Source organism: Acomys russatus, chromosome 10, assembly GCF_903995435.1.
Source record: "Acomys russatus chromosome 10, mAcoRus1.1, whole genome shotgun sequence".
NCBI lineage: Eukaryota > Metazoa > Chordata > Mammalia > Rodentia > Muridae > Acomys > Acomys russatus.
Genome location: NC_067146.1, coordinates 71956 through 132903, shown reverse-complemented (window position 1 = coordinate 132903; position 60948 = coordinate 71956). Strand labels below are relative to the sequence as shown.

The 60948-nt window shown below is 38.4% G+C and overlaps 3 protein-coding genes and 2 pseudogenes across 3 annotated transcripts; all 5 read left to right on the top strand.

Annotated features, from left to right (window-relative positions):
* The first annotated feature begins 4317 nt into the window (after positions 1 to 4317).
* LOC127194809 (olfactory receptor 2A5-like) lies at positions 4318 to 5124 on the top strand (annotated as a pseudogene).
* Positions 5125 to 20120: 14996 nt separating this feature from the next.
* Positions 20121 to 21054, top strand: LOC127194198 (olfactory receptor 2A14-like). Its single transcript, XM_051151519.1, is given in 2 exon segments — positions 20121 to 20222; positions 20224 to 21054. Coding segments are annotated over 2 exon segments (933 nt in total).
* A 17954-nt stretch (positions 21055 to 39008) lies between these two features.
* LOC127194197 (olfactory receptor 2A2-like) lies at positions 39009 to 39941 on the top strand. The gene has a single exon (XM_051151518.1). It carries the CDS (start codon positions 39009 to 39011, stop codon positions 39939 to 39941), a length of 933 nt encoding a protein of 310 aa, XP_051007475.1.
* Positions 39942 to 49833: 9892 nt separating this feature from the next.
* Positions 49834 to 50766, top strand: LOC127194196 (olfactory receptor 13). The gene has a single exon (XM_051151517.1). The coding sequence runs from the start codon at positions 49834 to 49836 to the stop codon at positions 50764 to 50766; it is 933 nt and encodes a 310-aa protein (XP_051007474.1).
* An 8572-nt stretch (positions 50767 to 59338) lies between these two features.
* On the top strand, positions 59339 to 60626 carry LOC127194808 (m7GpppN-mRNA hydrolase-like; annotated as a pseudogene).
* The last annotated feature ends 322 nt before the right edge of the window (positions 60627 to 60948 follow it).

Genomic DNA, 60948 nt, shown 5'->3' with positions numbered 1-60948 from the left:
AAAAATACTAAATAAAATACTTGCAAAACGAATACAGGAACACATCAAAGATATCAAATGACTCTTAGAACTATATGTGGATCAGATATGGTTCTACATATCTGATGGAATTTTTATTGTTGTTTTTTCCAGACAAGGTTTTCTCTGTGTAACCTTGGCTGTCCTGGACTCAACTGTAGACCAGGATGGCCTTGAACTCACAGAAATCCACCTGCCTCTGCTTCCCTGAGTACTGAAATTGGAGCCTTGCACTACTGCTCCCTGGTTTCTTGGTGGAAACGTTTTAAGAATTCTATTTATTTCCTTATATATTGACTTTGTTTATAGACATTGCTTCTTCTGGCCTACTTCTTTCTTTCAGAATTTCTTCTTCAAAATCACGTGAAAATTATATGACTCTAGATGGATTTGTTAAGAACTTTGATTGGTCAAACAGTACATGCCATTTGGCTAAAGGAACATCTTTGCATCCCTTTGACATACTGAAGATTCTGAAGTGGTAGGAGCCTGGGTCCCCACATGATACAATTCAGGAGAATAGAGAACATCCCACAAATGAGAGCCACATCTCGCAAGCTCAGGTCTCACCTTGGGGAGAAATGTCCTGGCTGCTGACTTGTCTCCAGCCTTCTGTCTTTGGTCTTTAAGCTCAAAGCTTAGCTCCCCTCCTACATATCTCCTTTGCATCATCAAAATATCATTTCCATCCTCCAAAATGTCTACCCAGACTTCTTTATCTTTGTTTCTCAATAAGGTAAACTGAAGGTATGTTACAGATGAAAATATTTTAAATCATAAGCACACATTCTCTGTGTGACAAAGTTTCATCTCACTGAGCTATGAAACAGGAACACAACAACTGTGCACTTTCAGAGTTTGGTGGATTTCACTACAATTTTAAACCTTGATTTAAGATATGCTTGGCCTTTGCCCAATACAGATCTTGGTCTACACTAGGGTATCTGAAGGAGAAAAGTGTATCTTTATATAGAGATAAATGGTATTCAGTTTTCAGTTTTTGCTCAATTCTTAATGGTTAGCTTCATTTACTATTTCATAACGCAGTGACATTGCTCCTTTGAAAGATCCAAGGACATCTGCCCAGATCACACATTTCTATGAAAACTTAGTGAGTAGATGAATGAAAAAAATGTGCATATATATATATATATATATATTCCTTTTTTATGAACATGACTTCAAATGTGGCAAACAAACCCCTGGACAAAATGCCCCTATTTCTACCACATACAGAATTCTGCCTTAAAAAGGGCAAGCTTGGATGCAGGCAGAGTCTACTGCCAAACTCTGCCAAGACAGGGTAAGCAAGTCCTCAATAGTTCTTGCCTCACAAATATGTCTGTCAGATATATTGGGCCAGAAGGCTGAAGAAGATACTCCAATGTTATAGAGAGTTTTGGGTGACTATTCAGGTAGCAAACTGTCTCTGTCTTCTCATTTGGAAAGCTACTAAACTGCACTACTGGACTACTTAGATAATCAAGTTTATTCCTTCTCAAGTCTCTGACGGAGTTTAAGACCAGGTAGCTCAGTTTTACAATGAAGCTTAGTTGTTTAGGAGTTAAGGTGGTTTTAGGTCTAGATAGATGTTTTAGGTTGATAATGATGATATGTGATAGAGATTGATTTACATTCAGAATTTTAGACACACCAAGATAGGAAATATGTTTTCTTCAAGACTGTCAAATACAAATAGCTTAGAATGTATCATTTATATAATTCCTGATTGTGTCATGGTTCTTTTTACTATAGATAGTTTGTTGTATTTATGTGTAATAATATAAATGTATATGTAAAAAGTAAAAATGTTAAAAATGTGCAATTTAATTTTACCTTACATTGTGCATATCTCCCAAATGGCTATCATTCCTAATAATACATATCAGTGGTTCTCAACCTTCCGAATACTATGACCATTTAATACAGTTCCTCATGTTGTGGTGAATCCCAACCATAAAATTATTTTGTTGTTACCTCATTATTGTAAAATGTCTGCTAGTTGTGAATAATATTGTAATTATCTGATATGCAGATGACTGATATGCAACCTCTATGAAAGGGTCATTAATCCCCACAAAGAGTTAGCAACCCACAAGTTCAGACAGTTTGTTAAGACAAATGAAAGAAGCAAAAGTTTATGTGAAACTTTATTCAAGATACAAGCCCCCTTTGTAGATGTCAGCAGTGGAAATAGTCCTGTGTTCAGCTTCATGAACTTCTCCAAATATTATCTTACAGTGAAAGTTTGGTTTCTTTTGTATTTCTGTTTTGTTCCCAGATGTGGGATGTGGGAATGATTTTAATTCATTCTCAGTTGAAAACATGTTTTGCTGGAAGCATTCTTGTGAAAGGGTACATGGTGTTTTTCTGGAAGCTCTATTGTGAAAGGGCTTGTGACGGTTTGCTGAAAATAAATATGTGAGAAGGTGCATGATTTTTAGAAAGAATACAAATAGAAGCCCGCAGACAGTGAGACAACACTTTTTGCAATGCTATGCCTTTCAACAGTTTACATTGCTTCACTGGTCTTCACCGGTCTTTGATTTTTCAGAGAGAAATGCTCCAGAGAACTTGTGGTACTCGACTGAGTCTGGCTTCTTTTGCTGATTGTGACTATTTGGCGAAGCCTTATTGTTTCTGGTGGGTCATGTCACCACTACTGATTTGTGCTGCTGTTTGGTGTTTGCTATTAGATTGGACTGTCAAAGCAGAATGCAATTGGCCCAAGGAACTACATCTAAAGAGATCCACATCCTCCACCTCTACTGACCTTCATTCTCTCATACCTCTTGTTGGTGGGTTGGAAGGAGGTAGAAGTGTTTCTGAACTCTAAATAAAGTAGATTTTTTCAAAATCAAAGCCTACAATATCTAGCTAGGCAAAAAGTACTCATGCATACAAAATGGTCATGTTTTAAAATACACAAATCACCCACTACCAGTTTCATTTTCCCCCTCTGTTCTGCTCAGGATGCTTTTAACCTACACGGACTATTGGCATATCAAAAGCTGATGAAGAAAGTCACTAGAGATTTCATGGTACCCTATGCCTCCAAAGCCGTTACAGTACCATATTTTCCTTAATGTATATTAATTCCTTAATGTCTGTACCTGTGTGCATATACATTCATGTGTGCATGTTCAATGGTGAAATGTGGACATCATTATGAAAACATGAGGGAGTTTGTCCTCTCCACCACGTAAGACCATCAGGCTATTAGGTACAAGTGCTTGTATCCCTTGAAGCAACCCACTAGCTGCAACAGTATCTTATACACAAAAATGTCTATCATGGTGGAAACTATGATCAGCTCTGAGACCACTATATAACATGATAAAATGAGTCAATAAAAATGCATTCACAAGGGAGCAATAATCTTTACCTCAAACTCTACCAATGTATTTCCCTTTTAAGTTTTAAACACTGTAGCAAGATCAGGTTAAATCAATGATGTTTGATATATTTGCCTGTGTACACACATGTAGTCAAGGAGTTCTTTAGATCACGCATGAACTACAGTATCAAATGAAAATGAAGAGGTAAATAAAATCCTTAAATCTAGAACCAGTAACTACCAACAGGTAGCACAGGGTCCTCTCTGAGAGTACTAGCAAATTACTGAAAAACTGGGTCTTAAATGATTTTGATAAAACTACAAAAATGAAAATTAATTAGGATAAATTTCATATCTGAAATGAGTGAGTAGAAAGTATGAGACTGGGAAAATGTTTGTGTGGGCATGCCCATGAAGAACCAAGGGTGTCAATCCCCTTGAGCACTGCTCGAAGAGGCAGCCTAGAAATGGAAACTGAGTCACCTTATTCTTTAAGCTATATCAATAAACAAGACTCTCAGCTGAAAGGGAAGCAAGAGCACAAGAATTCTCCAAAATAACATATGTATGTATGTGTTTATGTACGTGTTTATGTATGTATGTATGTATGTATGTCCTCTAATATAAGATACAATAAAATAGAATCTATTGGGTTAATATTTTATTACACATAAGATATGTGTGTGTTTGTTCCTATTACTCCAACCAGTACACCAGTATTTGTACTTACTTAATGAGCATACTAAGTTAGTTATTTCAAAGTATCAAAGGATACATCTTAGGAAATCTATCTTCATGCATTTCTGAATAATCTCCCTGTAACAGTCATTAACTTTGTTTGAATCAAGTCTTGTCTTTTTCTTTTTTCTTTCTTTTCTTTTTCCAAAAAGGATGGGAAGCAACAGTCATGGATCACAGAGGTTATTCCAAGTTGGTATTCCAAGTTGATCCAGCCTTGAAATATGTCCTTTTTGGCATGTTTTTCTATCCTCCATTTCTTCACCCTGTTGGAGAATGGGGTCAGCTTTGGAATGATAGCCATAGCCACATGCTACATACTCCCATGTATTTCTTCCTCTCACATCTGTCCATCCTTGGCATATATTATGCTTCCACCAATGTCCCCAAGAAGGTAGCAAACCTTGTGACCCAGAAAAGAACCATCGTCTTTGTGCTGTTTAACATGCAGTCATTCTTCTATTTGGACTTTGCAGCTACAGAGTGCTTGATCTTTGCAATGTTCTATGATTGGTACATAGTCATTTGTCACTATCTACACTACACTGTCACCATGAGCTGGAGAGCATGGACTGTCCTGGCTTCTGTTTCTTGGATACTTAGCTTCCTCCTGGCTCTGGTCCACTTAGTCTTCCTCCTGAAGCTGCCATTCTGTGGGCCTCATGAAGTCAAGCACCTCTTCTGTGAAATCCTATCTGTCCTCAAGCTGAGCAGATACAATGCTGAACCAAGTTGTCATTTTACAACTTGAGTGTTCATCTTAGTGAGACCACTCTGTTCATGTTGGCCTCCTACACATACAACCTGGTGGCTATCCTGAGGGAGGATTCAGTCAGGGGCCTCTTCACCTGTTCCTCCCACTTCTGTGTAGTTGACCTCATCTTTGGAAGCATCATCGCCATGGACACGGCCCTCAACTTTTAGCACCCGAAGGAGCAGCAGAAAATCCTTTCCATGATTTACAACATTTTCAATCCCATGCTGAACTCCTAATCTATAGCTGGAGGAATGTTGAGTCAAGGGTGCTCTGAGAAGGATGCTATGGAAGGGCAGGCACTGTGAGAATATCCTGAAGAAGAAGGAGCTCCACCCTTTGTAAGATATGGTACCTGGCATTTACTTTGCCCCTTTTCTAAAATAGATGTTATCTTAAAATAGAATATTATGTACTCTCATTTAAAAACTGAAAAACATGGAAAACTAAAGACAGAAAAAGAAAAAAGAATCCCTTAATTACTTACTACAAATACATTCACTGAAAAGGCACAAAATTAATACATATAAAAATTAGTTAACTTCTTAATATTAAATTTCTTTAAAATTAAAAATTCATTGTTAAGAAATGAAACATGATTCTATAAAGCAAATGTAAGATTCATACCATCTTGTTTGTTTTTGAAACAGAATGTAACCACATAGAACAAGCTGACCTCACACTTGAAGTCACCATCACCTCCTCTATAGTAAGAGGCTAACAAGCTTTCACCTCCATGCCTACCTCATACTGCCTCATATATGAAAATTTCAAATGAATAACATATACAAATTAACTCATAAAAACTAAGCAAAAAGTTGAATTGGTTTCTCAATATAAACACAATAATTGATAAGCACAAGGAATAGTGCTCATCACCACTTGTCAACAAAAAAAAAATATGAACTACATCACCATGATAGCTTTTTATACCCAACAGAATGTTTAAAGACTTTAATGATTTATTCATTATAAGAACGATCAGAAACATAACTCCAACGGTTGGTAAACAATCCATAGTACTAGATAATAACACTGGAAATATTTTTACCTATTAAATACACAAAAGCACCTTTGTGCTTTAAACTGTGGGTCACAACCCCACCTGTGGACCCCCAACTGAATGTGGTGCTGAAAAGAAATTAGTAGCAATAAAAGGTTTCTAAACATTTAGCAACCAAAGACCAATTCAAAATAAAAAACGTAACAAATTTGAGTTGCTTTTTATAATTGCTGACGCCTTTGGGTCACGTGTCATCTTTGCAGCTTGGGTTATGAACACACAGTTTGTGCACATGCCACCGCACCAAATAATGTCAGTGAATGCTCCCTGAATCCTAAGAGCTGACACTACTATACATCATGAGTTCTATGTTTCTACTGTACAAAGTTTTCAGCTCTTAGAAAAATATAATTATATAAGTACAGAAAACAAATATGTCTAATATTTTGCTACTCTCAAGAATCTAAGTATTTTCCTAATCTTCATATCTAAGTATACAATTAGTATATATTTGAATTTTATTATGTTAGAATAAAGAAAAAGTTATTTATTTAAGATAAGTCTAAAAGTTGCTGTTTGAGTTGCTGGCTTGAGGTTAATGAAAAATACATAGATTTTGAAATTAGAACAGAATTTTTAACAGGATCTAAACATAAATCTGCCAGTTTTCTACACTCTCACCGATACAATTGTAAATTCAAAATGCTGTTGAACTAAAAAATGTGAAAGGGCTCTGTGTCCTGAGGTAGCTAGTTAGTTTCAGATATACCTCGGTCCATACCTGATGCAGGACATGACTGGCATACCCAGCCCTCAACCCTAAACTTTCCAGCCCAGGGGCAGGAGCAAGGGCAGGGGCTTGCAGTCTCCCCTTCACTATATAATCCAGACAATTTGGTTCCCCTCTCTCTTCTCTCTCCTTTTCTGAATCTCTCCTCTTCCTCTTCTCTCTCTCCACTGTACATGCCTCTTCTCTCTCTCTCTCTCTCTCTCTCTCTCTCTCTCTCTCTCTCTCTCTCTCTCTCTCCTTTCCTCCCTCCCACCTTGCATGGTGGCCTAGAAATTCTCCCAATAAACCCGCATTTATAAACTATAACTTTGTCTTGCAGTTAGCTTATTCCTGCAGTTCAATCTTTCCTGATGCTTGTGACTCAGGGGAAGTTGAGCCCTACCCAGCCTGCCAGGCAGGCCATCTTTCCTGACCTGATCCAATGGATCATCTTTCTCCACCTGGAAACCTGGAAGGAGTTAAGTACCCAGCCCAGTGTCCAGGAGGCACACGAGGACCGCTATTCTTTTATCTCCCTCTGTCTGATACAACTTTGGAGTGGGTGAGTGACCCATCTCTCACCTGATGCCAAGAAGAACCAGCTGCCTCTTTAGGGACCTGTGATCCCTGGGACTTGCTCTGCCAAGCCATGGTCAGGCCAGAGCCAGTGTGTCCAGACAAAGACTGGGGGACCTTTGGATGTGGAGTCACCTGATCAAAGATTATCCCCGCCCAAACTGCCCTATCCCAGAGTATTGAGTGGGAGGCCCCTTCTATATCGTTGGGATTCCAGCAAAGGCTGGAGAGATCAGTGCCACCGGGTCTAAACCTCAATTCCCAGAAACCTGATGGATGTCTTCAGGAGTTTTTCCAAAGTGAATTTACCTAAGAGCTTTTGTTTGTTTGTTTGTTTTTTGCTTTCAGTTTTTGGGGTTTTAGCGGCACTCTTTCCCCTCCCCCTCCTTCACTATAGGACAGATTCAGCTCTTTATATGCAGCCTCACATCTGGCTAGCCTCTATCACATCTCCCTTCAGGTGACAATGTTTTAAATCGAACACCACAGCTGCTTTCAACACATGACTGGTCACCATGTCGACAATGAGATATAGATGGTAGAGCCCTGGCTTCACCCGTATCTTGACTAAGGACGGTCACATGATTGGCAGCCATCTTTGTTGTGGGAGAGTATTAGCTTCGCCACCATTTTTATTGAAGGCTGCCTGGTGCACTCAGTATCTTGCTGACTGCCAAATCTAATTTCTCTGCTTAGTTTAGCGGTTTGGATAAATAAGTCCGTGCAAAAGGGGTACTTTATTTTAGTATTATTAAAGCTACAAAATCACCTTATAAATTATCTGAGAACTGATGCAGTTAATTACAAGATCAAGCTTTGACTAGTCTCCTGTTTGTTTTCAAAGTTAAGCCTAGGATGGATAACTAAAAAGAAACAAAGTTTGTTTAGCTCAGTTATATTTAATAGATTATGGGTCTCAAGCCTGTCAGAGACCTGTTGAATATGGCATTTAAGATGTTTAAACTTATTGTGACAGACAGAGAATCCTAACAGTAACTCTCTAAGGTATCCAAGAAGATATGAGCACAAGGACTCTGCCTGGATTACAGTAACCTAACCACTGGGAAAGACAGCCCCAATGCTTCTCCTGCTGCTAAGGTCCTGTCTGAACTATGGAAAAATAGGGTACACAGAGAACTGATTATTCCATTTTTGCCTAGACAAAATAAGGTCAGCCAGTCTCCCAATTACTTCTCTACAGAAGAGCCTCTCAAATTTGCTGAGCCTGGCACCTGAAGACTGATGCTACTCTGGGACTGTGTCTCTAACAGGGCCATAAAAATGACTGGAGCCTAATATGATGGTCATGTGGGTACTGGGTAAACTTCTGTCATTTTAATAGAGACATAGGCCACTTGAACTATACTTTCTACTATAATTTATCTTTCACAGGTCTCTGATGGATTTCAAGACTAACAATTAGATAGGAAAAAATGTAAAATTTATGTAAGTTATGAGGACCTAAGAAAGCCTAAGTTATAAGGATCTCAGAGAGTGTTTGAGGGTCTAAGAAGATATTTTAAGGTTGGTAAATGAAAGCTATGAATGAAAGCTTCTAAGAGAGTGTTTGAAGGCCTAAGATGGTGTTTTAAGGTTAGTAAATTCAAATTATAAAGGTTGGGGGGGGGATGCTAACATATTGAAAATTTGTCTCTTTTAAAAAGACTCTTTCAAGCTTCAGGAAATAGACTTCTCACAGGACAAATGGACTCCAGATAAGTACTGTCAATCTTCAGCCTGTTTGGGTGGGATCTATCCCCCTTTTCTTGGTGCTGAGACCCACCCTTCCCACTACCAAGAACATGGGTCTAAAAGTCTCAGATGTATGTCTGCCATATGCTGGATCTGCACTTTCCTAGCCACAGATGGTCTCATAGACCCTGGACAGCAGATAAAACAGCCTGCTCTTCTAGGACTTGCCCAAAATTCCCATTCCAGCTTTTGCCCTCCCACCCTCAATTTCAGCATGAAGTAGCCAAAGAAAATTACTTCACCATTATCCATTTATTATCAACAAAATGCTGGGATGCTTGGTTTCAGACATCACTTGATCCCTGCCTGCTGTAGGGCATGGCTGGCATCTCCTTCCCTGATTATGTGTAAAGGTAACATTTTGTCTACAGATATAAAAATAAATGCCAATATAGCTAAACAAATGGTAGTAAGTTCTCTTTTAAGGCCTATAACCTTTACAGCTTTGGTTTCATAACCTAGTTTTCAGTATACCAGGCTTAAAACATCTTCAGAGCAGGCTAAGTCTAATCAGAGAGCAGTTGGTTATCCCATAACAGCCATGTCTCTACTGCATAAGGAGACACACTTTTCCTGGTATATTGGCGTTGTAGTTCAAGAAACTCACACCTGGATTCGACCATTGAAGTTTTTTCTCCATTGAAAAATTAGGACCATATTATGGCACCTCATATATCCACAGTAGGCTGTTCAAGGTCATTATGTAGTCCTCAACAGAAGACTTAAAATCTTATTATTCCATTTATATGCTTTGGTAAAAATACAAAACACTATCTTTAGTTCTTCGTGTGGGAAAATGAGTCACGTTTATTTTTCTTCCATTTCCTTTTAGGAAACAGAAAAAAAAAATACTAAAAGTAAAAACATGAAAATTTGCTAGGCCGGGAAACCCTACTACCCCCCTCCAAAAAAATAAAACACATGCTTGTATAGGATTAGATTTTTCAAAACCTACTTTTATTTGGGGTTCTTAAACACTTCAACCTTACTTCTAACCTACCAAGCAGAGGAAGAGGAGAAAGCATGTTAATGGGAAAATGGGGTTGCGGACCTGTTTAGACACAGTTCCTTAGGCCAATTCCACTTTGCATTGTTAGGATACCAGCATTCCAGTCCAATAGCAAACTCCAAACAGCAACATGAATCCACAGAGGTGTCAAAATCCCGCAGAAATAGCAAGGCTCCTCCGAATCATCAAGAGTCAGCAGAAGAGTCCAGAATCAGCTGGAATACCATGAGAAGGTCTCTGGAACATGTCTCTCTGCAAAACAAAGACAAAAAAGACCCATGATGCATTGCACAGTGGTATAGTGATGAAAAGCATCATCACTGTCCGTAGAGTTCTACTTGGGCTCCTCCCAAACATCACACAACCTCTTACATGTCTGCTCCTAGCAAAACCTCGCATGCTCTCTCACAAAACTTCTTCCAGAAAAACATCATGTTCCTTCTCACAAGACAGCTCCCAGCAAAATACCATGTGCCCTGTCAGAAGACAGCCTCCAGAAAAACATCACATGACACAACTGGGTCTTCAAAGAAACCAGATACTAACTATTTTTCTGTGTAGCAAGAGGCCAATGGCAACAGAGATAATTGCAATGAGATTTGTAAGTGTGCTAAATTATTGAGACTTTAATTTTGCATTCATATATGTTTTGCTTGAATGTGTGTCTGTGCCTTGTGTATATGTCTGGTATCCAAAGAGGTAAGAAGAAGGCCTCAGATTCTCTGGAACTGGTATTACAGGAAATTGTACTTCACCATGTAGAAGCTAGGAATCAAAGTAGGTCCTTTGGAAGAACAGCCTGGGCTCTTAACCACTGAACCATTACTATAGCTTCCATGGATTGGGACTGTGAAGTTATAGTATTAACAAAGTTAAGGCTGGGAGCGTTCATGGAGGAAACTTGAAAAAAGCAGAGAGTGATTTCAACAATAAGGTCAGTGTCCTGACACTCTATTAACCACACTAATTATTTGCTATCAGAAATAACCCTTGGCTTCCTCTTAAATATTTTACCCGTGCTCTCCACAAAAGATGAGAGATGTAATTTTATTTCAAGTTGCTCCTTCAATGACAGCTTGTATTATATAAAATTCCAAAATAATTAATGAAATATTAAGTTGAGGAGAAAAAACTAAATTATGGGTGGATAGGTCAGGAATAAGAACTGGAAAGATTTTATAATACCTTGACTTTACTGCTTAATGGGTGGGTGAAGTACCTTGAATAAAAATGGGCCCATAGGTTCATGTATTTGAATGTACACCATGGAATGGTACTATTTGGAAGGATTACAAAGGTAAAGATCTGAGACCTTGTTGAAGAAAATATATCACTGGAGTTGGACTTTGAGTTCAAAAGCCCATTTCAAGCTCAGAGTATCTTTCTACCTACAGATCAGTATGTAGTTATTAGCTACATATCTGCCTGCATTCTGCCATGCTTCCTACTGTGATGATAAGGGACTAAACCACTGAAACTATGAGCAAGCCTCCAGTTAAATGTTCTCTTCTGTAAGTGATAACTTGGTCATGGTGTCTCTTCACAGCAATAGAGCAATGACTAAGACAGAAGGCAAGATGATTTTTATTCACAGACTCTAATTGAAGATTGGAATGAATTCAGAGATGTTCTAGATGCCAGACACACAGACAAAATAAAGGGAAAATGAGGTACATATGAGTATCAAGTTAAATATGTTTGTGTTTTGAGAAGCCTGGGTGATTATTTTGTATCATATCCTCCACTGGGAGAAATTTATTTGTCTGGTAGCATCTTGCCATGGTCCATGAGACTCCTAATAGTGAGACATCCACCATCATAGGTGGCACCAGAGTCAGGGCCATGTTAAGATTAATAAAATATGCATTGACAGACATTAACTTCTGGCAAGATTTGATATTTTCTTGTGAACCAGACTCTAGTTTCTGGTTAATCCCAATTACTCTCTAATCCCAGGAAACCACATAAAACCTGTGCCATGGGAACACTGAAAAGCAAACAAAGAGAAGTGGAAAATTATGGCATTGGTTCACAATTGGCATATACTTATCTCTAGAGAGAATGTTATGACTCTGTCACCACAAGTCCCCATCCCTTGGATGATTTTTTTTTTTTTTGTCTGTAGGGACGAAAATGAATTTTATGGATGATAAGCAAAGTCTTTACCTGCAGAAGCAGGTCCGTCACAATAGTCAGAGCTCTGAATCTCAGCTTTTCCTGATGAGGTCCCTGTAGAGGGGAAGAATCCACATAGGTCTGTCTTCTTTCTTCCTTTCCTATTTGAGGTTTCTTCTAACCACATGACTATACTTGAAGAAAAGACTGCAGCTAATGCCATTGTAAGTAAATGTGGTTTTGTTTTGGTTTTGACTGAGAACAAGTTACAAGAAGGGAATAAGTTAAATACTTGGATTGGGGTCATAATGTGATGCACATCCTCAGATGGGGCGTGACCATGGTGTTGAGTAGTTGTATAGGATTCATTGGACACTCCTTTGTGCCCAGGATCCCTCCGTCCTTCTCAAATCCTTCACTTACATTCTATGGATGCTCTTGAATGTACCATGACTGCCATGGCAAAGTACCAAAAAAATATTAAAATATACTTTGATCTAGTTGATAAACCTCAATGACTGTGTGGCCGGGGACCCTTTCTTCCCAGATAAGACACTGGAATTCCAGGTGCATTGGGGCTTACGGGTTCTGAACCCGATCCTCTTGCCTCTGCTCACTTCTTCTCCTGTGCATCTGTGGAAGCATTATCTTCTCCATAGGACACACATCACCCTGAGGAAGATAGGTGATTTCTCTCTCAAACAACCCAATGCCAGGGGAGAGGGGTGCTTTCTCTTATAGTCCTCACTTTAGCAGAGAAAATATTATATGCATAAGACATTGTTTGTGGGTTTTAGATACGGAAACTACTCTCCGACAATGGTGTCAAATCTCTAATAATAATCATCACATTTAAGCATTTAGTTAAGTGTCATGGTAATTTAACTCATTTGGCCCTCAACGGGGTGGGGGGGGATAAAGGAGAAGGAGAGAGAAACTCATTTTATCAGGTCATATCAGACAGGGCTTGACCCCAGGGAGCAGAGGTCTAGAGTCTACAAGTGTTCTCTGCTAATAATTAGTATGAAACCAGTGTCAGAATTTCTCTATGCATGTAAAGGTTTGACAAATGGCTGCTGACTGGACTCTAATGGACCTAGGACTCATGTCCTGAGACTTTGACTGACAGAAATGCTTCATTTGAGTCAATGCTAAGTATCATAAATATATTACCCCCATTTTCCCAATCTATTAACCCTGCTGCCAAAATTGTTCTTATAGTTTAAATGTGTACTACTTAATACTGGAATTTGCTCATTCAATTTATTCTTCAGAAGTATTTATAATTTTAAAACAAATATAAAGACGTCAATTGAAATATATGTCAGTGATTTAATTAAAATTTACGATAAGTTAAAAGAAAAGCAATGCATTTATGGAAGTCGTCAAAGTAACAAGACAATGGCATTCCACTTCAATCATCTTGATGCTTCATTGTGGCCTTGTTAATGCTATTAATGAAAATATATAGTGTTTATTAACCTCACAATGAGGGCCAGTGTAATGGCATTTCTTATCCTTGTTGGTTGTTTCCTTATCCATTGCCACATTTTAATATATCACAATGAGAATTAGAACAGGATACTGTATTTTCTAATATACACCATTCAGAAATAAGGTAAAAAGGAGGTCTGGCCAAGCTCTGACTACATGGCCTTCAGTCACTCTCAGGATGAGGCTTTCTATCATGGCTAAGGGTGTCATGTCATAGAAGAACACAGAAATGAATTATTGAATCTTTTTCCTCTGTGTGTTGCTGAATATGTTCTTCAGTAGCTATCTGGGGTGGAAAGTCAAAGAAATTATGTCAGAGATATGGTCATTAATTTGGTTCAGGGGAAATTATCTGACTTTCTGATCTCTGAAACCTAAGATGCAAGTTCATAGCAACAGATAATAGGTAAGGATATATCTACTTTTCATTATCTTTCTCCACCTTTGCTTGTTCCACAGTTGAGTTATTGGTGCACACACGTGTTTGGGGTTTGTGTGTGTGTGTGTGTGTGTTTGTGTGTGTGTGTGTGTGTGTATGTGTGCATGTGTGTGGGGAGGGTGGGGAGTTGGTGAGAGCATGTGTGTGTGTGTGTATTGTGTGTGTGGTTATGTGTGAGCTTGTATGTCTGTATGTGTGTGTGTGTGTGTGTGTGTGTTCAGTGCATGTGGCCACCACTATAGACTTTTCTTTGCTACAAAATGTTTAAAAGTACAATTGATGCTGGCCTTACATACAGTTTAGTTTTAGTCATATCTGATAAAATTATTTCACTACAAATATTTTCTGTTTCTATTTATATATGACTTTTGCTTATCAAAGATGTATCATGCAAGATCCTAGACTCTATGTTGTATACAAAATCATTTGTGTATACATGCCATGAAAATTGAAGTGAAACTGGCTAGGGAAACAAAAGGCTCCAAATGATATTTCTTTCCTCTTCTTGTTCTTCTTGTTCTTGTTCTTCTTCTTCTCCTTCTCCTTCTTCTTCTTCCTCTTCCTCTTCTTCTCCTTCTCTTTCTCCTCCTCCTCCTCCTTCTTCTTCTTCTTCTTCTTAAGAAAGTTCTCACTACTTAGACTAGGCTAGCCTTGAACTCAAAGATATCTGTCTGTGTCTGCCTCCCAAGAGCTGGTATTAAAGGCATTTACCACTGTGTCCAGATACACTGCCTGGCCAAAAGGGCCCTAATTGGAAGGGAAATAGAGGAGAAAAAATAGGGTATGGAGGGACAATTTGCTCAAACTACATTTTACAGTTCCATGAAAATGTTCTTAAGAAACTTAGTACTGTGTACAATGAACATAGGCCAATAAAAAGACACAGGTAAAACTTTAATGAAGTCTGGCTAATCTAATGGTGAACTTAACATGAATCAAGCAATGGTACATGATTGAACTAGTATATTGAATAGTACTCATGAGCTAGCTGAGTGGTTATACTTGAAGTAGCAGGGGCTCTGCCACACCCCAGAAAATGAACCTCTACTGACATAAAATGGTTATGCCTCTAGAAGTTTCAAGAAAATCTTGTTGGACTCTTTCCACCTGATTCAGCAGGACAGTACAATAATATTACTTCTGTGTATCCAAAGCAGTGGTTCTCAATCTCCCTAATGCTGGGGCCCATTAATACAGTTCCTCATGTTATGGTGACCCCCAATAATAAATTTCTTTTCATTGCTACTTCATAACTGTAGTTTTGCTACAGTCATAAATCATACTGCAAATGTCTTATATGCAAGATATATGATTCACAATCCCTGAAAAAGGGTCACTTAACTCCCAATGGAATCAAGACCCACAGGTTGAGAATGATTGATCTAAAAAATCCCAATCTCTGTTCTGTCACTAACTTTATGCTGCATAGTAAGTTATAGAAATTCCTAACTTATATATCTGCCAAGTACAAGGTAAATATCAATATCTTCTCTGTGTGTTTTGCTTGTATGAGTCCAACCATAAGGAAACATGTATGAAGTCAAGACACGCATCAGTCTTGTTAGATAAAGCCAAATTCACTGTACATGACTGGCTGCAGGTTGCTTAACTGGCCAAATTCTGCTTCTGTTTACTGGAGTTCTAGTGAAACGTCTACACAAAACCTTAAGAGTTAACTCAAGATGGCCACACCTTTAAATAAAATGATCAAAGATGTATTAAGCCAGCATAGAAACACTCAAGTTCACAGATAGCTAATGTCCCTTTTACAGGCAATACCAGTGTACTAAAATTAAATATGACCATTAGCAGGCACATTGGTCAACTTCAAAAAGATAAATAGAAGAAAACCACTGAGGCAAAACATGCCCCAGCTCTAAAGCAGTGTCTAGGCAAAGAAAAGGGCTTCTCAGACAGACCTGGATATCAACACTCTAAGCATTTCCAAAAAACACAGCCTTCTAATGTCATGAGAATGACATTCTCCATTGTGCCAGATTTCACACCTCATGCACTCTTTTTATTACTGTTCCTGTTATTTTCATTTCTAACTTGAAATTCTCAGAAGCTACATCTCTTAAAAACTTAAAAGTTTCCTGCTTGAAAAAAATTAGGGATTTTGACCTATGCCAAGTCTCCTTTGTTCTGTGCTGGTGCCTTCATTAACAATTACCACGTGTCCCAATAATGTCCAACCTGACTTAAGATCCATTTTTTACTGGCAGTCAATAGAACATCTTGCTATTGTGTTTACCAATATAATCCAGAAGATATTTTCTTCTCTTTTATATAAATAAATGTGGGTCAGATGATGGTGGTGGCAGTGGTGGCAGTGCAGAGCCAGGCAGATCTCGAAAGTTCAAGGCCAGCCTGGTCTACAGAGCAAGTTCTAGGACAGCTAGGGCTACGCAGAGAAACTTTGGCTTGGAAAAAACAAAACAAAACAAAACAAAAGACTAACTAAACAAATCAATAAATAAATACAATTGAAGTTTCCTATTTGTTTTTGTTTGTTTGTTTTTGTTTTGTTTTATTGGTATGGGAAAACTTTTTCATAATTTAAATTTTTTTCTCTACTTGAAGCTTCCAGTAGGTCTCAGATGGGAGATTGCTAACAAAATACAGTGAAAATTACTTCTAAAATTACAAAGTATAATGTGAAATATATAGTATGTTGTAGATTTTTCCAAAATAGAAATGTTCATTTCTTCAGCTTAATATTGCATGTTTATTCAGAAAAGGGGGACATTTTTATTTAAAAGGTAAGTCCCTATACACTCTTATTCTGTAGAGAAAAGGAATGGAAACAGACGTATGTTTTACTTACAGTGCAGTTCACATATTTAAATGAGGTGCAACCTTTTTAAACTATATGTCACATCATATGTACACATGTATTACTACTTGTGAATACATGAAAAAAATCTACAGTTAGGTCAGAGAGATGGCTCAGTGGTTAATAATGTGTACTTCTGTTACAAAAAACACAAGTTCGATTCCCAGAACTCACATTAGGTGACACACACTACTTGTAACTCCAGTTCCAGGGAATAAAACATTTTTTTTTTTTTTGGCCTCCATGCATGCCTGCACAGGTGAGGTGCACATAAACTCATGCAGATCCACAGATATGCACAAATAAAATATGCATTTTTGGAGTTGTTTTGGTTTGGTTTTCATTGTTTTTTTTTTGTTTGTTTGTTTGTTTTTTTTCACTCATACAATCGATCCGGACAGTAGTCTCCCCTTCCTGAACTCAGTCACCCCTTCACCTCCCCCCCCATATTTACACAATGGAGCATTATTCAGATCTTAGAAAATTCACACCCTAAAATTTGGAGACAAATGAATAGAACTAAAAAAAAAAAAAAAAAAAAAATCGTCCTGAGTGAGGCAATCCATACTCAGAAAGACAAACATGATATGTACTCACTTATAAATGTTCAGAATATCTCTCCCCACCTTCAATTATTCCTTCAGAGCCAGTACAAACTGGGAGCACATCTTGTATTCAACTGGGAGCACATCTTGTATTCAACTGGGAGCACATCTTGTATTCAACTGGGAGCACATCTTGTATTCATAGACATCAATTAAGTGTTTGATGATATATGTACACAAACCACACAGAAGAGTTCACTCATTAAATTAGCAAAGATTATTTGTGTTTCTTGTTTGATTTTCACAGTGTTGAAGGATGAACTTGAGGCTTGTACCTATTAGGCAAATGCACTATTACTGAGCTATATCTCTAGTTATAAATTATAAAAGATGTGACTAGAATGTCATGTGAAAAAGACATGATGCACACTATCAGCAGGAACTAAAATTACATTAATCTTCCACAGAGAATGCATCCATAAAGAATGTTTAGAAGATCCACATGTTAGTACTTATAGATTTTTTTTTCAGTATGCCCTAAGGAAATAATCATGGGAATAGGCAAAACTTGAAATGTAAGAATGTTCAAAAAAGACATGAAAGGCATCATAACATGAAAAAAAAATATTCACCTCAAGAATATTAAAAAGAAGAAAATTGGGAACAAAAATGCCAAATTGTAAAAAAAAATTGTTTAAATAACAAGATTTCAATATAATTTTATATAAAGAAAGGATTCCTTTTAATCAGTGAAAAACTACTCTATTAATACAACTTAAACTATGTTAAAGGCTAAATGTTTTAAATTTAATAAATATCCTTTCAGTTTAAAATGTTACATGTTTTAAAAATATACAATTAAAAAATATATGTGTAGAATTTTTTCTATCGTGGGGGAGTGTTGTGAATAAAATATAATGTAATAGCACAAATCAAATGGACTGTTTAAGTAATGTCTTCTCCCATCCCTTTCTTAACCCACCTTCTCATTCTGTCTGGACTGAACCAAATCCTTCTAAGAAAAAAGCTTTCTAGAGTTAACAAAGAGTAGCTTGAATTCCTAGCATCCCTGTATGTGTTCTGGGATGCATCTGAACAGCAACGGGTGTTAACAAGGTAATGGGTGATGAAGAAAATCCTGTGAAAGGATTTGATGGGCATCTGACTGCACTGCAAAGACTGCAAAGACACAAAAGACAGAAGATAATGACATACCAGAACATAAGTAGGCTCTGTCCCTATGTTGCTATATCAAGGGAAATAACAAAACAAAGTATAATTAAAATGAAGTTTTGACTGTTACTATACACTGCTTCCCTTTCTGAATGCTCTACCTAAAGAAGATTCTGAAGGGTAAATGTTGCATTGTACAGTCATGTGGCATTTAATGACAGGTATGGTCTGAGAAATCTACATTAGATGGTTCTGTCATTGTGTGAGCACCACTGAGTGTGTACATCACAGATTAAGATGAAATGACCTCACTAAAAGAGATGACCTTATGGGACCAATCACTACACGGTACATGGCTACACTCAAGGCATATGTGGCCATTGTACAACCGCACAGTGTTAAGTCATGACCAAATTGTGTACTGGGTATTGATGAAAAAGAATACAGAACTCAAAATAAAGCAGCAAACACTAAAGATGGGGACAAATGAGCCCCAAATTCTGCTGAAGAAGAAAGTATAAAGTTTTCAAGAACCTACAACATTGAGGTTATTCAGACATGGGTACAAAGCATGTGAGCAGCTGAGTGGTCTAGGAGGAAGGTACATGAAGAGCAGAGAGATTTGACCACATCAGCACTGTACACAGTAGATGGGAAGCCATGCCCAGGAAACACAGTGAAAATTCCCATTCCATTTTGTCAAGACTGTCTCTCTTCAAACCATGAGGGTGCTCAAGACTCTCCTACTGAAAGGGAACCAGAAAATGTGAATTCTCTAAAACAATGTATGTGTGCATATTTGAAAGTAAATCCTCTTACATGGAACATACTAAAACACATTGTGCTGTGGTAAGATTTATTTTATATACAGATATGGACAGGTATATACTTAGCTTCTTAAACAGTTATTTATTTATGCATTTGTTTATTTATTTGTTTATTGTGGCATCTATGTGTGTGCATGCATGTGGATGTGTCCCCAGATTATATGTGAAAGTCAAAGGACAACTTGTACAGTAGTTTTTGTGGTCTGGGGACTGAAGTAGGTTTTCAGGCTTGACAGCAAGCACTTTCACCCACTGAACCATATCAGCAGCATTTTCCATTAATATCCTAAGCGCATAGCGGGACATTCATTCTCTCAGGACATTCAGTCTCTCTCTCTCTCTCTCTCTCTCTCTCTCTCTCTCTCTCTCTCTCTCTCTCTCTCTCTCTCTCTCTCTCTCTCTTAGTTTTTTTTTTTTTGGTGTAGCCCTGGTTATCCTAAATCTCAGCTCTGTAGACCAGGCTAGCTTGAACTCACAGAGATCTGCCTGTCTCTGCCTGCCTTCCCAAATGCTGGACTTAAAGGCATGAGCCACCATGCATGGCCCAGCCATTTTCCTCATTTTTATAACTATAGTAAAGTGAATTTTGTAACACATCTGAAAACAAAAACCAAGACTTCACCCTAAGTGATACATTACAAAATGTTTTCTCTGTCATATCATTAAATACTTTCTATCTTTGATTGCCCCACAGGTCTGAGCTTTTGGTTCTGAACAAAATCTTCGCATAGGAAAATGAGAGGCAACAAGACATGGATCACAGAGGTCATTCTACTGGGATTCCAAGCCAATCCAGCTGTGGACTGTTTCCTCTTTGTGCTTTTCTCTCTCTTTTATTCCTTTTACCCTTCTTGGGAATGGGGTCATCCTTGGAATAATATGCCTGGACCACAGACTGCACACACCTATGTACTTCTTCCTCTCACATCTGGCCATTGTTGACATGTCTTATGCTTCCAACAATGTCCCCAAGATGCTGGCAAATCTTGTGACTCAAAGAAAAACTATCTCCTTCATTCCATGCATAATGCAAATATTCTTGTATCTGGCTTTTGCACACATAGAGTGCCTGATTTTAGTGGTGATGTCCTATGATAGATTTGTGGCCATCTGTCACCCCCTACACTACACTGTCATCATGAGCTGGAGACTGTGTACCATTCTGGCTGCTGTTTGCTGGATATTTAGCTTTCTTCTGGCTCTGGTCCATTTAGTCCTCATCCTGAGGCTGCCATTCTGTGGGCCTCATGAAGTCAATCACTTCTTCTGTGAAATCCTGTCTGTCCTCAAGCTGGCTTGTGCCGACACAACACTCAATCAAGTAGTCATCTTTGCAGCCTGTGTGTTCATATTAGTGGGGCCGCTCTGCTTGGTGCTGGTCTCCTACACACGCATCCTGGTGGCCATCCTGAAGATCCAGTCAGGAGAGGGACGAAAAAAGGCCTTCTCCACCTGCTCCTCCCACCTCTGTGTGGTTGGGCTCTTCTTTGGCAGCGCCATCGTCATGTACATGGCCCCCAAGTCACAGCACCCTGAAACACAGCAGAAGATCCTGTCCCTGTTTTACAGCCTTTTCAACCCCATGCTGAACCCACTGATCTACAGCCTGAGGAACGCTGAGGTCAAGGGTGCCATGAGAAGAGCACTATGGAAGCAGAGAGCAGCATGAGAGATATCAAAGAACAATCTAGATGTATGATTTTGCTTTCTGTCAATTATAACCATTGGCCATTCCTTTGCCCTTTCTATTATAAACACCTCCTAAACCACAATATTATAGACTAATAGACATAGACCGAAAATCATGTCTACCTAGAGTCCTGAGTCCCTTGCTTCTGAAGCCCGGGGTAATAGGCCCATACCTCTTATATTTAGGTACCAGAAATAACTGGATACATACTATAGGTCTTAAACACTTGAGGGTTAAGACTGTGATATTAGGAGAGTCTCTCCATTCCTACCCACAATTCTTATCAGAGTGGAGCCAGTGCTATGAGACCAAATGGAACTGTGAACAGCACATAAAATGAACTTCTTTAGAAACAACAGTAAAGCCAGGCATGGTGGTACACACCTGAAATCCAAGCACTGGACGTGGGGTAGAGGCAGGTGCATCTCTGTGAGTTCAAGGACAGCCTGGTCTACAAAGTGGGTCCATGACAGCTGAGGCTACACAAAGAAACCTTGTCTCAAAAAAAAAGTAAAATTATAAAGCCAGCACATTTTTCTATAATTAGCAAAGTGGCTACATGGCCATTTGCACCAAAACAAAATGAAAACAAAAAAATCTAGACATAACAGCTAAACAAGAAAAGTTCTATATGATAAGTCATAGGTCAACAAGGAATGGGATATTACTGAAATGACTAAAAAATATAAAAAATAATCACTGGAATTTGGTGACATCTAATAAAAATCATTGGAAAACAACCAAAGTTGGCAAAGTTTGAATGCAGCTTAGCCAAGTCAGGTTGAGCTAATAAATGCATGGCAGACACCCACTAGATGAATTATTAGTGGCTTTTTCTTTGACAAAGATGGAATAAGGACTTATGACTTCAAAGCCATCTTTTCTGTCCTAATAACTCAATTCAGAGAGAAGTGACTATAAGTGACACATGGTTATAATCCAGTAAAGCTTTCTTTACAAAAACAAGTCACTGGTCAAATAGTTCGCAGGTACTTGAAGACCTTTGCCATAGAGATGTATAGCCGGTCCAGTTCCTTGGGATTCAGTCAGCAGCCCTCACTATGGATTGGGGAACCAGATTGTAAGAAACAATTTAAAGCAAGACTGTGTGGCATCTACCTTGGCTGAGGTCTTTGCTCCTTTAACAGTTTGTAAAAAACTAATACCACTATCCCTTAGCAGCCAGTGGGCTATAAATACCTGTGACTTCTCTGATATATTTTGAAACTCAGAAAGATCCTCATGTTGTCAAGTTACAAATTTGAACCCCAAAGCAAAGCATAATAGCTAAAGAGTCACATCAGTTATTTCAAGTTATAACCAAAATATCTAACTGAAACAAGGAAGGAAAGGTTATTTATTTTTATTTTTATATGTATGTATGTATGTGTGGGTATGTGTGCATATGAGCAATCCTCCAGCATATATGTGGAAGCCAGAAGACAACTTGCAATCATCAGTACTCTCCTTCTACCAAGTGGGTCCCAGGAATCAAGTCATCAGTCTTAGCAACAACTACTTTTATCCAGTAATCTGTCCTGACAGCTTGAAAAAGTTTACTTGGGCTTATAGGTTTCAAGAGTCTCAGCTCATCTCAGTAAGAAGGGCATGGCAGATGCAACTCAGTTCACAGTAATGGCACTGTGTGATGGAAGACAGCTGTTCACATTATGGTGGACCTAGAAGCAGAGAGAACAGAACTAGGGGTCAAGCTATAACCTTCTAAACCCTGGTGACCTGCTTCTACCAGTTAGGCACCTTCTACAGCCTCCAAGTCACCTCAAAACAGCACAGCCTGTTGGGGCCTAAGTGCTCAGAACATGAGACTCTTATGATACTTCAAACTCAAAGAACACTACAACTGATGAACTGTAGCACAGTAATCCAACAACAACAGCAGCGGCAACAGCAACAGCAACGACAACAACAGTAAGTACGGTAAAACAGGCTATTTGGTCAAAAGTGGAATTAGCGGGACTTAGGTTTTTTTTTAACCTGTTTTCTTTTACATTTTAGACATTTTGGGCAAAAAAAAAAAGCACTTCAAATCTTTGTCGTTGTGGTTTGTTGTTGTTACTCCTTTCTTTGCGCATGAGAGATACCTTTAATTTTTGTTCAGGTTGTTTTCCTTTCATTTATTTGAGTATGGCTTTTTAAAAATTATTATTTATTCACATTACATCCCAAATGTAATCCCTTCACTCTTATCTTCCTGTTCACACCCTCCTCCCTATTCTCCTCCTCTAGACCACTGACAGGTAGGATCCTCCTCCCCTACCATCTGACCACAGCCTATCAGGTCTCATCTGAATAGCCTCCATCCCCTTCCTCTGTGTTCCCACAGGGCCTCTCCACCAACGGAAGTGATCTAATCACAGGCACCAGAGTTCATGCCAGAGGAAGTCCTCCACTCTCCCTGGCCCCTTCCCCATGTGAAGAATGAACTGCCCATCAGCTACATCTGAACAGGGGGTCTAGGTTCTCTGCTTGCAATGTCCTTGGTGCATCAGTTGTGCAGGCCCCCTCCAGGTCCACTGGCATGCATAGTCCCCTTGTGGAGCGCCTGACAACCCCCACACACACAGTCCTTCTATCCCCCAACTCTTCCATACAGCTCACAGTGCTTTGCCCAGAGTCTAGCTGCAAGTCCCAGTAGCACTTCAAATCTTTAGGTTAAGGTAGTCTTAGTTGTAGTTATAGATTCTGAGAGTTGCTCTTATTCTAACCTTGATTACAGGATGTATAATTATTGGTTTTTATCCTTTATATCATAAACTTTTTTCATGAATGAAAGCAGGAGACTGAAAATAAGTAGGAGGAAAACCAGAAGCAATTAAATTCTTACAGTTATTAAGTGGAAACTGTTTTAGACAGGGGCTTCTTTATCATCATCATCATCATCATCATCATCATCATTTAATGTATTTATTTATTCAGATTACAACGCAATTGTTTTCCACTCATGTGTATCCTCCTGTTCCTCCCTCCCTCCCTCTTTTACCCTGTTCCCCTCGCCTAGGTCTGTGACTGAGAGGGACCTCCTCCCCCACCATATGGTCACAGCCTATCAAGTATTATCCTTTCTCTGAGTGCCACCAGGCCTTCCCACCAAGGGGAAGTGGTAAAATATGGGGCATCAGAGTTCATGGCAGAGTTAGTCCCCTCACTCCACACAGTTGTGGAGAATGTCTTGTCTATTGGCTAGATCTGAGTAGGGGTTCAATGTTTACAGCATGTATTGTCCTTGGTTGGTGCAGTAGTTTGAGCACAGCCCCCTGGGTTGGACAGAGGCTTCTAAGTGTGAGGATTATTATGACATTCATGCCCTTAGTTATCTTTCTTTAAAGGTTTTAGAGCATTTTAAGTCTAACTTTTTTTTATTTTGAAGTGTGTGTGTATGTGTGTGTACATGCATGTGTGTGTGAGAGAGAGAGAGACAGAAAGAGGGAGAGAGAGGGAGAGAGGGGGGGGGGAATGGGTACATAGAAACAGAGGCAGAGAGATAGAGAAGAGTAGAGGGAAAGCAGGACTGAGGGAGGAAGGAGGGAGGGAAGGAAGTAACTCTTTAGTTGCTGAATTAAATGCCCTGAGGAAACAAATAATGGATGGGATAAAGAGAGTATTTGGACCTATCCCAGAGAGATATATTCCATCATGGAAGAGAAGAGAGACAGAGAAGGTTTATGACAACGAAAAAAGACCCTGGTTGGTCACACCGCATCCACATTTGAAACAGAATGTGAACAGGAAGTGTGGGCAGGCTATAAAGCCTCAAGGCCTATGTCAATCAACCATTTTCTCCAGCAAGGCTCCACCTCCTAAATATTCTTCAACCTTCTTAAACAGCACTACTGACTGTACACCAAATATTCAAACATGTGACCCTTGGGAAGACAATCACGTTTATACCACAACAGTGTGTGTTACGGCATTCTTCCTTCTTTGCGCTCTGTGACCAATGTTCAAGTCAATATGCCAATTTCTAGACTTTGTATGACTGCACACAAGTTTTCTTCTCACTATTCACCATTTTGGAAGCAATGCCTTCCATGATAAATTGTAATATAACATTTACTTTGAAATATCTTTTTTTGCTATCTTCTCAAAATAGCAAGTCATTTCTAACTACTGTCCATCTTGTTCAAAACATGCATTTAAGAAGAAAGATAAGGACCAGAAGTACAGCTCAGTTAAAATATTTTTCCGAGTAGATTCTCCATTTTAATCATAATGATCTTTATGTATATGTTGAACTCTTTCAATACCCCTGTGAACTGAGGCTGACTCAGAAAGGTTTGTGGTGGAAGCCGACCATTACATGTCTCTTAGCCACTTCTAAAATTTTTACTCCATTTTCTGGACATCATGGGACAGAGGGGAAGGCATCCTATTGGGACTCTAAATGAGAGACGCATGGGAGAACAGCAAAATAAAAGGATCCAGAGGGTCCTAGAAATCTACAAGTAGAACAATATGATAGGCAGATTTGGGCCCAGGGGTCCCGCTCAAACTAAGGCACCAGCCAAGGACAATACAGGAGGTAAACTTTAAACCCCTTCCCAGATCTAGCCAATGGTCAGAATATTCTCCACAGTTGAGTGGAGAGTGTGATACGACTTTCTCACGTACTCTGGTGCCTCACATTTGACCATGTCCCCTGGAGGGGGAGACCTGGTGGCACTCAGAGGAAGGACAGCAAGTAGCCAAGAAGAGACTTGATACCCTATGAAAACTTTCAAGCTAAGTGGTGGCACAAAATAGAGATGACTACAAAAGAGGGGTAGGGAAAGTTTAGTACATCAACTGGGAAGGCAGGCTGAGCTGTAGGTTGGCTACTTTGGAAGAACAAACTAGAGAAATAAACAGCTTGGAGGATCCTTGAATCAAACACCCCAAACACTGAATTAGGCCTTCAATTGAGCCCAATTTGACTGGTCCATGTCCTAAAACACTGTAACATGCCATAAGTCAATCAGCCCACAGCTAGTGGTGTTTACTAATCGAATGCAGTGGGGAAAGTAGCTGGCTAAGATCCCAGCTTCATCTTCCCATCCATGACAACTGGTGTGCACCCTGAAGAGCAAAGTCCTTTGAGACTAAGATTGAAATAGTAGGAGAGGAGGTTATAGTTCACGTAAATAATCCCATGACTAAATAAATGTACAAGTCCCCAATTAACAAAGCCTTAGATCAACAGCCAGAATATCAATATGCAGAGTTTTACCTAGAGCAGTGGTTCTCAACCTTCCTGATGCTGCAGCCCTTTAACACAGTTCCTCATACTGTGGTGACCCCCAACCATAAAATCATTTCATTGCTATTTCATAGCTTTAATTCTGTTACTGTTATGAATTGTAATATAAATATATTATATCCAGGATATCTGATAGGCAACCACCAAAGGGTTCACTACCAACAGGTTGAGAACCACTGTTCCAAGGCATCCAGTTTCAAAAGAAAGAAAGATGCTTGAAATAGCAAAGTATGCTCCACATTCTCATAGATCAAACTACAAAGCAGTCCCTACAAAGATGTTTAAAACTAAACAATGCTATGATTAAAGAAGTAAAGGTCTTCTTGAAAAAAAAAACATTGCATTTCTTCAGACCAAAAAAAAAATTAACTTCACATCAATAATAAACAGTGACACCAAATATCAATATTATATGTCACATACCATGCTCAGAGGAATAGTTTGAGGATAAACTATTTATCACCCAACACAGCAGGCATGAAGGGCTAGTTTGTCTGTTTTCACTACTACAGTCATCATAGAAGGGCCATGAGAGACCCTTCATTCAAGCTCCTCTATTTTTTAAAGGGACTTGGGAAATGGGTTAGGCAGGTATCCTGACCTTCAAGCAGTATAGAGAAAAAGGAATTCCAGGGGCTGTGGGAAGAGGAATTTGGGGTCTGGTTTGTATTTTTTACAGGTGTAGTCAAGAAACAATTGAAACATCCTCTAGAACGAACCAACTAACCACCACGAAGACTACTGAAAGAGACCCATTTTCTCAGAGAGATCTCAGCCAGAGTGTTAACACAGAAAATAGACTTTGCTTTAAGCCAAAACACCCTTGAGTTTAACATTACTGGCCCTCTTTTTCAATCTATAAACCTACACCGTGCACCTCATAAACCATCTTATAATATCACTTATAAAAAAGCAATAAGTAAAACAATGAATATTTAAAACTTTATTTTAAATTTTGCCTCATCTCCAAACTTGATTGCAAATTATCTGAACAATGTAACTCCCAGTCATAAAATCAAATATGTAGCTGTTATTTAATATGTACAATAGATAATGTATAGCTATTGCTTCCTGATGTCTATACTCGAGTCTAAGTATGCACTACCTCTTTCCTTCATATTTATTTAATAACACAACTTTGGTTTATACTAACACAGCATGACATTCTTTTCTGTGGTGTTAGTCAATATTCCAGACACACCTTAGTGAAGGTCGTTAGTTGGGAGTGCCTTGGAGTATATCCAGAAGCTTCAGGCTACATTACTCCAACTGTGAGTGGGAGTCTCTCTCTCTCTCTCTCTCTCTCTCTCTCTCTCTCTCTCTCTCTCTCTCTCTCTCTCTCTCTCTCTCTCTTTCTCTCTCCTGTGGATTTTTGAGACAGGGTTTCTCTGTGTAACAGCTTTGGCTGTCCTGGAACTCACTGTAGGCCAAGCTGGCCTCGAACTCACAGAGATCCACCTGCCTCTGCCTTCTGAGTGTTGGGATTAAAGGCGTGTGCTACAGTGCCCAACTTGGAGTTTCATTGTACAATTCTTCCTCAATTATCTCAACTTTCCTTTTACCTTAGACAGTTGCCCCAGGGTTAACATTGGAGCAGGAATAATCTGTATCTTTCAGGATGGCATCAGGATTGCCATAAAATACTGAGTGGTTTTGGCCCTTCTGGCAAAACTGTGTTGATGGAAGATGTCACACTGTGACATAAAAATAACCATGAGGATAACTATGTCCTTACGATTGAGGGGAGAGCCCAGTGACTCTGGCCTTGTGCCCCTGTGCTCTGTGAGAGGGAAAGCTACATTCTCAAATGACCTTACTGCCAGTATTTTGACCTAGCATCCTCCAAAGTGTGGAAAACTGAGTTTACATATACAAAATAATGTAATAAGTAGAAGTAAACTAACTAAACCACACATTGCTTCTTAGAGAAATATTTGTATGTATGCTATGATAATAAAAACAGGCCAGACATTAATAACCGAACAGGAGAAAACTAATGGACCTATAACTGTGATTCCTGTTCTTTAAGGGACATACATTATAAAGACTGCCATCTAGGAAGAACTTTTATAGAATTTGGCCACACCAGATAATATATATACAGTTCTCAGCTGACTCATCACTCTCTCTGCCTATGCTTAATGATAAGATGTTCAATGTTCAGAAAAGTCCTTGGTTATAAATAAAGAAAATGTTTTAAAACTGGGGCGGTGGTGCACACATTTAATCCTAGTACTCAGGAGACAGAAGCAGGCAGATCATTGTGAGTTCGAGGCCAGCCTGGTCTACAAAGTGAGTCCAGGACAGCCAAGGCCATACAGAGAGACCTAGTCTTTAAAAAAGAAAAGAAAATATTTCAGCTGTTACATTACACCATCAAATACTGTACAGATACCTGTTATCCTTCTTGAGTCATGCAATAGGATAAAGAGTGGGTATCATCTGGTGGTCATGAATACCATAGGAAAAACCTCTCACAGACTTACAGGGAGTACTATCTCATAAACTGAGTTATATCTTGGCAGGCTGCCACTTATCAAACCCTAATACAAAGCATCACAGTATTTTCTGGCAGCTAACTTACATCCTAATTGTACTAGTGCCATTAGTTTACAATAACAACAAAAAGAAAGCAATTGTCCCTTAAGACAAATAAAAAGGAGCTGGGAAAAACAGCTACCTATTGAGGCATCATGAGACAAGCTGAATTTACTTTTAATGAAGAGTGAAACTCAAAGGAAAAAGTGTCAATTAAAATTAGCAAATTATAATAATTGTCTCCTGAGATGGGGAGAAAGAGACCTAGTCTAAAAATATGATGACACTTTAGTGAAATGTGCCCTGCAACTCAAGACATGATTTTATTTAGTAATGGGGCTTAGAGACACAGAGCTTTTACCCTAACCCAACAGGACTGCTTGCCGGCCTTGACTCAGGTGGAAGCCAAAGTTACCTCATGCAATTTGTTCATTCTATGTCAATAAGCAAAAGAGAAACACTTGGGGGATTTTGCAGTGAATTGGAGTTTTCTAGGTCCTGGTAACCCTCACTGATGAACTGTGATGCCCACATCCTAGAATGTGTCAGAATAAGACATAGCACAGCTGGGAAACCATTCTGAATTACACCATACCCCTACCACAGGACAAATGCTGTGGTAGAAGCTGTTATCATTTCATTATACTGAGACAGAGTGATTGGCTTTGTTCCCAACCGATGTAGAATGCAGGGGGGAAAAATGTCAACCCAAACTCTAATGATTTCTATAATAACATCAACCTGACCTATGTCCAATCATATTTAATGGGAAGTCAAAGCTGATATTTCTCTGATTCTATTATATTTTCTAATGAAACTGATTGTGTTCTAGTCATACTGTAAAATGGTGTGATACTGGTATTGTTGGAAATGTTTATCTACACTGTGTCTGTAAATCATGTGATACTATTGAAATTTAGAATCTAGTTCACTGTGAGTGCTAGCAGAGTTTTCCAAGAATATAATACCCACAGGAAATGTCTAGGCTATAGAAGAACTTGATTTAGCCATAAAGTAGTTTGTATGCTAAATTGTTTATTATGAGACAAAAATTAAAGATCAAGGAGTATAGAATCAACTAACAAGATGAATGCAAAAATATGAAAATGTATCATGACCTTATAGGATAGATTTATGGCTTCCTCAGATCTAGCCTTGACCTACATTAATTTTTCATCTTTGGGGCATGGCATGCTGACACCACTGCTGCATTGTTCCAAAAGCAAGCCTCTAAATTATAATACTATTTTAATACTCAAAAGGGAGCCAGAGTCAAGGGGTAGTAAATAGAACACCCAATAAATGTTAACTCAGTTAAAATTATAGAAATATGGAATCCAGAGTAATTTTGCTACGTTCTAAGTATCGCACCACAGAGTAAAACACAGAAATATATGATTATCTTCTGGACTGAATGTTGAAGTCATTGCTGTTATATTGTTGCTGCTTTCATAACATCAGGACCTCAATAGCACAGACAGCTTGAGCACGGTGGTGTCCACTGCACTAATCAGGATGGTGGATCAGTAACTTGGCAAATCGGTTGCTCTTACTATGTGGACAGTGTCTTGTAATAAGCAGATGAGCCTTATAACTTCGAGATGTTTTTTATTTTATTTTATTTTTACTTATTTTTATTTATTGATTTAGGTTTGTTTTTATGCAGGGTTCCTCTGTGTAGCTTTGGCTGTCCTCAACTCACTTTGTAGAGCAGGCTGGCTTTGAACTCACAGCGATCCACTTGCCAGGGTCCAGCCCTGGGGTTAGAGGGTCAGGGCCTGAAGAAGGGTGGATGTAGAGGGTGGAGGGAGGAAAGGAAGGAAAGGGAATAAAGGGAGGAATATGAGTCAGGGATGGGGATCAGGTGGAGTTTTACAGCCTGAGGATCGACAGTAGAGTGCTTCTTTATTTATACAGAACTCAGGAGGCGGGAATACACGCATGTTGTTCCACAACAGAGATCAGATCATTTTTGTGCCCAGACATATGTTTTAACTTCCACTTAGTCATAAGTCTAGTCATCATTGACAAACCATGACAGAACAGAATTATCATTTACAATCATTTTTCCTCATCAACCTCATAACCCAACTTTTAACAATATTCAAGTTTCAAGGGCATGTTTTGCCAAAGCATGACAGCTTGTTCTCAGGCTGGTTTCAAGGGCAGTGGACAGAAAGCAAATCTCCAAGCCAGCCTGGGCAGATTGCTATGTCTCATGCGATATATTATCAACTTCTAATACTCAGAATCCTAATTGGGCCCTCAAAAAAAAAATCTTCAGGCCAAAGTTGCTGCAAGTATTATTAAATTTCTGCCATAATACACTGTTTATATTTTATATATTTGTAGAATTTATTTATATGTCTAATCTTGGTTTGTTTGTTGTTTTGTTTTGTTTTTGTTGTTTTTGTTTTGTTTTGTTGTTGTTGTTTTGTTTTGGTTTTTGTTCCTTGGTCATACAACACCGTAGTGATCCTGTACGAGTTTACTTTTTCTAAGAAAGGGAGATTTTAATATTTTACCCTTTTATCATTTATCCGCACCATTCTTTGTCCATTAGTATGAAGAGGAGGCTTTTAATTTGATCTGCTGCCAACTTCTCAAAACTTTGTTCTGATTATCTTGTTCCTGAGTAAGGAACATCCAGGGGCAGATGTGCCAAGAGTATCTTTGAGTCAGAGCCTCATTAGGAGGTCTCTGACATGACTATTTGAGTCACAACCTGCAGGGCGTAAAGAAGACTTTCCAGTGGGGCCAGATAAGGATATCTCCCTAAAAGTGGGAGAGGTAATATGGTCAGGACATTCCTGAGGAAGCTTAGAAGTAGTGTTCCTAGAAGAGGGTGTGAATGATTCATAAGAAAATTTCCATCAATCCAATATGCCCAAGTTGTACAAATAATAAAAGCCCCCCCCCCCAAGCGTGCAACACATAGAGATCAAGGCCAAAAAGTAGGGGACCATAGCACAGTGATTGCGTCACTCAGCTCAGCTTTGCTGGAGCTTTGTCAAACAGCTGTGCTGGCTTTATGACTTTCACTTCCCACTAGATATGGTTCCGCCAGCTTTGGAAATGACCACCCTTCTTAGTTCTAGCCTAGTTTCTTCTTCTTCCTCTACCGCACACTCATGAACTCAGCCATGACTTCCTTCCCTGCCATAACAGACTGCGTCTTCTCAAATCATGGGCCAAAATAAATCTTTTGTCTCTTAAGTTGTCTATGTCTGGTGTTTGGTCACAGCAACACAAAAGTACTGAGCACAAGTGGAGTGATGTGTAAGGAGAGAGTGGCTACAAAGAGCTCAGAGCGATCTCAGATTGACTTCAACCCTATAATCACAAGGCTCCATTACATTTGGAATTGAACCTCAAACCTCCAATGAATACATAAGCCTAATTTGATTCTGAGTTAGTCTTGAAGGTTTGAGGGTAGGATCCATCGAGCTAATGTCACGGTTTGTGACCAATAAAACTGTGAGATAAAAGGTGTGGTTTTGTCTATTGCTTATAGCAGCAGTACAAAAGGAATACAGGGGTGTGTGTCATTCTTTCTTTTTGTCTGCTTTCTTTTCTTTTGTTTTGTTGAGATGGGATTTCATGTATTCCAGTCTGGCCTCAAGCTCTCTTTGTAGTTGAAGATGACTTCTGACCCTCCTGCCTCCACCTCCTGAGGGCTGTAATTACAAGCCTGTGTCAACACTTCAGGTTTTATGTGGTACTGGGAATTCAACACAGAGTTTTATGACTGATAAGCAACCATTCTACCAACTGGGCCATAACCCTAGCCTTGTATCTAGTAATAACTGAAGATCCTATGTTTCTAACTCTAATCCTTACAAAAGTGGGGATTTATCATTTGCCGCAATTATGTCCCAATGCTTAGATCTTAGAAAATCTTTATACTCTTAAAAGTTACCAAGGACCTAATTTTTTTAAATGGTATAGGTATTGATATTTATGGTAGAAATTAAAACTGTGTTTATTGGGAAAATTGCTTTTAATTCATCTTTACTTAGACATTGCATAAGCATGTATTGAATGTGTTTGGACCCAGTAGCCTATAGTGTTTCATGTTAAATACAGGATGTTGAAAGTTTCTTTTATTTTTAAAAGACTTCTATAATAGCTCAACATAAATGTCTTCTATGACATTTTTATTTTATTAAAAGTTGTTAAAATTGCAATGCTTCACAGTTTTATAAATTTTAAAGTTTGGCTTTAGCAATTGACAACCCTGCTTCATGTCTTCTGCCTCCCATGTGTTGTAGTAGCACATACAGAGAGCTTCCACAAAATATCAATGTGCACACATGAAAGAATGACAGAAGAAAGCCAAAGCTTGTCAAAACATCACTATGGAAGTGTTTTAATTGTGTTGATCTTTTGGAGCTTCTCAGATGTTCTCAGAGTCCTGAAACTACACTGAGAAATAGTTGTGAGTGTCAGTTCTCATGGCTACAAATATAATGGGAACTCAGTACTGTTGCTTATGTCTGCTGCCTGTAACCCTTCATGTCCACTGCAAAAGAGATATACTTGGCATCTTCATGTCAGGAAGAACAGGTTCTAGCAGTGCATAAATCCATAAAACCATAACAACTTCAAAAGAGTGGATACTGTAGTTTGCTTTTCCTCAGCTTCACTGCTCTCTAAAGACATGAATTTGTGCCAAAGGAACTGGCTGGCCTAAAAGTTTGTTTGCCTTCAAGCTCACCTGGTACTATATGTTTTGTCTTCTAAACAAAATATGCTGGCCTGCCCAGCACCTCAGGGATAAGGTACATCTGTGTGATGTTGCACAGTCCCTCTGGGAATTTGAACTCTCGCTAGAGACTGAAAAGTGTTTTGTCTTCTGATAGTGAAATAAAAAACTATGCTCCTGGGGTTCTTTGGAGCCATTTCAGTGAGTCCTTTGAAGTCCCCAAATCTGATTTCATCTGATGAAGGCTGTCAGGAGAAGTGAGATTCTACACACATTTTAGAGGTATGGTTCTATCTGTAGAGTTTATTCTAACTCAAAGGATCTGCCTCAGAGAAAATCCAGCACTGACATCTTTTTACCTAAAGGGATTCATTTGAACTGGAAAGTGGCTTTTGGTGTGGGTAGTTGAAACAGAACAGTACAGCAGTAGAAATCACCTTAACAGTGTCAAAATGATGCCATTCCGGAGTGATCGTATGCCCTGACTCAGAATGCATTGCAAGAAGTTAGGAAAGACACCAGTTCCCATTGCTGCCATGCAGAGCTGTAGATAGACAGGGATCCCCAAAACTGCCTGGCATCTTATCCCCATTTTCATCTACTATGATGTGATGGTAGCAGCCAGACCAATGCAGCTGTCTTAAAAAGAGGAGACCTGAGAAGGGGGCACCTCCATACCCTGAAATGGTCAGACCAATGACAACTTTATTTTTAACTGTCTAAAAGAAGATATTAATGTCTGGGAAAAGGAACATTGAATACCTGTTGTAGTCATTTGTTTTCTGAATCAGTTTGATAAATGAATTTGTCATGTGATTACTTAATTTTTAAGTATTTCAATTTATCATATTATACTAAGTATTAGACTTAAATTGGTTTTTTAAAACCTTCTATGGTATGTGAGAAAGTCATATCCCACTCTCCACTCAACTGTGGAGAATGTTCTGGCCTCACATTTGACCATGTCCCCTGGAGCGGGAGACCTGATGGCACTCAGAGGAAGGATAGCAGGTTACCAAGAAGAGACTTGATACCCTATGAGCATATACAGGGAAGGAAATCCCCCTCAGTCACAGTCATAGGGAAGGGGAATAAGGGGAAATTGGGAGAGAGGGAAGAATGGGAGGATACAAGGGATGGGATAAACATTGAGATGTAACAAGAATAAATTAATAAAAAAAATTTAAAAAACTGAAAAAAATAAAATAAAACCTTCTATAGGTGTGTGTGTGTGTGTGTGTGTGTGTGAGAGAGAGAGAGAGAGAGAGAGAGAGAGAGAGAGAGAGAGAGAGAGAGAGAGAGAGAGAGAGAGAGAATAGGGAGAATATGAGCCATCAACCAACTCTAGATAAAGAAAACTCAAACTCTAAGGTGGATAAACACTCTTGGTGTCTTGGTGTCAGGTCTGTCTAAGACAGTGGTTCTCAACCTTCCTAATTCTGGGACCCTTTAATATACCTCTTCATGTTGTGGTGACGCCCAACCATAAAGTTATTTTTGTTGCTACTTCATAACTGTGAAATTGCTACTGTTATGTGTAATAATGTAAGCTATCTGTGTTTTCTGATTGTCTCTGGTGGGGGAGGTGGGGCACCAGTTGAGAACTGTTGGGGTCAAGGAAAAGCTGCTCAAAGCAACCATGAAAACCGTTTCTTTTGTGAACTGATGTGGTTTTTATTGTGAATATAAAAATTTGGGTAACAACGTTGTAACAGTTTTCTTTCCATTCACATCATGAGACTTTCCTTCAATATTTGTTTAACTTTATTTTATATTGTCTTCAGTTTATGTTTTAAAAGCAAGCTAGAAATGATAACTAAGATCTGAAAAGTTTTTAATCCAGGCACAAAACTATAGATACTAAATCATCAGAATAATTTTCAATATTATTGTTTTCCTTTATGCTGAGAAATTAAATGTAAGTCAGTAATTATAAGTAAAATCTTCAGTGCAGATGTTACTACCCTTACTTATCATATTATAGGATTTTTTCAAGTGTACCAAAAATAATTTTACACACATTTATCTATTTTCATTCATAATAAATTCAGTATACTTATAGAAATTTTTAAAATCTCTTTTATCTTTCTGCCTCATTGAGATTGTGTTTCTCAAAGAAATTCATGCAACTGATTTCTTTCCTGAATTCAGCAGTTGAAAAAGTTTGTAAGTCTACAATACATGTATCCTTAAATCTACCTTTCATGGAATTACAAAGTACTTCCTCCGAACGCTCCAAAATTCTTCCTATGAAACTATATTCTCAAAGCATCAATTCAAAGCCGATATAAGATGTTGTTTAACCTCTTTAAAGTTCATATTTTTTAAAAGTACAAGAAATCGTATCTGCAAAGATAGTCTACTGTAATAGGATGTGAAATTGAATATCTAATCCATAACAGATCTCAGTGTGTTTAAATATAACCCTTAGCTGATGTGTGTAATATAATATACTTCATTGACATATGTAATACACTTCATACTAGATTTAATTCATAACTGGAAATGCATTGTCTGCTTTAGGATTAAAAAAAACTTGAAGAAAGCTACATATGATAAAAATAAAATCATATCCATTCAGTGTTTCAAATGCTATGGAATTGATTGTTCAAAAATATTGTTAATTTGTAGTTTCTGTACTGGTACAGACTGTCTATTTAATGTGAATGATGAGTCTAATTGTTCCAAATATTGTTCATTCTTGAAGCAGAATTTCCTCCAAAACCAGAAACTGCAATTGAAAGGAAAACTTTAGACTAGATATGGCATGAAAAAATCTATATCTCTTGTTCTTACTAATCAAGGTAGAATGACATCTAGGAAGGAAAGAGTGGCATTGAGATAATTCTTTCACATGTAACCACATGGGGCCTAAAGAGTAAGAAGCTCAGAGGTCGCATAAAACTTGTCACTTCTCATGACTTAGAAGATAAGTTGAACTCAGGACAGTTGAGAATGTTATCCTAGTAACCAGTGATTTCACATGATAAACCAGGTTGCATTCCAGCTTTGTAAAGAATTGTGTTTCAGGAAAAAAAAATTTTTTTTCTTAGCATCTAGTATCATGACAACGTAAGAATCTTTCTGAGGTTGATTTTAGGTGTGTTCCATCAAAGTATAAAGATCTATTGGCTCCCCGAGATTCACTATGAAAATTAGACACTAAGCTCTCATTATAAGACAATGAATGCTAGATTAAACACCCTTCTGGCTGGCCAGCTCCTTATTGTAATAATCCTTACTATGCCTAGATATTTTAAGCTGTCCTGATTTTTATATCACTTGAGATAGATGCTTTCATATGTAGAGAAAGAGAATGAGTTGATTGAGGGTTTAATATTCTCTAAATTTACAATAAGATTTCATGAATGAAGACAACCCCACTATCATATATGTGTATGTATATGTGTGTATATATATACATTTTTAATTACTGAACACTAAATTGCACAATCTAGTGATTAGATAATATATGATATAAGTACCAACTTTTAAAGAATGATGATTCGGTTCTATTCATATTACAGGCAAATATTTTTATGTAGGAAATGTTTCATCATATATCTACAAATAATAGAATTGAGCAATATTGTGTTACAATTTTAAAATCCATAGTATAAATATACAATAGAAAGTAAGAATTACCAACAGTTAGCAAGTTTGTTTGTTAAAATTAACTTTTCGATGTAAATTATTCAAGAGTATATAACTTTAGAGTACTGACTGAAAGGCAGATGGTAAAAAAAAAAAAACACAATTATTGTTTCTAGAATTACAAACATGTATTTCATTAAAAATAAAATAGCAAATCACATCACAAACTTTTTTAATGCTAAGGTTAATTTATTAAGGAGATTTGACTTCGTGAATAAAAACAGTTCTTCGCATACAGCTTTCAAAGGTAATCTTGAGAATGTATATTTCTGTTATCCTTTCATCTATTTATATAAAAGGACACTAGAAACAGACACTACACTCGATATAAAACTGAAATTACTGGTCTAAGAGTATAGTTTCAGAGAACAGAACTTCCACAGATATAGAAGTCCTGGGTTCATCTTGAGTATCAAACAGAGAAGAACCAAGAGCTCAGTTAAAGTGGCTAAAGAGGTGGCTTGGTGGGTGCAAGCAGTTGCTGCTCCTGCAGAGGACCTGGGCTTGATTCTCAGCACACGTATCAGCTCACAGCCATCTGTAACTCTAGATTCTGGTGATCTGAGACTTTCCTTTGGACACCTAGGCACCAGGCCTCCATTTTATGAACATACATGTGTGTAAGCAAACATTCATATGTGTAAAATAATAAAAAATTAATCTTTTTTAAAAAGGGTTTATTGAAGTCTAGATGTTAGTTGATTAAGTGAATTATGAACTATGAATAGGTGAGCCTGAAATTCGTGTTCCTGTCAAAAGTAATAGAGAGTTCAAAACAAAAGCAGGCTAAAGAGACAACAGAACAAGTCTTGAGAGTTCACATGCAGAAAACAAAACATGATAATAATAAAATATCACCCATTGGCTAACAAAGTAAGTCCAGGCAGAAAGAGATGGATCAAAAGAGCATTTTTCTACATAATTGCCAACTAATCATGACACAATAGCCACATATTTCTCATCATTATTACCAATAATTGAGTTGGCAAGATAATCAATGGTAGTTAAAATAAGAAACTGAAAGATATATATATATATATGTATACGTAGATAAACATATAAAGTTATAATATATATATATGAATGATATCCTGGAAATTGATTGGAAAAAATAATAGGCATGCAATGAAAATATCAGAGAATGACAGTATTTATTAAGTGATCCAACTTAGTTTTGGCCCAACAAGGGAACAAATTAACATCCTGCATCTTAACATAATGAATAATCTGAATCAGAACATAAGAAATAAAAATAAATAAATAAAAATTTTTAAAAACATGAGAAATATATTTTCAACTTGAAGGACATACTACTAAAAATCTACTATTTACTCTTTAAAATGTCAAATGTTGAAAACACATAAAGGCCAAGGATGCATTTGAATTACAAAGATACTAAGAAGAGATTATATTAAGTATAATATGAAATCTTAGATTAGATCCTGTGTGAATAGAGATAGAGAAAACAAACATGTAAGCATTCCTTTTCTTACCTTTTATAATTATAATATGGCAGTAACTTCAAATGTTTCAAAACCAAATATATAGACGAAGAATGTAAAATATTCAACAAAGCCATCAATGTATACTGAATCTGAGTAAAAGTGTAGAATTTGCATAATTCTTAATGTACTATTTACTGATTAAATTTAAGCGTGAAATAAGAGGAGGCATTGAACTCTTCTCTGCACTTGTGTTGTGATGAATAAATCCAGTTTTCACTGATTGTCCAGCTCTGGGCTTTTCATCTCACACCACTGCTGTACCAGCTGTCATAAAGGAATGAAAGGCAACCACACATGGGTCACAGACTTCATCCTGGTGGGACTCCAGCTCAGTGCAGGCATGGAGATGTTGCTTTTCTGGATCTTCTCCCTGTTGTACATCCTTAGCATGCTTGCCAATGGCATAATCTTGGGGCTCATCTGTGTGGACCAGAGGCTGCACACCCCGATGTACTTCTTTCTTTCACACCTGGCCATCCTCGACATGTCTTATGCTTCCAACAACGTCCCCAAGATGCTGGCCAACTTGGTCAACCAGAAAAAAAACATCACATTTGGTCCATGCATCACACAGACATTCCTGTACTTGGCCTTTGCTGCTTCAGAGTGCTTGATTTTGGCAGCCATGTCCTATGATAGGTTCGTGGCCATCTGCCACCCCCTACACTATACTGTCATCATGAGTTGGAAAGTATGCGTGGCTCTGGCTGCCACTTCCTGGTCATGTGGATTTATCCTCTCTCTGGTTCACACAGTTCTTCTGCTCAGGCTGCCCTTCTGTGGGCCCTGGGAGGTGAACCACCTCTTTTGTGAAATCCTAGCTGTTCTCAAGCTGGCTTGTGCTGACACCTTGATCAACCAACTTGTCATCCTTGCTGCATGCATTTTTGTCTTAGTTGGGCCCCTTTGCTCAATGCTTGTCTCTTACACACACATCCTCCGGGCAGTCCTAAGGATGCAGTCAAAGGAGGGACGCAGGAAGGCCTTCTCCACCTGCTCTTCCCATCTCTGTGTGGTGGGGCTCTTCTTTGGAATAGCCATGTTGGTTTATATGGTCCCTGATTCTGATCAGCGAGAGGAGCAGGAGAAAATTTTGTCACTGTTCCACAGTCTATTTAACCCACTGCTGAATCCTCTCATCTACAGCCTGAGGAATGCCCAGATGAAAGAAGCCTTCCACAGAGCACTGCAGAAGAAGAGATCTGTTTGACGGGCACAGAAAATTTGAGTTAGGTAGGGCCATGCTCCTGAAACTTGTGGTTAGCTGAAGCAAAATTCAAGGAAATTTTATTTGTTACTATTTATTTGTTGCTTTGTTTGTTTAGTTTTGAGATAGTGATCACTATGTGGCTCTGTCTGCCCTGGAACTCACTATGTAGATCAGGCTGGACTCGAACTCACAAAGATACATATGCTTCTATCGCCCAAGTGCTTGGATTAAAGGTGTACACCACCAACCATGTCTGGCTAGAAGTCTGATTTTAAAATAGTGTAATCGCTCAAATTTTGGCTCTGAACATGGGACATAATAACATGGAAAGTGATGTACTCATAATTGACTCTATGAATTCAATTTTTAGATTGAATTCCAATGTTGAAAGCCATTTCCTTTTGTTCAGCAAGAGAGAATGGAACACTATTTCTCACTCTTATTTGCATCAATTATTCAAATTTTATCTCCAAACACTTACTTTAAAGTAAAGCTAATGAAGCAACAGAGAAAACAGAATAAGATAATATAGATCAGAACATATATTAAATGAAATAAAAAATAGAAAAAACTATAGAATTAATGGTCACTAGTGTTACTGTTTTTCTTTTTTTGTGTGTGTGTGTAATCAACAAAATTACCACACTTTAGTATGCTTGACCAGCAGCAGGTGTTCATAAGAGATCATGGTGAAGGCCTGGACAAGCATGAGGACCAGCGTATGAACTCTCGTGACACATGTGAGCAGCTGGGTGTAGCTGCATATATTCTTGTACCCCAGGGACGTGGGTGTCAGAAACAGGAGGTCTGCTGAAGTTTGATGGCTGACAGTGAATCTCCTGCTTCAGTAAAGAACTCTGTCTTAAGGGAATAAAGCAGAGAATGATAAAGCAGGACACCTGATGTCCACTTCTACAGATACTACATATACTCACACACAAGCTTATAAACACATACACAAGGGAGGAAATACTCCAATGACTAAAATTATCACTGAAGGAAACATCATCACCAATTTAGCAGATATGTAAAGAACCGAGAGAGAATTCCATGAGCAACTATACTACAATTAGGGAATTTTTTTATGAATACTGAATCTACCAACACATTAAAATGATCTAAATAGATTTACAGCACATAAAAATAAATTAGTATATTTAAATCTTATTAAAGATATCTACAGACCACATTGTTATTTTAGTACACTACACCAGAGTTTTAAAAGAAAAATTAATATTATTTCTTCATAGGAAATTTTAAAAATAGAAACAAAGAAAAAAGTTCCTAGGTCCTTTTATGAGGTCAGTATCATTACTGTAAAAGATATCACAGGAACTGCAAATTACAGGCCATTTTATCTTTCTGTACAAAAATGTACATCTCAACAAATATCAAAAACCAGAACCTGAAAACAGGCAGCATCAAATACTATGACCAAGTGAGATTTATTCCAGGGGTACAGTAGTTCAAACATAGAAAACTCAATCAATATACTATGGTATATTAAATAAATAAAGGAAAATATAAACTCTTTTTACATTCATTTAAAGCAAGTGAAAAGTCTAATACTTTTTCATCAGAAACACACAGTCAACAATCTAGAAACACAAGGTAACTTCTTTGATCTGAAAAGGAATACATAGGAACACATAGCTAAAATAGTAACTGTTAAAGACCAGATGCTTTCCCTTCCACTTCTTTTATTCATCACAGGAAAAGAAAGGCAAATAAATAATGACATGAAAACCAAACTGCATTAAGGTTCCATCTCACAGGGGCTAAAGAAATGGTTCAGTGGTTAAGAGCACTGTCTGCTCCTCCAGAGGAGCTGGGTTCAATTCCCAGTACCACATGGCAGCTCACAACTGTCTGTAACTCCAGTTCTAGGGGATATGACACCCTCACAGAGACATACATGCAGGCAAATGACCGAATCACATGAAATAATAATAAATTAATAATTTTGAAAAATATTCCATCTCACTCAACTTAGAATGTCAGTGATTACAAATATCATTGTCATGCCATCCCAAAAAGAACTGTGATGGCTGAGCAGCTTTGGGCTTGCCTCTCTCTGCCCACTGATAAGCAGCCTCACCCATCTGGGACACAGGGAGCAAACAAGTAGAGGTGACTTGGGTGCTGGCCACAACCTACATTAGCTGCCATCCTGAAGAGGCCTGTGGGACACCTTAACAGCTTTGGGACTGAATCTCATTCTGGTCACTCCTCTCTGGCCTGATCCATCCAGGACACAGCCAGAAAACCAGCTTAGGAGGCCTGTAGGATACCCAAGCAGCTTTGGACTTGGATCTCTCTCCGCCTACTCCTTTCTGGCATTGCCCATCTGGGTCACAAACAGCAGAGTCTGGCTAGCAGACATGAGTCTGACACAGGCCATAACCCACATTGTTCACCATACCAAGAAGACCTGAGGGGCACCACAGCAGCTTTTGGCTTGTATCTCTCTCAGCCTGCTCCTTTCCTGCCTGACCCAACTGGGACATAGACAGAAAACCCAGCAGACTGAGCTGGAAACAGGCTCCAACACACACTGTCTGCCATCCTGAGTAGGCCTCAGGGCAGCCCTAGCAAACATCTTTTTCATGGGAGCTCTCTTTGCCTAATCCTGACCTACCTGGACAACCTGAGACACAGGCAGAAACCCTATCAGAAGACCCTCCAGGCCTGCTGACACCAAAGACAACCAAATAGATAGAGGCCAGTGCAAGAGCACAAGCAACAAATCTTGGAGCCATATGACACCACTGGAAACCAGTGGCCTTACCACAGGAAGCCCTGGAGATACTAACACCCCTGAAGCACAAGAAGAATATTTTAAATCTGAGGTGATGAAAATGATAGAAACCTTAAAAGAGGAAAATAAATATTTCAAAGAAAGACAGGAAAATACACTCTAACAGATGAGGGAACTGAATAAATCCTATAAAGAATTATAGGAAAACACAATCAAATGAGAGAAAGAAATAAGTAAAGCTATTCAAGACCTAAGAAGAGAATTAGAAGCAACAAACAAAACACAACCTGAGACAACCCTGGAGTTGAAAAACCTAAGGAAGAGAACAGGAACTGAAGACACAAACAACACCATCAGAATACAAGAGACGGAAGAGAGAAACTCAAGTGTAGAATATACGGCTGAAGTTATCAATACATCAATCAAAGAAAATGTTAAAATGAGAAAGTTCCTGACATAAAACATCCAAGAAATCTGGGATACGATAAAAAGACCAAACCTAAGAATAATGTGAATACAAGAAGAAAAAGACTTCAAACTCGACTGCCCAGAAAAAAAAAATCAAAATAATCATAGAAGAAAACTTCCCCAACCCAAAGAAAGAAATATCCATAAACATATAAGAGGCTTACCTAAACTCCAAATACATTGGACCAGAAAAGAAAATCCTCCTGCCACATAATAGCCAAAACACTAATGTACAGAACAAAGAAAGAATATTTGAAAGGTGCAAAAGGAAACATCTAAATCACATATAAAGGCAAACCTATGAGAATTACACCTGACTTCTCAACAGAGACTATGAAAGCCAGAAGGCCCTGGACAGATGTCATGTGGACACTAAAAGATTTCAAATGCCAACCCAGACCAAGCAAAATTTTCAATCACCATAGATGAAGAAAACAAGACATTACACTACAAGACCAAGTTTAAACCGTACCTAGCCACAAATCCAGTCATATAGAATACACTAGAAGGAAAACTCCAACCCAAAAAGACTAACTACACCCAGGAAAACACACGGAATAAGGAACTAAAGAACATCCAAAAAACCAAAACACAGAAACACACATACTCTCTTCCACCTCAAACATCAAAAAACAAAACAAAACACAAAACAAACAAACAAACAGGAACAACCACTGGTCATTAATATCTCTCAATATCAATGGCTTCAACTCCCCAATTAAAAAAAAAAACACAGGCTGACAGACTGGATGCTAAAATAGAACCCATCATTCTGCTGCATACAAGAAACACACCTCAGCAATAAAGAGACATTACCTTAAAGGGCTGGAAAAAGGTTTTCCAAGCAAATGGATCTAAGAAAAAAATTTGAGTAGCCATTGTAGTATCTAATAAAATATACTTTCAACCAAATTTAATCAAAAGAGATGGGCAAGCACACTTCATACTCATCAAAGGAAAAATACACCAAGAGGATGTCTTAATTCTGAACATCTATGCCCCAATACCAGTAATGTTTCATAAAAGAAACATTACTAAGGCTTAAATCACACATCGGACCCCACACAATAATAAGAGAAGACTTCAACATCCCACTGTCCCCAATATATAGATCATGGAGACAGAAACTAAGTGGAGAAATAATGAAACTAATAGACATCATGACCTAACAGATGAACCTGACAGATACCTACAGATCATTTCACACAAATACCAAAGAATATACATTATTTTCAGCACGTCATGGAACCTTCTCCAAAATTGACCATATACTTGGTCACAAAGCAAACCTCAACAGACACAAGAAGATCAAAATAATTCTTTGCATTTTATCAGACCACCATGCATCAAATCTGGAACTCAACAACAACAGAAAGCCTACAAACTCATGGAAAATGAACAACTCCATACTCAATGACCTTTGGGTCAGAGACAAAATGAAAAAAAAAAAATTAAAGCCTTCCTAGAATTCAGTGAAAAATGAAGGCACAACATATCCAAACTTATAAGACACAATGAAAGCACTGCTAAGAGGAAGTTCATAATACTAAGCACCTTCATAAAGAAATTGGAGAGATGAGATCCCATACTAGCAACTTAACAGCACACCTGAAAGCTCCAGGACAAAAAGAAGCAGACACACCCATGAGGAGTAGACAGCTGGAAATAATCAAACTCAGGGCAGAAATCAATAAATTAGAAACAAAGAGAACAATTCAAAAAATCAATAAAACCAAGCACTGGTTCTTTGAGAAAATAAATGAGACAGACAAACCCTTAGCCAAACTAACTAAAAGGCAGAGAGAGAGTATTCATATCAACAAAATCAGAGAGGAAAAAGGAGACATAACAACAGACACCAAGGAAATCCAAAGAATCATTAGGTCTTCCTTCAAAAGCCTATATGCCACAAAATTTGAAAACCTAAATGAAATGGACATTTTTTTTGATAGCTACCAATTACCAAATTGAATCAAGATAGGTAAACAAATTAAATAGTGCAAACTGAATCCAAGAACACATCAAAAAATATCATCCACTATAACCAACTAGGCTTAAGCCCAGGCATGCAGGTGTGGTTCAATATATGGAAATCCATCAATGTAATCCATTATATAAGTAAACTGAAAGAAAAAAACACATGTTCATCTCCTTAGATTCTGAAAAAAAAATCATTTGACAAAATCTAACACCCATTCATGTTAAAAGTCTTGGAGAGATTGGAGATACAAGGCACTTACCTAAACATAACAAAGACAATATACAGTAAGCCTATAGCCAACATAAAACTAAATGGAGAGAAACTTAAATCAATTCCGCTGAAATCAGAGACAAGACAAGACTATCCACTCTCTCCAAATCTCTTCAAAGACATGGATGCAGAGAATTCTATACTCGGCTGGTGGAAACATAAATGAGACCTGGTATTGTAGAAGTCATAGAGAAAGTTTATTAAAAAAAAAAAAATCTAACAGTACAGATGTCCCATTGACAGCTCAGCACTCATCTGTACTATCCCTTCTTAGTCCCAAGGCTCAGGAAACACTTCAGAAGAGGGGCAGAAAGACTGTAAGGGCTGATAAATGGGGAGGAGTACTGGGAGATGCTGTCCACTAAACACAACACACTCATTGCACGCATGAACACACAAAAGCTATGGCTACCTATACAGGGTCAAGCCACTTAAAAATCCCAGCATACTGTGTGCGGTGGTGCATGTCTTTAATTCAAGCCCTGGAGGCAGAGGCAGAGGCAGAGGCATCTCTGTGAGTTTGAGGTCAGTCTGGTCTACAAAGCAAATCCAGGACAGCCAGGGCTCTGTTATACAGAAAAATTCTGTCTCAATAAAAAAATCCCAGCATAATTTTGTAAAGCTATGACAGAGTCAGAAAACCATAAAAAAAAAGGTCTGTAATCGGAAGAGTAACAGTAGCTCCCATAATTCAACAGGGTCACTGAAGATCCTAAGCTGAGTTAAACTCTTGAAAAAGCACGGATGGTGGAAGAAGGTGACAGTGACAGTAGTAGCAATAATAGGGACTAGAAATAGTCAGACTCCGAGTCGTTTGAAAAGCATTGCCAATCTGCTGATGAATTGGGTAGATGTAAATTAATCCAGCTACTATATATGTATTTTTAAGATAGTCCCATATGGGTGTTTGTCTGAAAGGCATTAGTAGATCACAGAGCCACTTGCACATCAATGGCATCAATGTTTATTGCAGTACTGTTCATGAGAGCTAAGTAATAGAACCAATTAAAGTCTCCAATAGCAGAGAAATAGATAAGATAAGACTGTACATGTAAAAAGGGATTTTTTTTTCAAACAAAAAGAACAAAGTTGTCATCTGTAAGGAAACATATGTAACTGGAGACACTTTGTTATGTAGCTTTAGAAAGTTTCTTTTTTTAATTTTTTATTATTAATTTATTCTTGTTATATCTCAATGGTTTTCCCATCCCTTGTGTCCTCCCATTCTTCCCTCCTTCCCCTTTTCCCCTTATTCCCCTCCCCTATGACTGTACCTGAGGGGGATTACCTCCCCCTTTATATGCTCATAGGGTATCAAGTCTCTTCTTGGCAACCTGCTGTCCTTCCTCTGAGTGCCACCAGGTCTCCCCCTCCAGGGGACATGGTCAAATGTGAGGCACTAGAGTACGTGAGAAAGTCATATCCCACTCTCCACTCAAGTGTGAAGAATGTTCTGTCCATTGGCTAGATCTGGGTAGGGGTTTAAAGTTTACCACCTGTATTGTCCTTGGCTGGTGCCTTAGTTTGAGCGGGACCCCTGGGCCCAAATCTGCCTGTCATAATGTTCTACTTGTAGGTTTCTAGGACCCTCTGGATCCTTCTACTTTGCCATTCTCCCATGCTTCTCTCATCTAGAGTCCCAATAGGATGTCCTCCGATGCTCCAACACACAACAAGAAAATTTGCTCAACCATGTTCATAGCAGCCTCATTCATAATAGCCAGATCATGGAAACAGCCTAATTGTCCATCAGTAGAAGAATGGATAAAGAAACTGTGGTACATATACACTATGGAATACTACTCAGCTATTAAAAACAAGGAATTCCTGAAATTTGTGAATAAATGGATTGAGCTAGAAATTATCATAATGAGTGAGTTAACCCAGAAGCAGAAAAACTCAAATAGTATATACTCACTTATATCTGCATACTAGCCCAAGGGGCATGTCCCACCAAAGCCTTCACTTACCAGGAAGTTTCAAAAAGGTTTTTCTCTCATTTGTGGTTCTTAGGTTTTCTTTAGTCACATAAAAATCATGAATGTGTCTACAAAATGACATTAGAAGTGAACAAAAGGGAATAAATGAATGGAAATAAAAAAGGCGAATGGGAGAGGAGAAATGGTAAAAGGTGGGAAGGAGGGGAAGGACCAGGGTGGCAGGGGATACGTTAAGTGTGCAACCTAGGTATTGATGTAGCTGTGGTCCTGGGTATTACTTTATATAAGCACATCTTATTACTTATGAAAGTACTATTCTTCCTTAACATCTGAAGTTCTTATTGTGTATATTATTATGTATATGTCTCCCTCAGGCACAGAAATAGAAAGGAAGCCAAATCTCTGTGGGATAAAAATCACAGTGGATGGGTTTTTCCTGCCTCTATAGGAACCATAATTTTTTCATACACTGCACAAGGCTCTCATGACAGTTGAAGAGGTGGCCTGTGGAGGTGATGAACCTATAAAGCCTTCTCTTCTAAATGGCAAGCTGAAGAGCTGTAGCCCTTCCTTGTCAGCTCCAAGAGGAGCAACAGGGCTTCCAATGTCATCCTAGAACTGCAGAAAGGTTTACATTTCTCTGAATGAAAGTTTACCAGACTCCTTGTACAATAGCCTTCTCTAAATACCCAGGCTTCCTCAATTTTTTGGTAAGTTCTGATGAACTATAGTGCTATTTCCATCATCTCTTTGCTTTTACTGTCACAAAGCTTCAGTTCTCCTTTCTTAATATTCAAATTCTGCCCATTGAGAGTTACAATATAAGATAAACAGAGTAAGACATACAGATGTTTATTCATATGTTATACATTTATATGCTAATGTAGTACTGTAATCAATGTGGCAGTGGTTAATTTTGTCTCATAGGTTTTTTTTTTTTACGAAAAAGAGACATGTATGTGCTAATAAATTCCTAAAAATATTATGAACAAATTAAGTTTATACTTTTTAATGAGCTTAAAGTGTCATTTATATAAACTTGTCAAATTAAGTATATAAATGTATGTTTATTATGTACAACCTTACTATGATGCCATACAGAGTCTGAGCAATGAGGAGGTAATAGTTTAATTATTGATACCTCTATACAAAGAATAAAGTTATACAAATAGTGGTAAATCAATAGGTCCCATGTGTATGATTTTATTTTCATCTGCCTAAGCATGCTATTTACCTCTCTGATAGTAGTAATATATATACATCCAATATAAATATATTTATAATACATAAAATATTATATATAATAGATATCCAATATAAATATTTATATAAAATATCCAGTGTAAATTGGATATTTTCATGATGAGATCTTCCAAGCTTAGATGTAGAATTCCATGGCTATTTAAATGAAGGCTTAATTGCTCATTCCTGTAAGCCAAGATAAATGAAATTCACATAAAATAAGAGAATAAAATGCATGCAGCAGGGAGGAAAATTATGTTTGTATTCACATTTTCACTATGGAGTTATAGAGTTAGAGAAGTAATGTGGTTTCTTCAGGCAATAGCAACCTTTTCTGAAACATTTCCCAGAGAAATTGGGCCACTGCAAGCCACCCACCGATATGGCACCTAGACTATGTTTAGAGTATCTGTCAATATTGAGCCAAAAGAGAAAGTTACTAACCCAGAGTTGTCATGCCTGAAGAACAGCCCAGTACAAATCTGATCAGTCACCAAAAAATGCTCATCTAAATGTTAGTCATGAAGCACTAAATGGCAAAGGTTTCTGGCTGAATCTAAGCCTTTACATGTAAATAGAAAAACACTTTGTGAGGTATTTGTTGTAGAGTGTGAAATGCCTATGGGGATGATGGTGAATGACATTTTTTGTATAAAAATTGGAATGCTCCACCCTACTGAATCTTTCCAAAATGCAATATGGGCTTGAAACCTTGATCCATCATTGTTTCTGAGTAAAAGTAATTAGACAATAACTGAATAATGTGAGGCAGGACAAGTAGAATTTATTTGAAAACTATGGTGTAGCCCATAGTATCAAACAAAACTTTGACTAACATTCAAATGGGTATATCATTAAGAAATTTTAGATCCATCAAAAATGTTACAATCATGCAGCAAGATGGCTTAGTGCCCTGAGTTAGAGTCACAGAAGGGAACTGAGCAGTCAACCAGCTCCACAAAGTTCTCCACCTGTATGTAATGACAAGCTCACCCTCACAAGCATACCATATGGACCTACACAATAATGATAGTTTTAAATGTCTAAATGTTAAGGAAAATATGCATGTGCACATATCAAAATAAATCTTTCAAATTCCATTTAAAACAAAAGTGTATTTCAGCTATCCTTACTTAACTAACCTACAAAGAGCATTGAGTTAAGTTAGCACAAATCTATACGTGAGTCTCCTCTTAAACCAGTCATTAACTCAGTTTCCTCTGTCATAGGGATATGGGAAGCAATATGACATTGATTACGGAGTTCATCCTCCAGGGATTTCCACTCAGCCCAAGGATGCAGATGCTCCTGTTTGTCCTCTTCTCTCTATTCTATGCCTTCACCTTGTTAGGGAATGGGACCATCGTGGGGCTTATCTGCTTGGACTCCAGGCTCCACACTCCCATGTACTTCTTCCTGTCCCAGCTGGCCATTGTTGACATTGCCTATGCCTGCACCACAGTGCCCCAGATGCTGGTGAACCTTCTATATCCATCCATGCCTATCTCCTTTGCTGGTTGCATGGCACAGACCTTTCTCTTTTTGACATTTGCTATCACAGAATGCCTCATCCTGGTGGTGATGTCCTACGACAGGTATGTGGCCATCTGCCACCCACTTCGATACTCTGCCATCATGAGCTGGAGGGTGTGCAGCACCATGGCAATGATTTCCTGGGTTATTGGGATTCTCCTGTCCTTGATTCATCTGTCATTACTTCTACCTCTACCCTTCTGTGTGTCTCAGAAAGTAAACCACTTTTTCTGTGAAATTACAGCTGTTCTCAAGCTTGCCTGTGCAGACACACACCTCAATGAGACTATGGTCCTAGCTGGAGCCGTGTCTGTGCTTGTAGGACCATTCTCCTCAATTGTGGTATCTTATACATGTATTCTTGGTGCTATCATGAAGATCCAGTCAGGGGAAGGTCAAAGAAAAGCCTTTTCCACCTGCTCCTCACACCTCTGTGTGGTTGGATTGTTTTATGGTACTGCCATCGTCATGTACGTTGGACCTAGACAAGGGAGCCCTAAGGAGCAGAAAAAATATCTCTTGCTATTTCACAGCCTTTTTAACCCCATGCTCAACCCTCTTATCTATAGTCTCAGGAATTCTGATGTGAAGAATAGTTTGAAGAGAATTTTGGGAACGGAGAGAGCTTTGTGACAAGTTTACAGCATCGGGTTTAACAGTGACAACTTATCCAGAGTACATGCATTCCCTTTATTTATCATTGAACTGTTTCATGCCCTCCATTGGATGACTGACTCAGTAGTTGTGGGAGGAATTGTAGAAATCTATAATTTCAAATGCTGACAAGGACAGACAGTTTCAATAGAATACCTTTCAGGGGCCTTGCAAGTCACGATGCAGTGTTTCATCTCCCCAAAATATTCACTACTGCAACAAGAAGCCTTCCAAAGACTGAAATGCCTTCTGTGATGGAAGAGTGTGAATGCTGCATCTAGTGTTTCTCTTTAAAACTCACATCTCTATTCATATAGCGAACGCTATAAGATTTCTTTCAACTGAGGAAAAAAAAAAAAAAAGAATCCTACTGCACTTTTTAAAACCTTGACTTCAGCCAAAATTGATTGTTGCTATGCCATTTTTTTCAGACACTTAAGTTTTTGGGAACAGGGAAGCTTGCTTGGCTACTGTGGATGCTTTTGAAAATACCTTGTAGGATAAATAAGTTTATTTCTCCTCTTTCTTTTTCCTGCAAGGAAGCTTCATTAGAGGATGTAAGTTTGAGTACAGTAGCTCACATCAGTGCATATCAGAGTCTATTTGGTTATGGAAAGTGGAGCCACTGACTGTCTCTATTGCTCAGTGCGAGCCTTTGGAGATAATGACTCCAAGCATCTCCTGTTTCTTGGTCCAGGATGTCATAATAAACCTTGCAGAATGAGCCTATTCAATTTCACAATCTTCTAAATTTGTGATGCAACCTACAGGTGAGATGAAACAAACTATGTGTGTGTGTGTGTGTGTGTGTGTGTGTGTGTGTGTGTGTGTGTGTGTGTGTGTGTATGCTGTGGTGTGTGGTTTAATAGAAGATGCTTGCTTAGTATGTATGAATCTCTAGCTTCAATTTATACTTTCTTGAAAAGAAAAAGTGTGTGTGTGTGTGTGTGTGTGTGTGTGTGTGTGTCTGTGTGTGAAAGAGAGAGAGAGACAGAAAGAGAGAGACAGAGAGAAAGACAGAGAGAGAGAGACTGAAATTTATATTCTGAGTGAAATAAAAATAAAATTTGGCTTCAAGTTTTAAAATACAATTGATTTTCTTACAGAAACCTGAGAAATGTCAAAACTCACAGTTAAAACCAATGCCACTTGCTATGCTGTAGGTAACATACGTTTTAAATGATTCATTTTTTGGCTTAAATTTCATGACACGTGCATCTATATTTAATTTCTTAACATATTCAAACATTTTACTCTTATACTTTAAGATAACTTTACAGTGACCAAGCAGTGTTGGATATTGAACCATGTCCTAAAATAATTGCTTCCACAAATGTGCCTTTTCTCTTAAATGTTAATTGCTTGATTCCCACGGTTTGCAGATGCCCTGAAACATAACAAGAGAAAGTAGCATTATGTATGAATGACCCGTAAAGCACAAAAATTTTTCTGTAACCCAAAGCTAGTATTTGTCATCTTTGTTTATGCTTGCTATCACAGAAGAGAGCAGAATTGGAATTTGAGCTGGCATGCCCTCAAAACTGGAGAATTATGATAAATTTCCCTGCACAGTCACGTTATAAGGAGCTAGTTTGTAAATTTCATAATTGGCTGACATAAATTTTTAAAATAACACTGACACTTCTATATCCAATAAAAATAATAAAATGTGACTGATATGACAGTATCTTTGATAGTATCTTATGCAAGAGCCTTCCATAGATAAAAGGTACTTTTTCAGGAGAAAGTGCCACAGAGAGAGTCTTTTCCTCCCTCCTTTGAGGGCCCCAACTCAGAATCTCTTCAGTTCTCAGCAAACTATCTCTATGGGAGGTTTGTTCCCTAGAAGAATGTCCCTAAAGTCAGGTCCCCAAAGGCCCCTCTGGGATACCTTGGCCCCTTCACAGGCTCCCCACTCCCACCCATGCCTTCCTTACAAACTCCCACAGCACCTCTTCACCTTGACAGGTAACTTGGATCTTATCTTCTCACTTCTGCTCTACCCCAAGGAACCCAGGCACCAACAAGGAGAAGCAAAGCTGCACAGTGGATTCGACCAACTCAGCAGCTGGTCCTGCCGCCTGACAGGTTTCCCGGAACCATCTGAAGATTGGGAACAGTGCAATTCTGAGAACCTTTAGGACCATAATAAGATTTAGAATTTCTAGGGTGTGCTGGACAGCAGTCTATGTGTCCTGCTGGGGATGAGAACAGAGACAGAAACAACACAATGATGTGTTTCAGAAAGAGACAATAGTGACGATTCTGTAGCTATACAGGAGCTCTGAGGAGACAGGACATGTGCCAGCCTTCTGCAGCTTCACCTTCTGAAATTCTTGGGTCCTAATGTGTAAGATATTAAGGTTACCTGAGTTTACTCTCCCTTTAACTCCTCCCAGACAAGGTGCAGCATTGAGCCTTCACTCCACTGTCACTTATGCGGCCACTCTTAATCCAAAAGAGATACAAATTCATTGCATGCGGTGTGTGTGTGTGTGTGTTCTATAGCAGAGTACAATGTGTGCACACACATACTCATCATTCACAGTCTATGAATAATTAGAAATTTTTACTTTATGGGTTGAAATGAAATACGTGGAATAATGATCTCATTTAAAAATTATACTAGACTGCCATATGGAATGATGCTCTCCTCCTGTGAAGCTAATACGTGGTGGTTGTTTTTAAATGTTGCATCTAAATCTTGTCAACACTGTCAAAGCATGTGCTATGTTTATAATGATACATTTACTGCAATGGAATATAAAGCCAAATGATTACTAATTATATGTATGTTTTATAGTAACCTTCCATTGAATATAGCTTTATATGCATACTCAGACACCTAGAATGTACTTAGTAAACAAATAGATCTTCTGTAGTACCGAGGATGAGTCTTTGAGGTAAGGATAGAAAAAGGTGCAAAAGTTACTGTGTGTCCATGGTAACTCAATAGAGTGAGATAAAGATAAGGTGCCCAACTACACCTTAGTTTTCTTCTCAGAATAATTTTATATCTAATGTTTGTATCTAAAGTTTCTTGTTTTTCTTTCCCCCCTTCTCCTCTTCCTAGTTTCATGATAAAATCTTCACAATCTCAGATCAATAGCTTGGACTTCGTACTCCTATAGAACTTGGCACATAGGAGGCACTCAACAGATAATACCAGCCTTCAACAAATTATGGAATGCACTGTAATTACATGAGAGTGGTTTTTTAGTTCTTACTCATCCTTGAGAGTCTCTGCCCCTAGAAAAACCATTTGAAGCAAGTGGTACACTCCTATAATTCCATCACTTGGAGAGGCCAAGGCGGGGCATATCTCTGTGAGTTCCAGGCCAACCTAGAATACAAAGAGCATCAAGACAGCCAAGGCTATACAGAGAAGCCCTGTCTTGGAAAAGAAATTTGCTGCATCAGTTCCTACTCCCTAAGATAACCTATTAAAGCCTATGTATGTAATTATTCAAGCAAGAAATCTATTTTTCAGTTTTTCCTTATTACTTGCAAATAAGAAGCCTTCATCTGATCTGAACACTTGATTAGCAGTGTGGATCTGTTTTATGAATTCTTCTATCCCCGTGCATAATACTGTGGAAAAGACTGATAATTCAATAAACTTAGAGATTTAATTATGTATTAATTAAGATTTATTTTTGACAACATTGTTTATGTATCTGATGCATTCTGGTTACTCTCTCCTCCTCTACTCTCCTATTCCATTTTCACCTCTGTTGAACCCCTCCCTCCTCCTTATCCATCCTTATGCCAGAGTCCTGACTTTGAGTTTGTCTAGTGGCCAATTTGATTTGAGCAGGACCATGTTGTGAGCACTAGATGGTTACTAACCATGGGAGCCTGGTGAGCTCACCAGCAGATTCGCAAATCAAAGTTCTGCCTCTCCCTATCCCAGAATCTAGCAGTGAAGAGCAGGGCCTCTGAGCTCCTCAACTCATGCCTAACTGCTAACAGTCCCACAGTTTGGGGTCCCTGCAGGCTATATGAAAAATAATCTGACTCTGGGTTATCTCACTCAGGATGATTGTCTCTAGTTTCATCCATTTGCCTACAGATTTGAAGATTTCATTTTTTCTTTTTATAGATGAGTATTATTCCATCATATAAATGTACCAGAGTTACTTTATCTATTCTTCAGTTGAGGACCGTCTAGGTTGTTTTCAGATTCTGGCTATTACAAATTAGGCTGCTTTGGATATTAATATTTTAAAGATTCTTTGACAACAAGACAGGTTAACTCCTGGCAATACCGAGCCTACCTCAAGAAGATGATCAGCATCAAAGAACCTCATTATGGAGATGGCTTCAAATGCAGCAAACCAGCCACTGGGGGCGGGGGGAACCTTGTTTCTGACACAAACAAAATTCTGTCTAAAAATGAGCAAGCTTGGATGCAGGCAGAGTCAACTCTGCCAAGACAGGGTAAGCAAGTCCTCAATAGTTCCTGCCTCACAAATATGTCTCTCAGATATATTGGGTCTCTCTCTCTTTTTTTTTTTTTTTTTTTTTTTTTTTTTTTTTTCTTTTCTTTTCTCATTTTGGAAGCTGGTAACTTGCACTTCGGTTCACTTAAATAAGTTTCATTCCTTCTTCAAGTCTCTGGTGGAGTTGAAGACCAGATCGTTTAGTCTTACAATTAACCTTAGTTGTTTAGGGGTTAAGATGTTTTTAGGTCTAGATAGATGTGTTAAGTTGGCAGAGATGAGACATGATAGATACTGTTTCTCATTCAGAATTATAGAATCACCAAGATAGAAAAGATGTTTTCTACAAGGTTGCCAAATACAATTAGCCAAAACACGATTAGTGTAACATTCATATAATCCCTGATTGTTTCGTGGTTCTTCTTGCTGTATGAAATTTTTTATTTCTGTGTAATAATATAAATGTATATGCCAAAAAAAAGAAAAGTAATCTGCTTGGTTTCCATTTGTTTTCACACAACTATCAAAAGAAAAAATATAAAAAGATAAGTGCATACTTGATTCAGTTGCTGAACACTCTGTGAAGCTTTCGCTGTTCTTATCAGATTTTAGAGGTCTTATCTTAATACTGATCACAGGAATGAAGTGTTTGAAAATTGCAGGACTCACTTCCTGCTAGAAGATGAGCCTGAGCTCAACAAAAGTATAGTAGACATCATTTTAAATGAAACCAGTGTCATAGCACAGAGGTTGTTTGTGTTTCTTCATTGACGTGACATCTAGCAAATGTGTATACATTGTCAGTGATTTAAAACAAACAGCACCACAGACTGTTTGATCAAAATGATAAAAACAAAAACAAAAATAAAAAACAAAACCAGACTGCTTTATCAAAGCTGAAACAACAGAGCCACTGGGATGAAAAGACACTCAAGCATCTGGACTTTTCAATCTGTCTTTAGCTTCAGTCCAGAATGTTGTGTGTTTAAGAAAAATAGGCATCAGATAGCTTAGTTGGTAAAGGAGGCTGGCATGAGCCTAGCCTTCTGAGTTTGATTCCTGAGACCGACAAGGTGGAGGGAGAGATCAAACACTTGCAAGTTGTTCTTGACTTCCAGATGCATGACGTGACACCTACATGTCCCCATAGGCACAATTGAATGAATGAATGAATGAATGAATGAATGAATGAATGAATAGTGATAAATCTTATTAAATAAAATGAGATGTTTGAGAGAGAATAGGTAACTCAGTAGTTAAGAGTACTGACTACACTTCCAGAGGACCTGGGCTCAATTCCCCTCACTCACATGGCAGCTCACAACTGTCTGTAACTCCAGGATCTGACACCTTCACATAGACATGCATGCATGCTCGTAAAAAATGCACATAAAATAAAAATAAATAAATTATTTTTTTAATGAGGCACTTTGAGCAGGGCATGGGGACAGACACTCTTAATCCTACCACCCAAGAAGACAGAGGTGGGTGGATCACTATGAGTTCAAGGCCAGCCCACTCTACAAAGTGAGTCCAGGACAGTCAAGGCTAACAAAGAACCCCTGTCTTGAAAAACAAACAAACAAAAAAAGAGACACTTTGGCAACCACAAAAAAAATCATTCTGTCTTCACATGAAATCAGCCCATCATACATTTTTTAAAAGCAAGATATTACTTAGTCTATTTTCACATCAGTGAAATCTAGCCATTTCTTTCCTCAAATAAAACAAATATTATCTGTTGTTGTTTGGAAGGAAAGCATATTTTACCCCAAAAAATTGCTTAAAGGGGATTTCATTGGTCAGAATCTGGTCAACACAGTTTAGACCTAGCTTTAGACGTCTTCTTTAGGGGCAACATCATGCTGTGCCATGTCTTCTTGCACTGTGCCAAAGTGCAAGAAGACATGGCGCATGCTCTAGTCTATAAATACAGCTTATTTAAAATTCAAAACATAATTGTAACAAGCACAGAATCACAGAATTCTTCTAATAATATTTGTTCAAGAAAAGGAGGGTTTTTTATTTTCATTTTTTTTTATTATTTTTTATTTATTTAAGCCTCAGGGCTCAGCTGGTAATGCATCAGACCTTAAATCTGCAAGTCTGTGCTCAGACCCAAGAAGAAAGGGAGTTACTTATCTGATGGTTGAAGAACATAAAATTACAGCAAGAAGATCTAGTCAGAGATCATTATTGGTAAGGTTATTGACAATCAATCACCAAACCCACTTATGCAGCAACAGATAGCCATCCACCAGGTAGCTAGGATCCTTGTACTACCTGGTTCCTTTGCTCCCCTCTCTGAAGACCATTTTATGTGCACTGATGAATGCTGCATTCAGGCTTAATGGTCACTCTCCTCCTCCTCCTCCTCCTCCTCTTCCTCCTCTTCCTCTCTCACTCCTCCTCCTCTCACTCCTCCTCCTCTCATTCCTCCTCCTCCTCTCACTCTTCCTCCTCCTCCTCTCACTCCTCCTCCTCTCATTCCTCCTCCTCCTCTCACTCTTCCTCCTCCTCCTTCTCCTTCTCCCCCTCTTCCTCTCTCACTCCTCCTCCTCATCTCACTCCTCCTCCTCCTCATCATCATCCTCTCAGTCCTTTTTTTTAAAACTCTTTCTCCTTGTACATATCTCACTGATTTGCCCAAATCTTTCTGCCCTGCCACTAGGAGACTATTGAACAAGAGTGGCCTTTGATAAGTCCTTAAATTCTCCAGTCTCAGCTTTCCTTACGTTGTCATGTTTCCATCTCTGGATTGTTCTTTTCATCAGTTATGTGTGGATTTTGCAAGTGTTTTCCTCTCCCAGAATGCAATCCTGTCTCTCATGCTAACTTGTTCAGTTGAACTAGGAAATGGAATGAACTCGGAATTACTACTCACACTGAGGAAGGGAGCTAAAACTTAAGTTATTTTGAGCTTATAACATCCCTGATAAATGTTAGCACTCCTAACTATGTGGAACATTAACAAAACTTCTTGGGGATGTCATGATCAGAAAGCCAAGTTCCCCAACCTAGTAGATAACCAAATGTAGAGACTACTTTATCACTAACTTAACCATGGAGGTATTTGTCAAATGATAGATAAAGTGAACTGTCAATTTATGAATATTTCTACTACTTATTTATGAGGAATATGAGCACTCTTCTTTTCATTTTGTTTTGTTTTGTTTTTCGTTTTCTGGTTGGGTTGTTTTTTTGTTTTGTTTTGTTTTGGGTTTTTTTGGGTGTTTTTTGGTTTTTTTTGGTTTTTTTTTTTTTTTTTTTTTTTTTTTTTTTTTTGGTAGTATTTTTGGAACTCACTGTTAGACAGCTAGCCTCAAACTCAGAGATTGCCTGCCTCTGACTCCCAAGTGCTGGCATTAAAAGTGTGCACCATCATGATGGCTAAAGAATATGAACATTCTTGATAAGGTCAGCCACTGTTTAAGTAGCAAATTATTGTGTTATTAATTTCATACATCGTATGTGTTGTGAGTATAAAGTGCTGAATTAACAATGAACAGAAGGTCCTCTCTCATTTTCATTTTAGGCTCTTCTATTAAAAAGAAAAAGAAATACAGGATTGATGATCTGATCATATAGTGCATAGGAAAATTTTTCTGTGAATGTTTACAAATAGACACCATGCCCAGCTTCCAAATTCTGGGGAATTTACACATTGTTGGGCTTGTATATATACCTGATGAAACGTAAAATCCATTTTATACGGGTTCCATTGGTAAAGTAATGATTCTGTCAATTACTTTGTGAACCAGTTGCTAAATTACAAATGTTAGTTCATTTCTGTTTTTCAAGACAATAATACACATTTTGTACAGATATATGTTATTTATATATCTAGATAAAGACATTTAATGACATGAGTCATTATCATTAGATATTGTTTCCACAAAACATTTTCTTCTCAGTACCTCACAACACTCCAGGTTGCATTCAAGTATCTAAACATTAAATTGGATTCTATAAGTAAATATCCATAATTATTCCTGTCAACCAAAAATAAGATTAATAATAAAAAGTTGCTGTTTCACCTCGCCTGGCCCAGCCTCAGGATCCAGGCGGAGAGTTCCAGTGTCGGTGGGCCCAGATCTCTGTGCTGCTCTATGGTGCCGGCTGTGTGGAGTTGGGATGCACTGTGCTTGCTGCAGGTCCTCGTCCTGGATACAAAACGTCTGGAGAGTCCCGGCAGCGTCCTGGATGATCTCTGCAGCCGATTTATTTTGCATCTTCCCAGCGAGGAGAGAGACAACACCATCCGCATTTGCCTCCAGATGAACTGGCCCACTGGTCTTACTTGGATTTCTACATGCAACACACACCAGGACTACCTCAGTGCAGCATAAGAGACTGCCAAAGCCATCTTCAGTCATTGTCCATTCCTGCTGCCAAAAGGTGAAGATGTGGAAAAACTTTTGGATGGATGGAAGGAGTATAAAAATCAACAAATGGTGTGATTATTCTTCATGAGACACTTGAGAATGTGCCACTGGTTCAAGGTTACCTTGCAAAGTCAGGCTAGGGAGTTCCAAAAGGAAAGGTAAATAAAGAAGTGCCCCACAACTATGCTGCCAGAGAGGTCTTCGAGGAAACTGGTTTTGATATAAAAGACTATATTTGTAAGGATGATTTCATTGAACTTCGAATCAATGACCAACTCGCTCTCTTGTACATCGTTCCAGGAGTTCCAAAAGACACAAAAACCAAAAGAGAAATTAGGAATATTAAGTGGTCCTCCATTGAGAAATTGCCCTGTCATAGAAATGATGTGACTCCCAAGTACAAGCTTGGCCTGGCACCTAATAAGTTTTTCATGGCCATTCCTTTTATCAGGCCATTAAGGGACTGGCTTTCTCAAAAGATTTGGAGATTCCTCAGACAGTGACAATGGTTTTTCCTCAGCTATTAGCACAACAGCTAAACCCACGGTAGAAAAATTGAGCTGGACAAAATTCCACAACAGCCAGCAGCTGTTTCCTGAGGGTTCTCCTAGTGACTAGTGCTTAAAGCACAGGCAGCCGCTGCAGCAGAAGCCGCAGTAACCATACGGAAGTGTCCGAACTTTTCAAAGCAAAGAATCAAAACCCGAGAGGGAATGGCAGGAAAGAGTACCAAGACTCACCTAATCAGAAGAAGAGAACAACCAGCCAGCAAAGCTGCAGAGTCCCCTTGATGAAATGTGAAAAGAAGCTCCGTCCACAAAAACTTCAGGACAACTTTGAGACAGATGCCGTCTATGATGTCTTGTCTTGTTCTGGTGAAGACTCGTTGGTAGAACACGCTGAGGGACATGCTGTGGTGAGTAATGGACATTGCAAGGTCCCATTTTCATCTAGAACATTTCTGAGTTTCAAGTTTGACAAAAATGCTATAATGAAAACCTTGAGCCTTTGATAGCAGTGAGTATACTGCAGAAGGCCAGAGACCTGTTGCATTTGAGCGGACACCTCCTCAAGCCTTACCTCTCTCAGCACCAAGTGCTTCAATTGCTGTTCCTCCTCAGAACAAGACAGCTCCCAGGACACTTTCAAAGAAAGTTTCCAATCCCAATTGGTCCAGCATTTCAGATTGTCCCACACAGGTCTCTAATTAAGCCTGGAATTTCTCACCATTCAGAAACTGGACCGCAAATGCTATTGTTAGCTTATTTAGCCATTTCCCCAATTTTATTTGGGCCCCTACAAAGGTATTATTCACCCCAAACCAGCCACAAAAA

Bases quoted from the DNA above. Each gene is read 5' to 3' on its own strand.
- LOC127194197 (XM_051151518.1), top strand. From the start codon at position 39,009: ATGAAAGGCAACCACACATGGGTCACAGACTTCATCCTGGTGGGACTC.
- LOC127194196 (XM_051151517.1), top strand. From the start codon at position 49,834: ATGGGAAGCAATATGACATTGATTACGGAGTTCATCCTCCAGGGATTT.